The following is a 64,934-nucleotide window of genomic DNA, read 5'->3' on the forward strand; positions in this document are numbered from 1 at the left end:
CACATACTCACATAAGCTCATACATATAGGTATAACTAAATAAATCTCATAGAATTAAAAGAGAAGGGTACATTATATGTGTTTCCATTTATATAAGCTAATGAAGCTACAATAGCTCCAAACAAGTCAATGGTTGCTTGAGGACATGTGTAAAAATAGTGGTGAGAGACACTGAGGGAGATATCATGAGGGGTACAGAACACACAGTTTGTTCCCTATCTTGATTATGAGGGTGGTTTCATTGTCTTACATATGACAAAATATATCAGTTTACAGGCTTGGGGAAGTAAATGTCAGTAAGGTGCCTGCCACACAAGCATAAAGATTAGAGTTTGGATCCCCAGAACCCATATAAGTTAAGTAGAGAGGACGGAGGAGGGGAGAGACAGGTGGAACCCTGGAGCTCATTGGCCAGCCAGTCTACCTAAAAAGATGAGCTTTCAAGTTCAGTTAGAGACCCTGCTCAAGACATAAAGCTAGGAAAGACAGAGATTGCCAAGAAAAAAAACACCCAATGCTAACCTTTGGCCTCCACACATAGCATGCAATGAGCAGCCATGTCCACCCATGCACATGGCACTCTAGTAAGCACATATACTACATACACACCACATCACACACACAACACATAAAATGTACCAAATTAAGTGTGATATATAAAATTTATATATTAACAATTATATTGAAACTTTAAAATAACCTTTAAAAAGTGAAGCCTATTTCTTTTCCCCTTGTATCTTGGTAGGCCTTATGACTTTTCTTAGCCAATACTTGCAACAGAAAGCATATGTACCAATTCTGAACACAGGCCTCTAGAGGCACTGTCTATGTAGTGCGTTCTCAGACCATGTCAGATGTGCATGAGAATTGGCTTGGGTTAGCCTGCTGCAATATGAGAGCATGAGGGGGAAGAGTTGAAGTCATCTGAAATTAAACTGCCAGAATGACCTGGAAGATAAAGGAACTTAGCAGGACCTGAAGAATCACCAACCCTATCTCGGTTAAAATTGCCTATCCATACAACTGTAAGAAATAGCATTTTGTTTGTTTGTTGATTTTGGTTTTTCGAGACAAGGTTTCTCTGTATTGTTTTGGAGGTTGTCCTGTAACTTGCTCTGTAAACCAGGCTGGCCTCGAACTCACAGAGATCCACCTGCCTCTGCCTCCCGAGTGCTGGGATTAAAGGCGTGCGCCACCAACGCCCAGCAAGAAATAGCTGTTTTAAGCCACTAAATTTTTCAGGTGTTTGTTAGGAGTTGACTGAATCAGCTGGACATGGTGGCAAACAACTTTAATCCTAGTACTCAGGTAGATCTCTGAGCTCAAGGCCAGCCTGGTCTACAGAGTGGGTTCCAGGACAGTCAGGATTACATAGAGACCCCCCCAAAAAAAACCTTTAAAAAAAAGAGTTGACTGAATCAGAAATTGGAATCAGGGACATTGGAGAAATGGCAAGCAGGGAAGTTTGGAAGCATCAGGAAATTATGTCAAGAGGCAAGGGAGATGGCAAACTGTTGAAACAGTGGGCAAACCTGTTGTCCATTATGACTTGGAAGATGGGAGAAAGGCATTTTAAAGACTCAATCTGAGTAAGTTCTCAAGACAGAATGGCAAGTGTCAGACAGGTGCCCCAGGCTATATATGACAATTTCACAATAATAAGAGGCAAACACTAGATGGCAGAAAGCTTGCCTGTTTGCAAACGGAATTCAGAAAGAGTAGTTAGGGAGGCAGGATTTACTAGGTTAAAAAGTGAAAGTTGGGCTGGAGAGATGGCTGAGATTGAGTACTTGCTGTATAAGGACCTGAATTTGGACTCACAGCACACATGTAAAAAGCTGCCATAGTGCCTGTAACTGCAGCACTGGAGGGGAGGGAGGCAGGAGGGTCACTGGGGTTTGGTTAGTGTAGTATAGTGGGATCTAGTGTAGGGGGGAGAGTGAAAGCATTGAGACTCCATCTCTAGAGAACAACACAGTGATAGTGAACATCCAATGACTTCCTTACAAATGTTTGTAGAGCACACACGCACACACACACACACACACACACACACACACACACACACACACACACACACACAGTTTAAAGAGACCTGAGCATTAGTCCCATTGCCTTTGTGATCTGTGAGTGCTCAATTGCCTCAGTGTTCTCCTATATACAAGTAAGAAGGGTGCCCCATCTAGCTGGAAGACTAAGATTCATTTAATAAATGTTCAACAGCCATTCTCAGATCCCTGGTGGAGTGTATTACTTTCCCTGTTGTAATCAAGAGCCCTGACCCTGACAAAAGCAACTTAAGGAAGGGTTTGTGCTGGCTTACAGTTCCAGGGAATATATTCCATCACAGCGGGGAAGACATGGTGGCCGGAATGCAGACGAACTGAAGTGGCTTCCTCACAGGGAAATCGGTCTCTCTGCACCCATGGCCCAGTTCCCCTTGTAGTCTCAGGCTATTATTTTGATAGGAGTTCTCAACCATTGGGACTTCCAGATGAGCCAATTGAGAAATAACCCAGAGTGCTGAGTCAAAATATGCCCACATTTTAAGAACATCAGTTTGAACGGCAAACTTTATGAACTATACAGTATCTGAGACAAGAAAAATGACATAGACACTCATGCCTATGAAGAGACCTGTTTATTACTGAGGATATCTCATTTGGTGAAAACCACAGAAATCCACATACAAATACATAAAGTGCAAATTCTCACAGGCTAGCAATATGCCCCACTATTTTTACATGGGAAGATGGGATGTTTACAGAAACTGTTAAAACAAGGACATGATTCTGAGCTACTATCAGAAATTTAACCCATTCTTACTGTGTTTTATCTGTCATATACACCAAGAGCTTATTGTAGCCGATAACAAGGTCTCACCATATATAGATGAAGATATCCTTCCCCTTTCGCCTGAGTGACTCTGATAACACACATGATAAATCCTAATATTGTATCAAGTAGTATCAAATCAGATGTGACTCACTTGAAAGGTGGGGTTATGGGTTCAAAAAATGGCATCCAGATCAGTGATATTCAAATCACATAAGACACATTCTTAGCCTTCTTGGCCAAAACCTTCTTTTGTGAGCACATACTATATATTATAGATAGTTTTCATGTGGAAAGATCCTTGCACTCCCCAAAGAAACTGAGTGTGTGGCATAGGTTTATGTCAACATGACACAAGCTAGTCCTTCTAGAAGAGGGAAACTCAATTGAGAAAATGCCCCCACAGATTGGATCTTGATGACTGATGTAGGGACTCTAGGCTGGTGGTCCTGGATGTTATCAGAAAGCAAGCAAGCCATGGAGAGCAAGCCAGTAAGCAGTAATCCACCATGGTCTCTGCTTCAGTTCCAGCAGGCTCTTGCCCTGAGTTCCTGCCCTGACTTCCCTCACTGGTGGATGTAGAAGCTCTGAGATGAAATAAACCTTTTTCTTCCCAAGCTGCTTTTGGTCATGGTGTTTATCACAACGACAGAAACCCTAACTAAGACACTGAGTGTTTATGGGTGTGCATGCTCAGTAAACATCGCTTACTGTGTAGTTCAGTAATAATGAGTATTATCTTTTAAAATAAAACCTCTTAACTGCTATTGTTACCAGTTAAATACTGCATAAGAGGAGATACCAGATTAAGCAGAGTAGACATTAAAAACGATAAAGCATGACCTCTGCTCTCAGGCAGCTAACAGGTGTGTTAAGGAGTGTCAGTGAACTAAACAGAATCAACTGGCTAATACATCAGACAATGTTGTAAGGTTCAAGGGTAACACAGCCGTTGCAGGTCAATTAACCTGCCACTGATACTTTGGAAGTATAGATCAGAAAGGCAGAGAATAACCTAGAATGTATATTATAATAAGGTCACTGTGTGCCCTTCCAGGAAAAGGCAGCAATTGCAGGTGGGGAACTGGACTGGAACTGGGAATTTAGGGGCACATGATAAACTTGTGTTCCTTTCTGACATTTTCTTTTTCCCCCCCTTTTTTCTTTTTGTTATGGTACTGAGGATATTGTATCTAGGACCCTTGACCTGTCAGGCAAGCTCTCCACCACTGAGCTACATCTCCAGCCCCCTGTGTAATCTTTATATTATACTTTACTGCAGAGAATTCAGAATTCCCTCGTGACTTAGAAACAGAACAGGGACTCTCACGTCAGTGGTAGGTTTCTAAGGGTTTTGCTCTCAAGGCCCTATTACTCAACATTTTCATATTTCTCTGATTTAGGGTTCTACTAACAGGAAATTTAGGAAGCAAACTCTGGTCACTTGACTTGAAGTTTTATAGCCTTCAATTAACAGAGGGAAGATGGTTTGTTGGGTGTACTAATTGGGTGAATAGTAAAAAATAATAACACTGATTTTGTTTTATGACTACGACTAAAACCAATGCTCTGCAAAGAGTCAGACAATATGCCACTCTCTTCTGCTTTAGTTTTTTTTTTTTAATCTGGAGCTCTCTATGAAGCCTACACTAACTCTGAACTCACAGCAATTCTCCTGCCTTAGTCTCTCCAGGGCTGGGATTACATATCCAGCTCTCTCTTCACACATATTTCAGCTCATTATAAAATGCTCTGGACAAACATGAAAAAATATTTCCTCGAAGTTTTGTGCTCTGACTGACCAAAGTCAGTGAACCCCATCCCCAATAAAATGCTAGACCAATTTGCCACTTTGGATAGCATAATTGTTACTTCATCAGTTTCTAAAACAAACTCAGAAAATAAAAGCACAGTAAAAGGTCACAGCAATATCAGCTATAGGCAACCAAAAACAGGCATTGAAAGACATCGAAGTTACTTCATACAGTACACATCTCAAATATTCTGACAACAATAAAACAGTTTTTAAACAAACATTTCACGACCAAGTTTAAAGCCATCTGAATGAACACAGTTAACATTCTTATCAGTGAGGTAACAGGGTAGTAGTGCGTCAACTTCACAGTAAGAGAAGGTAGAAAGATGCCTAGGGAAGAGGGAGGTAGAGCAGAAAGGTGCAGAATTAACTGTGTCCGAGTGGAATTTGTATTTTTCAAGCTTTGGAAATACCAGTGGAAAAGTCTGGAAACAGAAGCAGTGGCAGCATTTGTTGCACTTCTCTAGGAGACTCCCACTTAATGTTTCTGTTGCATCAACTCCAGAAGCATCTTGATGAAGAAAGGGGGGCCTACTTGCTATATGCAGACATCATAAAGTATCCAATCTCTTGGAATCTGTCTTAAGTCACTACATCCAAATGTTGATACTTTATATTTACAATAGATCTCAAATATCTTACAAAGCAGTGTGTTCTCCCAGAAGAACGTTGAATGTGCTCAAGTCTCATATAGTTTGTAAATAAAAAGAACACCCATCACTGCACGCATGCACCTACCATTTAAAATACACACAAGATATTTGTGAGCCAAACTCTACATATGGAGTAAAACACAAAAGTCACCATTAGTGCTTTATATGGAAGTCTTGTTCCATCCTGATTCTTTAAAGTGTGTATATAGGAATCTTTAAATAAGGGTGAGAAGTTGGGAGGATTGGGGGGTGGGGGAGGGGGGAGGGAGAGGGAACTGAGAGTGACATGTGTAAAAAGTTAAATAAAATATATGGAAGTTTCAAACAGGTTTTATGATCACCCCCAAATTCTTACCTCTTAAACATTTCACGTTTTCTATTCATTAATTTCACAATTACATATGTGTATAAAATGTATTATGATCATAGTCACACCATTACCCTTCTCTTAACCCTCTCCAACTCCTCCTGACTCCCTTCTTTTCAACTAGTCCCCTTCTACTCACCATGTCTTCTTTTCTTGTTTTAAGAACAGGTCTTGTCTATTCGTTTTATGTCCTTATTCCCTGTGTTGTCTTCACTACAGATCATCAGGATGCCATTAGTGTTTCTTACTTTGATACCTTCTGTAAAACCCTCAATGAGTAACATGACTTAGTTAATGAGCTCAACAGCTTTCAGTTTCAGAGTCCAACGATATTGATTCCTTGAACTTTTTCTTAGAGGTTATATTTTACAATCCTTAGTTTTATTTCTTTTACTTTTGTTCTTTATCTTCTCTGGATCTCATGTGATTCTGAAAAAACATCCAAGTAGGACTGGAATCCATAATAAGAATGCTTTTTGCTCCCCTCCCAGAACTGGGCTACTTTTCAGTGATCACTACTAAAGGAAAATGGTAGGCTCGCTGTTTGCTCACCCTAACAAATACAAGTGAATACCCTGGCATACAGTTTTCCCCACCATTCCTAGTGCTTGGTTTGTGCTTCACAAGAAGCATTTCTCATGCTACCATTGCTGTAATTTCTACGCTACTCTTTGATTTTTCTCCATCAATAATAATCTCCTCGCCTCCTTGCATTGCCAGAGATCAACTGCAAGCTTTGCAACTATCTTTGCTTTATCTGCATGCTAGATAAGTACTTTACCACTGGACTCTATCTCAGCCTAATTCTTTTCCTCAACGCTCCAGAAAATACCCGTTTTGACTTGTTTGCTCAAAGAAAATACATTCATTCCCATACTATTGCTGGAAAAAGAGAAGAGATGAACAATGTAGTGCCAAAGTTGAGGCCCACTGGCTGACACCCCTTTCCTGTTAGCACCTAGGCACCCACTGTGTCAAGCTCATGTTAAACATGCTCAGACAGATTCAAGAATTTAGACAAAATTAAATTTTCCTCAACCTATATACACTTTGGGAACCTTTATACATAACTGGAATTTAGCTTTTCAAGGTAAGATCTCAAATGTCAGTAACTTCACTTTAAGATGACTTATATCTTGTATATGCTCAAGCATTCAAGCAGAAATGTTCTCTTTGTAAGTGGATGACAATCATGGCATGGCTTTTGTGATTATGAATAGGCTGTCACATCACTTAAGTTTCATTTTGTTCTTGGTCACTGGAACACAGACACTAAAACTGAATATACATGTTTTCTCATATATAGCTTTGATTATACCACTTTGTAGAATACATACCATTTCCTAATTACAATTTACACTCCAAAAATGTTTTTATAATTTTAAGAATAAAACAAAACATTCAGTATACTTCTTCTCTACAGCAAAGCCTTTAAAATAAACTCATACATAAAAATGGCACTGTACATTAACTAGCTATTATCTATAGTCATATAGGACCCAGCTCTAAGACAGCAAGGAAGGAACAAATTAACAATAGTGGCAACATAATTTGAAAACTATGTTTGGATTATACAACCAAAATTAGCTCAAAGCTGTGACAAACCAAACCATGATTTAACATGCTAATCAGTTTAGGCTTTACATTATTATTTTTAGGAAATAAATTAGTATCAGTGCTGTCTCCTATAGGCAATTTTGTTTAAACAATTACACCCCAAGGCCTTATTACTGTTATCCTCACTATAGCATGTATTCAGTAAACCATGTAGGGAGGTAACAATTTGGAAAGCTTAGACAATATTTCTCTATTAGGGCATTTCAGAAGGTTAGACAATCAACCACAAATGAATTTCCTGTTTTCACACTGAAAAGGATGAAAAATATATTATCAGAAATTTCAAAGTCAGCAACACACTAAAACAAACTGGCCTTAGTCTTAAACATCACTGTCAGTGTTTCCTAATACCTACAATTTCCCACCAAGCACCAACCATGCTTAACCTTGTTTATCTTCTGAGATCAAACGAGACTGGGTATTGAATCAAGGTGGTAGAAAATACTTAAATCTCGATATTTCATTTCTTAGTAAAATTACCATTACTTTCAGATAAAAGAATAAATCTACTTATAAAAATGTAATTCAAAAAGACTGTCAATTAAATACCACGATCATTCCACAGCAAAGATTTTTTTTTCACTTACAGGCTATAATAACTGGATCCTAGCACGAAGACTCAACTACAGCTACATTAAGCCAGATTTTTAAAAATTGATTGCATTTTATTTAGGGGCAGGGAACACACACAATGTATAGAAGTCAAAGGAAAATTTATGGGATTTGGTTCTCTCTCTCTCTTTCCACTATGTGAGTCCCAGGGATCAAACTCAAGTTGTCAAGTTTGGTGATAGGTGTGTGCATCCACAGAGTCATTTCATATTTATATTGTCTATAGAAAAGCATATTAGGCCAGATTTTTAGTAAGATCTTTTCTACAACCATTTTTAGTGCCAACAAACCTGTCTTCTGTAGAGGAAGTACCTATACAGCTTGGAAGATTTCCCTTAGCCATCTGAAAATGGACCGATGACATATCCAATGCAGGACATGGTTTAATTCATACCAGACCCTGAGAATGCATTGAGAAATGTGACAAGAACAAAGCCACTAGGAGTGCTGCCACTATTGTTTTATGTTCAGTAAACATCAGTCTTAAATACATATAGTAAATATACACCACAACAAGGGCACCTGAAACAGAGGTGCAAAACCACAGGCTGTAATATCTGTCCTAAATCAGAAAACCTAAATAACTATTAATTTTTTTGAGACAGAGTCTTACTGTGTATCCCAGGTTGGCCATAAGCTAACTAATGATCCTCCTGCCTCAGCCTCCTGAGGGCTGTAATTACAGGAATGTGCCACCAAGCTGGGTTTCTAACTTGAAAATCAATACCTACATCATGACAATGACACTTTTCCACAATGCATAGGAACAGTACCCCCAGTACACACATCTTTAAGAAATAATTTCCTTAACTAGCCCTAAAGTTATATAATGTTTCTTTTAAACCATGCTCTACACAATTACAAGATATGTAACTAAGCTTAACCACAGTTTAATAAGAAAACTCACTTTTGTATTGTTTCTGATATAGGAGGAATGGCGTGCCACTGTAACACTTTCACTGTAATGACTGTCATTTAAGACTATGAAAACATTTGACTCATATCCCTCCAAACATTTTCATTTCAAATGTATATAATCTATTTAACCAGCTGAACAGAGGAAAGAAAAGGGGAAAGTTAACTTGGCAGATGGAGAATTCCAACATGAGGTTCACTGTGTAGAGTTCTTCATTCCATGTCAGTGCAAAGTCATAATGTACTGATGTGCCCTAGCCTACACAGAACGCCAGATCAGTCCATTTTTACTGGGCTCAAGAAAATTCTCTATCAGAGCATCAATGAGCTTCTTTAATTCTTCTTCTAGTAAGGCAGTGTCACTGAGGGAAAAAGACAAAGAGCTTGAAATTTCATAGCCTTAACATTTAATTAAGTTATTTTCACTTTTAAGGAGGGCATATATCTGATGGGACAATTAAATAACTGGCAAAAAAATTCACCCAGTTAAAATAATACTCTCAAAAAATTCATACTAAACTGGGGGTTGGTGACACACGCCTTTAATCCCAGCACTCAGGAGGCAGAGGCAGGCAGATCTCTGTGAGTTCGAGGCCAGCCTGATCTACAGACTAAGTTCCAGGACAGCCTCCAAAATAATACAGTGAAACCCTGCCTCGATAAACCAAAAAAAAAATACTAAAGCAATAATCATAAATTAAACTGAACTGCACTACTAGGCATCTTCTGATCCATGATAAAGCATGAGGTAATTAGAGCCAATTAATTCTCCTATGCTAGGCAACTGAATAGCTCAGAAGGCCAATACCAAGTATTATTATAAAATGGCTTCCTGAGAGGCAGGGAAGTAGTGGCACATGCCTTTAATCCCAGCACTTGGGAGGCAGAGGCAGACAGATCTCTGTGAATTTGAGACCAGTCTGGTCTATAAGAGCTAGTTCTAGGACAGGCTCCAAAGCTACAAACCCTGTCTCAAAAACAAAAAACAAAACAAACAAACAATAACAACAACAACACCCCCCCCAAAAAAAATGGCTTCCTGAGTTATTGAAGGACTTTCAATACAGATGACACGGAAGAATACTACCTATTTTTCAGATAGCAGAAAAGAGTGCCAGCACTCACTGAAGAGACAGAGGCAGGTGATCTCTGTTAGTTCTAGGCCAGCATGGTCTACACAAACAGTTCCAGGCCAGGCAGGACTACACAGTGAGAGCCTGTCTCCAAAAAGAAGAAAAGAATAATTAAGTGCTTATTGAAAAAAATAGCTCTACATCTACAAATAATTCCTTCTGAATTGTCATGGAAGTACTGCTGCAGCCCAAAACATTTCTAGAGAAGTTTCTAGTAACTGCTTTCACAGTCATTTTATAAGCCAGGTAACAAATCCATTTTTATTACTTTAATAATTTTTCATTTTTAACTTAAAATCACCTTATTTGGGTAACTACAAACTTTTCTCTGAATGTAAAGAGGACTTTTTCCTCTCTAGTGGAAATACAATTTTAGTACATGGGCATGGGAAAATATAAAACACACCTTAGTTGTGTTCTGAAAACAATTAAAATACTTCTAATACTTTTAAATAACTTTTTTTTTTTTTTTTGGTTTTACGAGACAGGGTTTCTCTGTTTTGGAGGCTGTCGGTCCAGCCTGGCCTGTGATATGTTTATTAAAGAGACTAACAATCTGTAACAAATATTTCTTATTTTCAGAAAATGAATTAGGCAGATTATGCAAAACCATGGCAGACACACAAAAAAGTATCTGATAATGTACAGAGCACATGTCGATCATTTCTTCATATTAAATCTCAGAGTCTTCGACAGGATTCACAAGTTTGAAGTTAAATTCTCAATGATACAGCTTCTTAGGAAAAAGAGTCTGGCAGTTTCTCAAAAGGTAAACATAGTTCCCTTAGGGCCTAGCAATCCTACTCCTACATATATATCCAAGAAAAATGAAAGTGCATACCACACAAACTCATTCACAAGTGCTCGTAATTGTTCCATTCTTGATAGCTTAAAAAATGTAAATAGTCTGGATGTCCATGGATGAGTGGATTTCAGAACATGATACATATCCATTCAATGGAATATTTGGGGACTAAGGATTATACAGCCACTAAGGACCACATACTGTGTTTCATTTATATAAAATGTCCTGTTATGGGATGAATCTGAAATTTCCTTTATAGAATCAGGTATTATAAATGCTTTGTCTTCAGATATTGGTGCTATTTGGGGTAGAATGTACCAGAAGGAAATAGGTCATTGGACTGTGCTTTTGAAGGTTTTATCTGACCCCTTACTCCTCCATAATGCTCATCCTTACCTTAGGTCCAAAGCAACTGACCCAGGCAACCATAAACTGAAACCTCAAAAAGCATGACCCCAAATAAATCCATCCTCCCTTTTTTCAAGGGTTGAAAACAACAAGAAAAAGTGTAACCCATGCCCAGTGTAAGTAAATCTACAGAAAAGGATAGTAGATTAGTGATTGCTTAGGGCTGTTAAGGTCTTCTACAGGGTACAGAGGCTTCCCTTTCTTCAGAACAAAAAGGTTCTAAAGTTGACTGTAGTGATGGTTACATAGCTCTGGACATATTAAAAACCACTCAACTTTACATTGATATGTGTGAATTCTATGGTATATAAGTTATATCCTGATAAAGCTCTTACATATGTATCTAAAAGAATCAGTCCTCACCTCTGGCCAGGTGATGCACACATCTCTGCATAATACTTTATCTTTGGTTCTGTCCCACTTGTTCGAAGAGTAGCAACACAGCCATTTTGAAAAGTAAATGTAATCATTTGGCTGTTTTTACTCACTGGCAGTACCTACGCAAAATGCAACAGTTTACACATGTATCTTTATTTTCAAGAACTATAAACTACATTGCACTTAATAAAACATTTAAAGTAGTCTAATTCATAGAAACAAAGTAGACTGGAGGTTTCCAAGAGTTGGGAGATGGGGCTATAGGGGGGTAGAAAGTTATTTAATGAGTACAGAATTTCAGTTTATCAAGGTTAAAAAGTTCTGAAAAATCTGGTATATAGTAATATAAACATACTTAACATAAGATAACTGCATGTTCTAAAACTGATAAGATTTAAAAAGAGGTCATGAAGTCCTGAGGGAGATGAGCTAGTGGATCTCAGAGGAGTTGAAGGGAGGTAGTGAGGGTATATAAGATCAAAATACATTAAACACATGTATGAAATTTTCAAAAAATAAAAGTTATTAAAAATGGGTAAGATATAAACATGTGTTAAATAAATTAGAATATTGAAACAACATCTGAATATTACAAACGGAAACTTAAGCAAACAGTTATCATAACAATAAAATGAATATGATAATTTATCATACATAAGCATCTACTAAGTACCTACCATACAGGCAGGAGCTTTGAGAGACATAGAGGAAATGACCTGCTACATACAATACAAAGATAACACAAGTAGATGTCAACAGAGATACTATTACATAACCCATGGAAAGTGACCGATTATAGGACCTGGAAGTCACAAGGAGGATGAACCATTTGTCTTAAGTCCTAAGCCTCATGCATTCTAGGTAATCACTTTATCACCATCAGCCCTTGCCTTAAGCCTTAAACAATGGTGAAGTATGAACCTACAGCAGAAAGGAGAAAGGTAAACTAAGGCAAACAACTTGACCCAAAATATGGGAAAACTTTAAAATGTGTTTAAGAAATCAGTTCCTCTATTTGTCTAAAGGTATGGGAGTCAGTTTAGAAACATGTTAAAATTAGAAAGATGCAGCGTGTTGAAACCAGAAGCTTTTAGACTTTGGTTTTCCACACCATTTATCACCCATGTACATTCCTTCTCTCACTTTCTCCTCTTCCTTGGTCTCTTCAAGCCTACTCCCCTTTACACCATGGTAGTAGAGATGATTATTTGGAGAGTCATGAATGTCAAGAGACCAGTTAGTGTATCTCAAAATACCCTGGCACAAACTCTCATGAAACTGGAGGTCACTCTTTTACTATAGCATGGATTATGACAAATACTTAAAAAGTTTTCTTTTAAGAAGAGGTGTTTTTCAAGAGCTTCAACTTCCATCTGAACACAAAGGTTGCTGGGAAGGTGGTGCACCTGGAGGGTGCTTAGGTCTTGCAAGGCTCCACCTGTAGGGCCTCGCCTCTTCCATCTGGCTGTTTCTAAAGTGACCACTGTAAACTAGTAAACATGAGCGCACTGGCTTGAATCTTATGTGAAACTTGTTCCAGCTTGAGGGTTTTCTTTTTTTGTTTTTGGTTACTTGAGTCATTAAATTGTTTTCATTGTTCGAAAAAAAAGAAAAGGTACTTAAGGTACTTACTGATTTCTTATTGGGCTGGCTGCTGTCATATCCAGTGGTTATGTCCCGTACGTGCAAGATAGCAAATGCTCCACAAAACTTTGGGTATTCCTTTGGAGACTCAAAATTGCGAAGCCTTTCAAATATAGTTTTGATGGTAGGTGGGTCATAACACAAGAAATAGGAAGTTTTTGATATGTGATAACCGTATCTGTGCAAAGATTTAAATCTGAAGTCAGATTCTAGGTAACTTTTGGGACGTGTACATATTAAAGATAAGCCAACATAGTACTTTATAGAAAATGATACTGATAATTTTAATAGTAAAGAGATCTAACTGTTCCACAAAACCAAATGAAGGACCAAACCAAACAAAATAGCAAGCAAGAAAGATCTGGCATGTGATATTCATACAAGAACTTACTTCTCATAAACTTTCGACAGCTGTTCTGTCAGGGTTACCTTCCTGGTTTCCAGGAAAGAGGCCATCTCAGCAACAACAACAGCTGCACTCACTCCGTCTTTATCCAACACCGAGGTTCCACAGAGAAAACCTGAGGGTTACATGGTGTCTTTAGAAAAGGAGAAAACCTCAGCCTACAACTGCCACAGTTTTACACTTCTTCCCTGATTAGTGAATAGAAGAGCACATTATCAAGCTAGGTGTGGTAATGTATGACTATATTTCAGCACCTAAGGGACTTAATTGGGAGTTCAAGGCCAGTTTAGGCTGTAATATCTAAGATTTTGTCTCAAAATAAAAACAACACACAAAAAAACCCTAACATTAACAAAAAAAATACAGTGACAACAACAAATCCAACTCCATAGGAGTCTAGTAACAGAATGTATTCAGGAACCTTTAAGGTCTTTGATGGAAAAATGAACCTACGTATTGCAAACAATGCCTTTAAGTTTTTAAGCAATGCCATGCAATGTAAGCACACCACATGCTTAAACTGTGTGCACCTTTCCACAACATCATGGCCTGCATAAAGTCTTTGCTAATTTCTTCTTTGTAGCCAGATTTGAGGGGTTTTCATCTGATGAGATACTGTCCACTTGAAAGAAAGACACATATACTGCTAGGCATGCATCTCTGCATTTTCTGTTTTTTTTAAACAGTATGAATACTATTTAGAAATACAGAAACTCTATAAGCTTTTTTTTTTCTTTTGCTTTTTTGAGACAGGGTTTCTGTGACTCTGGCTGTCTTGGAACTCGCTATGTAGACCAGGCTGTGCCTGCCTCTGCCTCCTAAGGGCTGGGATTACATGTGTACACCACCGCCACCCAGCTTGTATTACCACCGCCTAACTGCATCTCTGCATTTTCACAACTCAGAATTACAGCCAGAGATAAACGTCTCCTCTCTACAGAATTACTATATTTTAAAATGCTTTCAACCAAAAGAAAAAGTTATTAGTATTTACTACATACCGATAGACTCTTCAAATGCAAAAAGAACTTCTTTCCCATGCCCTAGGAGATCTTTTATCCTACTTCCAATCCATTTAAAGCCTGGTAATGTTTCCTGAAATGAAGAAGAAGTCACTACAGTTAAGTGACTCTGATGAACACATATTAAAGAGCTTATTTCTAAGTGCACATAACCCCTCAATAGTGAGTTTCTGTTATGGTCCTTGTTTATATAGTGGTAGATATATTGTCACAAAATACCATAACCACTACACACAGGCGCAAATAATGACACACCAGCAGAGAAACAGGTGATTTACATCAAACATGTTTATATGTTGAAGAATATAAATGCAAAGTCATGTGTGTGTATATATTATGAACATCTAGTGCTTGTTAAGTACTGTAATGAGTGTTTTACATCATCCCTTCTAATGCTCACAAACATTGCTCAGAGATTACCGTTCCCAAGACTGCACATAAGGGATGGGGGCAGTGTTTAATTATATTGCTTTCCTGAAACTATCCTTTAAGCACTCATGGAGGATGTGATTTAGCCTGCTTGGGTACTCAAAGCCTTTAGATTTTTAGTGACACAATATAAGCACACCAATGCTTGAAATGTGGGTATTGTTCCACAAAGCTGTGGCATACATAAAGCCTTTACCAACCCTTCTTGTAATCAGATTTGAGGGCTTTTCATCTGACGAGTTACTGTCCACTCTAAAAACATGCCCTGATTTAGTGTCAACAGAGAAAGTGTGTATGCACACTAATTCTAGAGCTTAGCCATCACTAATCTGTTTCCTTAATTCAGTTTTCTACTTCCTCTTCAAAATAGAAACAGAAAAGCCAACACCACCCTCAGTAAAAACAAACAAATTTATAATATTGTTTTTTAGAACCAAGTTTCTCTTTTATGCTCAGGATATATTCTTTGCCATAGACAAGGAAAATGTTAACATCATAATTCAGAATCTTAGGCTTGAATAAAATTTCATTATCTTCTAACTTTTGTGTGTAATAAGCACAATACTCATTCTTCTCTTCTTTGTATGATTGGTGTGTGTGTACATACATTCATGTTAATGTGATCGAGAACATATGTATGCCAGTTCACATGTGGACTTTAAAGGACAACCTTGGGGCCGGGCGGTGGTGGCGCACGCCTTTAATCCCAGCACTCGGGAGGCAGAGGCAGGCGGATCTCTGTGAGTTCGAGGTTGGGCTGGACTGACAGCCTCCAAAACAATACAGAGAAACCCTGCCTCGTAAAAACCAAAAAAAAAAAAAAAAAAAAAAGGACAACCTTGGGAATTGATCCTCATCTTTCAACCTTATTTAAAACAGGTCTGTTCATTGCTACTGCATTCAATGGGACAGCTGGCATCTGAGCTTCAGAAGCATCCCTGCATCTCATCTTGTTATAGGAGGACTAGAATTACATGCATACAGTAATGCATCCAACTTTACATGGGTTTTGAGGATTCAAATTTGGGTCCTCAAGAGTACCAGGCAAAACTTTACCCACTAAGCATCTTCCCAGCCCACAATATTCTTTTACTTATCCAATTAGTGTTAAGATCCATAGCTTGGTGATGACTCATGAAAAATGCCCATTTTTATTGATACTTGACTGATGGGGAAGGTTCTTCTGTGTATATGTTGTCCTATTGGTTGATAAATAAAGCACTGTTGGCCAATAGGGAAGCAAGATAGGTGGGACTAGGAGTCGAGGAGGATTCTGGGAAATGTAGTCTAAGGTAGGAGTCAATGTGTCCTGGGAAGAGAGGAGGCTGTGTCCTCGGTAAGGTAAGACCTTATAAAATATATAATAGTAATTATGGGTTAATAATTAAGTCAGAGCTAGCCATTAAGAAACCATAGCAAATGGCCAACAACTTCATAATTAATATAGTGTCTCATGTATTATTTGGGGACTGAGACAGTGGCCGGACCCAGGCAGCTGGCAGGAAGAATACACATTATACTTGGCAAAGAGGACAGAAGACCACTTAACTGACCAAGTTAAGTTTAGTCCAAGTAGCTATAAAAATGGTCACTAACTACCCTAGGTTTACAAAATGAATGATCCAGCCTGGGAGTCACTACTTATTTTCTAGGTATAGAGTCACTAGATCTTAGTCTGAAATTTAGAGTTCTGGTTAAGGTAGCAACTTGTAATTCTATATTTGATAGGTATAAGCAAAGATTCAATGACCAAAATTCTCTGAAGTCTGTGTTACTGATAGGCCATATTTTCCCAGGCTAACATGTTCTATGTTCCCATATGACATTCCCAGACAGTAGTACATGGAGTAAGGAGCATTGATGTGATTGTCTGGAAGAACATTTCACCTCAGAAATTCACATACTAGATGACTTTGACTCGGGGTGTCTAAAACTAAGCAAGTGTATATAGAAAATGGGAAGAGTAATGCATGAGATCAATGAAAATCAGTTTGGTACAGAGCTGTCTTTATAAAAATGTTTAGAAAAGCAGCATACAGACTTCAAATGAAGTCTGCTTCATTCTTACCTCAAAATGAAATCCTTCTTTAAGTGCAATTGCCTTTAAAATTTTAGAAGAGACAGTGGTGGCTAGCATGTAAACATTCTTCACATCAGCATTTGATTTGTGTTCTTTCCAGCAATCAAACAGCCACCAACCAAACAAAGCCGCCAGCTCATTCCCTGTGAAAACTTTCCAATGACCGCTATAGAAAGAATGAAAATTCCAAGTCAAGACCTTTGGAGCTTCTCATGAAAACTTTCTGGCTCAGACCTTCAAATCACTGTTCATACCCTGCCCCTCCTTTGTCTAAAACCTCAAAAGTTATTATATGACAAAACATTCATTCCTTCTTTTCAGTGTGTTGTATACACATGTGAATCTACTTGAGTGTGCACATGTATGTGCATATTTAGGGAAGCCAGAAGTGAATACTGAGTAGCTTCCTCTATACTCTTCACCTTATTTTTAAATATAGTTTAAATTTCATTTATGTGTGTGTATGTTCTTGCTTGCCTGTGTGGGCACATGTGTGTAATGCCTGTGAAGACCAGAAGAGGGTGGTGGATCCCCTGGAACTGGAGTACAGACAGCTGTGAGCCACCTGATGTGAGTGTTGGGCACCAAACCCAGGACTTCAGAAAGAGAAACGTGCTAAGCCATCTCTCCAGCTTTCCATCTTACTTTTTGAGACAGGGTCTCTCACTGGACCTGGAGATCATCAATTCAGCTAGGCAGACCAGCCAACGAACTCCATGACCTTCCTGTCTCTGTTCCCACCAGTGCTGTTGAGTTCATATGCACAGCTGACCTGCTGTGTCCTGAAAACAGCTGTGTTGTGGTCATCTACTGCCTCTGGCTCTTAGATTATTTACACACTCTCTTCTGTGATAATCCTTGATTCTTGGGAGAAGGAGGTGATGTAGATGTGCCATTTAGGGCTGAAGCTCAAACTACTTACTTCGCCTGAAGTTCTGCCACTGCCAGCCGGTCTGCATCAGGATCTGTGGCTAGCACTATCCGGGCATTCTCTTTTTCTGCCAGTCTCAGGGAGAGTTCCTAAAAAGGTGACCCAAAAAGGATAGATTGTATTAAAGAACCCAAATCCAATGTTCTTGTTCCCAAATGTAGGCACTATATCAGCAATATGAATTTCAGAAAGCATGCAGTCTGGAGAGACAGAACTAGGGCCACTTTCTGCAGAAATTTCAAACAAATTCTTACAGCTCCAATGTAATTTGAAAAGTCTCATTATGGTGCTTGCTGCAGAGCACAAGGGAAGCATGTAAGTTATCTTGCCATGTCACTCAGTCCCGTCTAGCTTCGTGGGTAATGAGCTAAGAATAATTTAAATATTAAACACAATACCAGCACAGATTCCCCTTCCTCAGGGTTTGGACATTTAACAGTAGAGAACTCTGGATCTGGATCTTTCTGTTCTGGGACGGGAATTGGAGGCTTAAAACCAAATACTTGAAAAGCCAACTGCACATAGTCATGTCCAACTCCATGAAAGGAGGTATGTACAAATTTCAAGGTGGTCTTTGAATTTAAGTCCCTGTAAAGAAAAATCACACATATCCTTACTTACCATTCACTAACAACTTCCTACAGAAAACAAAATTTATAAAATAAATATTTCATAACAACTTTCAAAATACATATAAAGAGGACACCCAACATTCATATATACTTAGCACTTTGTTTCACATCTATCAATTCTGTCAGCCTGGCTTTATTTCTCCAAATCATATTATTCTTTAATATTTAAAAGCATACTCATAACCCCACTGTCACATCTAACAAACTAAACAATCATTTTTTAATGTTGTCTAATATCTGTGTTTACATTTTCTTCAAGTATCTAAAAAATATCATCTGGTTGCTATGTCTCTCAAGTATTTTAATTTGTAAATGTTTTGTCCATGTTTCCAATCTTTGTTCTCTTCCAGAGAATATCCCTGGTCTTGGTATGCAAATTTGCATCCTTTTCATAGTTTCTTGTTTTTCTTCTCCTCCTTCCCTCCCTCTCTCTCAGTTTGAGACAAAATCTTGCAAAAGTCTCCATCTGGCTTCAAACTCACTGTGTAGCTGAGGGTGACCATTAACTTCTGATCCTTCTGCCTGTGCCCCAAGCACTGGGATTCCATGTGGTATGTCACTGTGCCCAGTTTGTGTGTTACTAGGGATTCAACCCAAGGAAGGATTTTCTCACAGAAGGCAAGCACCCTACTAACTGAGCTGTTTCTCAGCCCTTATTTATATTAGCATGTTTCTCTGATCTGCTTCTACAAAGAATGGGTCATTCAATCTAGGGGCAACATGAAATTCAATTCCAATTCTTTTGGCAAGAATAGGTGCTGTATATTTTCTACCAAGCCACAAGAAGTAGTTCATAATATCAATTTCACAGTTCATATTTATCAGTGTCCTGCCATCCTCATCTATCCATATGCAATTTCCTATCAATTTATTGCCTATTATGAGCTTTGAGGGTGGCTGCTAAGGTTTATAATCAAGATCACAAAATTGTGATGTTTTTATTCTATTTATTCTTCTTTCTGTATTAATAGTTGAATCTGGCGAAGCTAGGTCAGTGGAAGAGCATGTATAAAGCCCCAAGTTCAAGCTCCACTACAGGAAAAATAAAAGTGGATTTTCTTTCTTTGAAAAATGTTTCTCTTTCAGCCAACTCTTCAACTCTGAAATAGAATTTACACATGGGAAAGAAAAATTATCAGAAAGATTAAACCATTAATCAATTTTAAAAATGAATTCATAATTCATTACAAGTCTCGAATGAATGATTTTCAGTCTGGAAACACACAAAAGTGACCAATAATGTGCTTTCCTAGTATTGCCAACAGCTGCTGGTTTTCTTTTTTTAATGTCAATTAATTATGGTGATTCTTCATTTTGAAGACTTTCTAGCCTTTGATCAGTGGCAGACCCTTCATGTTTGTTCTTCTATGCTTTCGATATGACCTAAATATCCCCTGGTATGCTAGAGGTGAGAGAGGGACAGAGAGGCAGAAAGGTGAGAGGGAGGAAGGAAGAGGGAGAGAGAGGTAGATAAATAGAGATAGAAAGACAGAAACAAAGGAAGGAAGGAAGGAAGAAAGGAAGGAAGGAAGAGGGAAAGAAAGAAAGAAAGAAAGAAAGAAAGAAAGAAAGAAAGAAAGAAAGAAAGAAGGAAGGAAGGAAAGAAAGTCAATGATTCTGATACTGAGCTTGTTTAGGTCATTTTCTATACCAGGCCTGGGTACACGTTATTCTAAGGTTATCCTACAGTCCCACTTGGATACCTGTGAAAACAGATCTTTTTCAGATCTTCCATGTATCTCTTGCAAATGTCCTGGAGAGGATCTTTCTTCAGTGGGCTGGTGTCCACTAAATTATCGTTCCAGGAACCATTCCAGGGTTCCACACATTCTTCTATACATTTCAGAATTTCTTTATCATGTGGCGATGTGATTTGAGCACCAGTTTCCCAATAAACCTATATGATACATAAATATAACCATAACTAGTTAAAATGCTTGTTAGGCTCTTTTTCAGCTATAGTGGAGTTCTCTGGCTTTTTGAGGAGTATAGAATTAATTAAAAATGTCAATATTAGACTAATTTACCAACACTAAAGTACATTGATGGTAATGATTTCACAGAGACTCATCAATAAGACAACCGAGTATTATATCCTACCTTAGAATCTACTGCAGTAAAAAGTTAATATAAGGGATCAGTATAACTACCTTATGTGCATACATTAGTGTCAAATTATATTCTTAGATTCATAACTATATTCTAAAGATAATATTAAAAACATGAAATAGAGTGAAAGAGATGATTCAGCAGTTAAGAGCACTGGCTGCTCTTGCAGAGGATCCAGGTTGGTTCCCAGCACCCACATGGTGGCTCACAGCCATCTGTAACTCCAATCTCAGTTTCATAGGATCGGACACCCTCTTGCAGTACTACACTGAGGGTATTGTATGCATGTCGCACACAGACATACATTCAGGCAAACATTCATACACTTAAATAAATCTTTAAATACAAAGAAACCATAAAGTATCCACAAAAAGGACACTATTAAACTCAGCATTGTGTTATATGACACAGAATAAATAATTCCCATTGTAAATTAAAGTAGAATTTCTATGTATAAATTGTATTCTATATCAAACTATGTGTCTGAAAAGATAAAGATGGTATGTTAAGTATCTACATACATTTCAACCAGTTTTCAATTTGTCTAGTAGTTAAATCAATGTGGCACTAAGAACAATCACACCCCCCCAAAAAAGGCAATTCTAAAACTTCACAGAATTTCAAAGATGGAAGGGATGTCCCTTAGAAAATATTTATGCTAATTCTATCATAGATATGACACAGAATCCTAAATGAAAGAAAACAAAATATATTTGAGTGCATATACTATGTATTAAACCCTGTCACAAGCAATGTAACAAATTATTTGACTTAAAAATTCTTCTATCAACAACAGAAACAACAGGAAATATACAAATTCATAGAAATTAACTCACTACTGATTTCAAAAATCAAGAGGAAAATTAAAACTTTTTAGCACTGAATAAAATGAAAACACAACATACTCAAACGTATGGGACACAATGAAAGCAGTTCTAAGAGGCAAGTTCATAGCACTAAGTGCCTACATAAACAAAACAAAAACAAAAAACTGGAGAGATCTCATATTAGCAACGTAGTGACACACTTAAACACTCCAGAGCAAGAAGAAATAACACCCAAAGAGTAGATGGGAAGAAATAATCAAATTTGAGCTTGAAATCAATAAATAAGAACAACAAAAACAATATAAAGTATCAATGAAATGAGTTGGTTCTTTGGGAAAAATCAGTAAGATTGAGAAACTCTTAGTCAAATTAACCAAAAGATGGAGAGAGAAATCCAAATTAGAGATAAAAAGGGGGTCATCATGATAGAAACTGAGGAAATTCAGAGATTAAGGACATACTTTAAAAATCTATATTCCACCAATCTGGAATACCTAAAATAGAAGAATTTCTGCTGGGCGGTGGTGGTGCACGCCTTTAATCCCAGCAGAGTCAGACAGATCTCTGTGAGTTCGAGGCCGGGCTGGACTGATAGCCTCCAAAACAATACAGAGAAACCCTGTCTCGTAAAAAACCAAAAAGAAAAAAAAAAAAAAAGAAGAAGAAGAATTTCTTGACGTATATGGCCCACCAAAGTTAAATCAAGATCAAATAAGCCTATAACCCCTAGTAAAATAGAAGCAGTAATAAAACGTCTCCCAAAATTTCCCATATTTTAAAGATATTTGTGTTTTCTTCATGCAAAGTTTGTTAAAATGTGTGCATCTACCACCTATCACCCATGGCATTGGAGCCCCTGGGACCAGAGTTACAGATGGTTCTGAGCCATCACATGGTTCCTGAAAACTGAACCAGAGTCCACTGGAAAAGTAGCAGTACTCTTAACTGCTGAACTATTTCTCTAGACCCTTCCTAAGCATATTGTTTGAGACAGGGTCTCTCATTGAACCTATAGGACAGAGGCAGGGAGCCTGGGGGCTTGCTGTCCAGCCAGTCTGGCTGAAACAAGGAGCTCTATCCCTTGTCTTTTGACTGTACATCCAAGTCAAGGACTTAATCCTATATGTTCTAATAGATATGGTACCTAAAACCTACAAAATCTATAATTTCAGCCCATATTTCCACATTCAACTGCCCACAGTACATTTAACTCCCAATACCTGGAACTTACATGTCCTAAACTGAATTACGTTTCTTCCCTGACTCTAGGAATGGGCCAGTCCCAAATTTTAAATTGATATGAAATCTTTCTCCTACTTAAAATGGAACTCAGTGTGTCTGGACTCCTTCTAAACAAGAAGAAAAATGTAAGAACATGGATTCATCTTCTAGAAGCCCGAAACATGGGCTCAGTAATGTGCTATGTACCTCGGGCTGACTGTCACCTTTGCCACTCTACTTTTGTCATTTTGTCAGAGAAGCTACTGTAGCAAATGGATCCTGTGGCCATTGAGAAGCCTCGGCAGATCAGGGGGAGGTGAGAGTGAGGTCAAAGTACTATTTCCCTGACTCTTCCCATTCATTCTTCAAATTCTTGACACACAACATGACTTGATTTCTAAAATTATAAAGGGGATATATTTGGATAAGATGGAGAAATCAAGGAAAACAGGAGTAAAAATCCTAATGACGAGACCACTATAATGTGTATACTCTGAGAACCAGTCAACGCCATTGGAGGTATACATCCTTAATCTATTTCCAATGCCCGGTTTTGTTCCTCAGTGTTGAAAATTTACCTAGCACATATTATTCAAATAAGATGAAAACTATAAAATAGGCAAAGATTAGGCATGCAAGTTACCTTGTATCCATTGTCTTCTTTGCGGTTGTGAGAGGCAGTAATCATCACACCTGCAACTGCTTTGAGCTCCTGGACTGCATATGGCTGAAAAAATATATCACAGCAGCATTCTTCCACTTTGCTTGCTAGATAGTCATACATTTTACATGAACATTACTTGGTAGAATAATGCAGGAGGACACTTAGATATCAATAATTTAAGATCTCATTGGCTCCAGGTTTGAAGGGTAAGGTCCTTTTCTAACATATGCAGTTCAACAATCATCCAATTATCACCTTGAATGGCCTTTCCTTCCAATCTCATTTTGCTTATTGGTATAACAATTTCCTATTCTTTTGTTATACAATAATATTTAGTAAATACTACATAGCAGATACTTTACTGGCAAATGCAATCATAAACAGTTGGAGATGGAAATAAATTTAGAAACTATCTTATCCATCACATTTTACATGAGTTTTATCTGACATTACATAGTCATTAGGTAGAAGATTCAAAGCAAAAAATGAGTCTTTACAAACACTCTCGGCCTTCATGTCACATAAGTGTCAACTCACCCTTCTCTCTCCCAGGTTGGGTTTCTCTTTCTCTCTGTAGTAACTATTATTTCTCTTCCTTGGATGCTTCCCTACAGCTTCCACCATCACAATAACTACTCTCCAGACCACAGAAAGTAGGGGTGATAGAGGAGGGGAAAGGTGTGGGTAGATGTTCCAGGTCAGATCATACTAGTCTAGTCCCTTGACATGGATTCCAGAAACAGTTTCAAACCCACACCCAATCAGAGGTCCCTCCCCTCCAAGATACTCTGGCCACCCTTAGTTAAGGAAGACAACTTTTGATTTGAAGTCGTTGGTGGCAAATGGGTGTGAATCTGGGATTGCTAAAAATACCTTCCTAATCAACTGCTGCAAATCTACCTGAGGTAAGACAGGAAAGACAACACACAGGCACTGATGTTAGCTGGGACTGGCAACTCTATGGCACAATCTTAGATTTCTGAATACTCTTGTTACTGAAGCTGAACATATAGATACAAGGAAGACAAATACTCTACCATTGAGCTATAGCCCTAGCTCCTTCCTGTAACACAATAAATAAAAGACCCAGAGACAGATATTGGCATTTGGGCTTCAAGCTGAAGATCAGAAAAGCTAAGCAGTTGGGTTAGGTTACCTCAGACTGAAAGGTGATCCTATTTCCACCAAACCTCAGACTTCAGCGTGGTTGTAGAGTCTTGAGACTTCAATGTCTTCCTATCCTCAGTGTGACAGGGAGAATGAATGCCTGATACTGAGACTTTGCTGGGATTAAAGGCATGTGATTCCAGGTGCTGAGATCATTTTTATGTGAGCTGTTTCTCTTTCATGTAGATTTAAGTGGCCTTGGACTCACAGAGATCTGTCTACCTTTTAATCCTGAGTCCTAGGATTAAAGGTGTGTATCACTACTTCTTAGTTTTTGGCTGCTGGGATTAAAGGTATGTGCCTGGCTTCTATGGCTTATGGCTGACTTGGCTTTCTGAATCCCCAGGCAAGCTTTAATAAATCATAAATAATATATCACCATACCTTTCTAATTTCTATTACTCGCTGGTGTTAACTTTATTGATACACTTTTTTTAAAAAGCAATTCCTTCAATTCTTTTGTTTGTGTTTCAAGACAGGGTTTCTCTGTGTGGCTTTGGAGACTATCCTGGCACTCACTCTATAGACCAGGCTGGCCTCGACCTCACAGAGATCCTACTACCTCTGACTCTCAAGTGCTGGGATTAAAGGCTTTTTTTAAAAAATTCCTCCAATTCTTTGAGTCTCCCAATAAATTTCCAAAAATTCAATAGAATAATCTATAGATATTATTCATTCCTTGAATATTTGATAAATCTTGCATATGAAATCATTTGGACCTGTTATTTTAAATTTAAGAATACTTTATAAAATAACAATTCAACTTAATGAATAATTATAGTTATTCAGGTTTACTATTATGAGTTTGATGCATCAACTATTATTCTAAGAAAATGGCTAATTCATCTAAGTTTGCACATTTACTTAAATTATGGCTAGAAGTACTATGATTATCTTAGTTTCTACTCTGTTTATTACCCAGTCCTTTTGTTTATATCTTGTATCTTCAGCAACCCCCTTTTTGGGGGGCGGTTCAAGACAGGGTTTTTCTATGGCTTTGGAGGGAGCCTGTCCTGGAACTAGCTCTTGTAGATCAGCCTATTCTTGAACTCATAGAGATCCTCCTGCCTCTGCCTCCCAAGTGCTGGGATTAAAGGCATGCTTCAACACCACCCAGCTATCTTCAGCACTCTTTCCACAGTTTTATTAATAAATTTTTAATTACATTTATTTATTTATTTACTTAGGGGCAGGGAAATTCATGCCATGGCCCATGTGTGAGGGCAGAGGACAACTTGTAGAAGTTGGCTGTCTATTTCTACCATGTAGGCCCCAGGGACTGAAGTTATGTTGTCAAGCTTGGCACTGGAAGTCATTGCTCCAGCCCAGTTTTGTCTTCTGTTACTATTTTAAGTCTATGTACTTATTTCTTTTTCTCATACCTTTAAATTTTCATTCTTTTTAGCACAAGCATTATTATAACATAAGCTTCACATCTTAACTTTTTTTTTGCTACTGCATTTGTTAAACTTATAAATTTCCCTCCCTCAAAGTAGGGTTTAGTTCTACCTCATAAATTCTGGTTAAATACATCTCATCACAACTATAGGCTAGTAGTCATTTTGTATAGACCAAGCTCAAAGCAAAATTGTTTTCCTTTCTTTAATTAGACTTTCATTGGATTGGGCATTCAATACTTAGAACCATATGTATGGCAAAATTCGAGTCCTAATTGTCTTAAGAGGTCACCTGAAGGGCAGCCAGCTGAGTAATCACCATCACAACATACTTACTACAAAAGGTGTAGGAACGTATCTTGAAAAAAGGTAAACAGGAACATCTTTAGCAAGCAATACTGCAGCAGTGAGTTTAGCAAGCCTAAAAAAAGATATTTCACTTAGTCCTTCCCATAATTTTAATAAAGCAACCTTCCAGATAACAAATGTTTCACAATGGAATTATTTTTAATTTTGAAACAAGATTTTTGATAGTAGCCAAATCTGGGTGGAACTGTTACCTAAGTTTACCTCAAACTCAAAATCCTGCCTCAGCCTCCCTACTGTGCCACCATGCCTAGCCAGCCTATTCTTGCCATTACTGATTACTTAAGCTTGATGTTCCAACTTGAAACTGCTAAGTAAGGTCTGTCTGTCTGTTTGAGGAGCTAGGGATATTGCATGGTGGCAGCATACTGGATTGGCATGCACAGGCCCCAGCTTCATCCCCAGACACACATAAACAAAAACAAAAACCCTGTAATACTGGAGGGCAATGAAGCAAATAAACTTCATTTGTACAGTTGTCCTCCTTAAAAAGTACCATGACTATCAATTTATGACAAGATACTAAGGCAGGATTATAAGAACAGAAGCTTCATAATTACTCCTATTTAATGCCTATACATAAAAAGTATAGACTGATTTTCTGTGAATTTGCAATATTTTAAGATTATTTTTATACTTCTATAAAATCAAAAGTTTATCTCTGAAGTGCATTTTTACTTCTATTTCAGCTAAAACTGTCCTCAAGCTTCAGAAAACATACAATAAGCATCAGCATGGGGTCACGTTTCCATATGAATGTCTCCTGTTTCAGAACTCTAGCCATTAGAAAAAAAGCCTAAATATTTTATCCCCATCCAATGTAACCTTTGCAATAATTATGTACCTCTGGCTGCTGCAGCTGCTAGTTACTTGACCCCGAGTGTCATACCCAACAACAAAGCCTCGCTGCTTGAAGTCTGAAAAACACCTCTCCAGGTATTTGTACATCCCCTGTAGCAAATAAACAGAAGATTAGCTCCTGATGCAAGTTTCCACTATAAGTGCCCCCCAACCCCACCCCATTCCCCTTTTAATGCTGAGAATGAACTGAGGGCCTCAAACAGGCTAGGCAATTACATTTCCACTGAGCTGTATCCCAGTCCCAATGCCTGCATTTTACAACTTAAAAGTCTCTAGTTTTTATGTTTAGTGGGCTGCTAATTGACTCAGAACTGGCTTTGGTGTTTATAGACATGCTTACTAACGTGGGAGCAATACTGTTCAATCCACAAATGTGAGATGGCAATCATTTCTCAGATTCTCAAACACATTTAGTATTACAGAAATACCAACTTAGTAACCATAACTCCAATACAATACATAAAACATGAGGGGAAAAAAAGTTAGGAGATGAGGGTCAATAAGGGAAGGGGGTGGGGTGTCAGAAAGAACATTCAGAAGAAATCAGGGAGACTGTTTCTTATTTCAAGGCTCCAGAGGGCAGAATTTTCACCATCTCACTTTATAGTCCAGGCTCACCTGGAACTTGCTATGTATACCAGGCTGGCCTCACTCAGAGAGTTCCATCAGCTTCAGTCTTCCCCTCCCCTGAGTGCAGGGACTAAAGATATGCACCACTATTGCTTAGCTTGCCAATTGGTGTCATCCCTTTAGATCACTAGAGGTCACTCTGGTGCCTGATCTGTCTTCTAACCTATGATTCCCTCTTCCCCCTATTTTACTCCCCCCCACTCAACCTTCCTGTTCCCCAATGACCTACTCTCTCTTCCTCTTCTCCCCCTCTCTTCTTCCCAGCTCCCACTCCCCCCACCCCTCGCTGTGTTCCCCATCTGTTCAGAGGATCTTGCTTCATTCCTCTTCTCTTGAGAGACCACCTCGAATGCCCATTCCTGATAATGAACTTGATGTCTATAACCATCCTGGAGCCTTCATCCAGTGACTGATGGAAGCAGAGGCAAACACCCACAGTTAAACACTGAACTGAACCCAAGAACCCAGTGACAGAGAGAGAGGAGCGATGAGCAAATTGGCAAAGAATGGGCTGGCAAAACCAGCAGAGACAGCTGATCTGAACAGGGGAGAGCTCTTGCACCCCAGACCGACAGCTGGGAGGCCACCATGGGACTGATCCAGACCCCCGAATGTGAGAGTCAGTGAGGAGGCCTGGGCAACCTATGGAGCCCTGAGCAGTGGATCAGTGTTTATCCCTGGAATACAAACAGACATCGTGTGCCCATAACACAAAGAGGGATGCTCTCTCAGCCTGGACTCTTAGGGGAGTGCCTGGACCCTACCCTGAGTGAAATGACAGACTCTAGATATCCCCTATGTGGAAGGAATTGGCAATAGGGTGGGAGGCTGGGGGGGGATGGTGGGGGAGGGTCCGGGCGGAGGGGAGGAAGAGGGAACTGGGATTGACATGTAAAACAAGCTATTTAAAATTAAAATAATAAAAAAATCTAAAAAAATTATGAGACAAAATAAAAACAAACAAAATAAAAAAAAAGATATGCACCACACCCAGTCAAAAGAACTCTTCATGAGGAGGACTGTAGTATGGACCAATGGTTCTTAACCTTCCTAGTGCTGCTAATCTTTACTACAGTTCCTCTTGTTGTGGTGATTCCAGTCATAAAACTATTTCATGTTACTTCACAACTGTAATTTCGCTACCAATATGAATCAGAAATATCTGATATGCAGGATATCTGATATACGACCCCTGTGAAAGGGTTGTTTGACCCCCCCAAAGAGGTCATGATCCACAGGTTGAAAACTACTGTTACAGATATATAAATGATTTCTAACATAAATCTTGGGCAAAGCAAAAGATCCAAATTGGTCTGCCCTTTTTGTTTTTAATAGTACCTTCCTGAACAAAATAGTTTTTTTTAAATTTATAAAGTAAAATAACAGAGTGAGAAAAGAACACATGTAACAGTTTGTAATACTTGCCTGTGTTGACTGTATCACTGTAAGGTCATTAATGTAGCAAAACCCTGCCCCCATGGCAGATCGAAGTCCCGCAGTCCCAAAAGTCATCCGGCAACAAAGACGATCACGCAATTCCTTGTTCATCCCATTCCGTAAGAGATTTTCAATCTGCTCTTTTGTTTTGGGATTCTGTTTAAAAAAACAAAAAACGGATCTAATCAGGAATATAAAATTCTGATACTAAGTCTGTCTGAGGGACCAAAGGTAGACTCATAAGCCTGGTTCATTATATTCCAAAGTTACTTAACTGAGTGTATACACCAGGTTGTGGTAGCGCACGCTTATAGTCCCAGCACTCAGGAGGCAGAGGCAGGTGGATCTCTATGGGTTCGAGAACAGCCTGGTCTACAAGAGTTAGATCCAGGACAGCCTCCAAAGCCAGAGAAACCCTGTCTCTAAAAACAAAACAAAAAAAAGTGTATACTACAAAAATACAGTATTATCTATACATGTATATTGTGTATACATATGTGTATGTATAAATATACATATACACATATATTTTAAAATAGAATATATTATTTATTAAACATCACTCTACTTACTGAATTCCCAAAAGAGCCAGGTCCCATTGAGGGTGATTTACATATACCTATTTTTCTCTAATCTTAAATTTTGTTTTGTTTTTCAAGATAGGTCTCTCTGTGTATCCTGGCTGTCCTGGAACTTGCTCTTTAGACAAGCTGGCCTCAAACTCACAGAGATCTGCCTCCTCTGCCTTCTGCATGCTAGGATTAAAGGTGTGCACCACTACTCCCCAGTTTATAATCTTAAATCTAAGAGCTATAAATAAAATGTCAAGGACTATCTCTGTCAGGATCTCTGTGCTCCTTGACTGTGGATGCAATGCAATCGGACACCTCATTCTACTGCCTTCATGCCTTCTCTGCCATGATAAATGGTCCCCTCAAACTGTAGGCTAAAATAAAAATCTTCCTTAAATTGCTACTTGTCAGGTATTTGGTCACAGTAATGAGAAAAGTAACAAACATACTGCCCATTTTATAATTCCTATATAATTTGAATCTAAGAATATTCTAGTAGTAAACATAACATCTTGAGAACAACCTAAGTCATGTACTATATCATTTAAAAGATTAGAAAACATGGATATTAAAGAACATAGTATCAAAATTAACCACGCCAAATCCTGATATTGTTATTCACTAAAGGAAGCCCATGCACAAAACTCTTCCATAATCCAGTATGTCTAAATTTACAAAACTTTAAATACTATTTTTAAATATCATTGTCAGAGATTTGTGCTTGAACAACAAATACCAGGTTAATAAAACAATAAAGAAAATTTTAAGTTTATCTCTGAACAGAAGTTAAAATAGGAAACTGCAGTCTGAAAATATGAAGGGTGAACACTGCTGACATTTACTTCTGAGGGTCAGCCAGCTTGGAGATCCATTTCCAGAGCCCTGCAGCAGAGCAGGGATCCAGTCAGATGATTTCTTATTAGCTTCAAAGTATAATCATGTTAAAGGAGTATTTCCCTATGTAAAGAATCCATGTGTAATTCTAAGTTTAATTTACCCATCTTAAAAAAATTCACCCAAATTAGCATTATTAAGTTGGTTTAGATAAAAATCTTAGATGGCTATATTAATCATATAAAACAAAATTTACTTGAAAAATAATTTACTAGGAAAAATAAGTTCAGGAAATGAAAATGTTAACTAGACCAAGACTGGAAAGTAAGTTTTGAAATACAACTTTTGTTATCACTTAAGTATAATACTGGATAGGGAAAAATCAACTTGAAAAGTTAAAAATGTCAATTACTGTAGTTTAAAACTTAAGGCTTTCTCGGGATGTAGCTCACTGGTAGGGTGCTTGCTTAGTGCACAGGTCCCAGGTATGATCCCTACCAGTGTAAAAAACAGGGCTAGAGAGATGGCTCAGAGGTTAAGAGTACAGGCTGTTCTTGCAGAGGACCCAGGTTCGATTCCCAGCATCCACATGGCAGCTCACAATCATCTGTAACTCCCATTCTGGGGGATCTGATGTCCTCTTCTGGCCTTCTTGAACGCTGGGAATGCTTGTGGTACACAAACATTATGTAGGCAAAACACCCATACACAAATAGTAAAATAACTAAAATTAACTAAATAATAAGTTGTCAAGCACATACTACGCACCATACACAGAAGACACTATTGGCAGTTCGAGAACTTTACAAAGTTTAATATGTAGTGTGGTAGTAAGGTATGTTTCAGTTTCCACAGAGACAATCATAGGTTCTGAGTGATGTAGCAGTATTTGGCCTAAGTTATTAAGCTAGGGTGAACTGAGGAAAGGGAGCTGAAGGAAGTAATATCTGATCTGATAGATAAGTGAAAAGGTAATATAAACTGAATTGTTGGAGGAGAGGGAGGAGGGGAGTGGGGAGAAGTAGGGAGGGGGATGGCGAACAAGCTGGGAGTAGAAACATAATGATTTCAGTATTCCATTTCCTGAGTTTGAACTGATAGCCACAGTCAGCACACCATCCACTGTCTCCCTACTAGATTGACTCTTCACAGGAACTCAGAAAATGCCAATTAAATCAAGATATCATTTCTATCTGAAGTAAAAACTTCCTCATCTTTAGATAAAAATGATTTCTTGGTTTAATTTTAAGAGTTTTTAAGAGCAGTGCCAGGGAAGAAGAGTGAATTTACTATGGCTGGATAATAACTCACTCCAACTCCCAGGGCAATAATCATTTACTGTCCTTCACAGTTTCTGTGGGCAGGAAGTGTAAGGTTTCTGTTGAAAGACTCAAACATCTGACTGCTGGAGTCACCTCCAGGCTTTCTTGTCATGTCTGGCAGTGATGCTAGCTGTTGGCTAGGATCCAGCAGGCTGCCATATGGAACATCTGCAGAAGGCACTCCTTGTAGTCTGGGCTTCTGCACAATGCTGGGTTCTCAGGGTGAGTGTCTAAATCCAAACCAGTCAGGTAGAAGTTGTACTACCTTTCCTGCCTAGCCCTGGAAGTCAAGCAGCTTTACTTCCACAGCTCCCGTTATTTCTTGAGGCTGTGACAAAGACTCATGACAAAGACTCACCTGGATTCTAGAAGAGGGAACACAGATCCTAACTTTCAACTGAGGAGTGTCAAAGTCATGAAGAAAGGCAAAGAATGTGAGATAAAGTAAGTAAATGACCCCAGCTACTTTTGATGTATACAACTTGTACAAAGGGACTATACAACCTCAAACTTGAAAGTCTGAAATATTGCTTGTCCCAAGAATTTGGGGTAAAGGATACTTAGCTAGTAGCTCAAATATTAAAATAGTCTTAATCCATATCTTAGTTTTTGCTGTTGTGAAGACACACCATGATCATGGCAATTCTTATAAAGGAAAATATTTAATTGGGTGGCTTACAATGCAGAGGTTTTGTCCACTATTATCATAGCAGGACATGTGGCATGCAGGCAGACATGGTGCTGGACAACTTGATCCACAGGCAACAGCAAGTGAGCTAAACTAGGTGTAGCTTGAGCACAAAAATCCACCCCCTAGTGACACACTTCCTCCAACAAGACCATACCTACTTCAACAAGGCCACACCTTCTAATAGTGCCACTCCTATGAACTTATGGGGGGCAACTACATTCAAACTACCACAATTCGCCGGGCGGTGGTGGCGCACGCCTTTAATCCCAGCACTCGGGAGGCAGAGGCAGTCGGATCTCTGTGAGTTCGAGGCCGGGCTGGACCAATAGCCTCCGAAACAACACAGAGAAACCCTGTCTCGAAAAACCAAAGAAAAAAAAACTACCACAATTCAGTTGTTCTATTTCTTGAAATTTATTCCCCAAGAGAAGTATAATTAATCAGGGATGCACATTAAGACTTAGTTATATATCCTCAGTGACATAGCTGGTCTTGCTCAGGGCCAGTTTGGAATGCATGCAATTCTCTTTTCAAAAATAAAACAAAACAAAAACAAACATACCAAAGATTTAGTTATAAGGACACTATTAAAACAATGTTGATAACATTAACTAAAATGTAAGTAAAGTAAACTACATATTCTACAGAAAATTGGTCAAATAAAAAGTATAACATAGGGGCTAGAGATACAGCTTAGTAAAGTGCTTTCCTCCCAAGCATGAGGACCTCAGTTTGATCAGGGCATCAATGTAAAAAGCTGATTGTGGGTAGCATGCGCTTTTAGTCCCAGTATGGGGAGGTGGACACAGGAGAATCACTGGGGCTCAACGGCCACCAGTCTATCCTAACAGGTGAGCTCCAGGCCAATGAGAGACCCTCCTTCAGAGGTAGTAGGTAACATTACTGAAGATGACACCCAAGGTCATCCTCTGGCCACCAAATGCACATGCACCCACAATACCCCCAAACACACATGAACCTGCAAATATAAACAAACACACATATGCATATATATATATATATCACATCCAAAATCTTATTACATTTTAATGATATATGAAACATTCAGGACATCTTAAGAGAGGAAAACTCATAGCTATATATGTAATGATTCCAGGTTTGTAAAACATACATATATACAAAAATACAACTAAAATGTGACTGTCCTTTATTCTTTTCTTTCCTTGTTTCAGGTAATATAACTAGGTGTAATTAGGGAGAAAGCCTACATTAATACCAAAGTTAATCTATGGGCTGCTATCATTTATCAGTTTAGGAAATTTCACAGTTACAATCTTTTCAAATACTGCTACTGGCCCACCCTCTTCCCCCTCTTTGGGTGACTTCAATCAATGGATCTGAGAACTTTTCAGTTTCAGGCCTCATACTCCATACTTCTCTTTAGTCTTCCTCTTAGCATTCTCTCACTACATGTTTCATCCTGAATACTTTCCACTGCCTTATTTGTAGATTACTAATTATCTAACTCTGAGTGTTACTAAATTTGTGCACTGAATTCTTATTTTTGGTTATTGTATTATTTCAGAGTCAGAACTTACATTTTAAAAAATACAAGCTTTTGCATTATTTTCACTTTTCTACCTAATTTATAATTTTCACTCTTAGAATTGGCAACCAGTTATTTTAAAGTCTGTATATAAAAATTTAGCATAAAGTACCTTTATGAGTCAGTTTGTAGTACATTTATTTCTGTGGGTAATTGTTTATTTTGACCTGTTTCTTTATGGGTCTGGTTAACTGACTCTACACTGGATATTATATTTGCAATGATATTAATAGGAACAAACTGAGGCCTGTAACGAAGGTATTTCCTACTGGAGCCAAGTACTGTAGCTGCAATCCAAGCACATGAGAGAGAGTGGCATTCAGAATGATCAGCAATGCAAGGTCATTTTTGGTTACAGAGTAAGTTTAAGGCTACCCTCGGCTACATGAGGCCCTTTCTTAAAACAACAAACACAAAAATGAAGGTACTTAACCCTTACATAGATTTTTTTCTTTTTTTTTTTTGTGAGCACCTGAAATCAACAGCAATCTAAGCTCATTTTAGACTAAGGTTTAGGCCACTCAAATGACTCCCATCTGGGATTTGGTCTGTGTTAGGAGTGCTTATACTGAATCCATGAATTATGTGGCAGCCCTTTGAACTGTCATTCTAAGTAGTAGTAGTGAACCCTAGATTTAATTTTTACCTGTTTATATCAAAGGGATGATGAAAAGACTTCTAAACCTTTTATCTGCCTATCCTGATTAAGAAATTGTGCCTTAGGCAAGTGTTCCTGAATGGTAAACTCGGTTTTCTGAATTTTTGTATACATTCAGACTGACGTTTAGAAGTTTCTTCTATTAGATTTTGACCTAGAAATTCTTGGCTAAACTTGTTGATTATTTAACATCCTGACAATAGTTTATATCTATTCTGTATTTTAGGTAGTTGTTGAGAGAATGTTCAAATTTTCTCATTTGTCACTATTAGAAGTCTATCATACAATAATGTACTATATAGTTTCATTATGTTTAACGTATACATATTCAATGAGATATACTTAGTCTACCTCCCAAATCAGTACTAAACATATATTTCACACACATGCTCCAGTATATATGACATATATATGAATGAGTACATGTGTGCTCTCACATATCACTACACAAAGTTAGATACTTGACATCATGTATCTTGAGGTACATGGCTCATTTAAAGGTTTGTTTCAAGTAAGAAAAGATTCCAGTTTATCAGGGATGTCCTGACACTGAATTTAGCCATAAGAAATACTACAGAACAAAGTTTTACTCTAAGCAGGAACTTAAACAAGACAATATTTAAGCTGTTGACAACTAAGAGTAGCTAGATTTACACTTTAATTACTAAGCAGATTCATAGCCTGATGTACAACACATTATTTTGGAATAAAGAAAACAATAATAATAATAATAACTTTTTCTTTTTAAAAAACAAGGTACAGCCAGGTGTTGGTGGCACACGCCTTTAATCACAGCACTCGGGAGGCAGAGGCAGGCGGATCTCTGTGAGTTCGAGGCCAGACTAATCTACAGAGTGAGTTCCAGGACAACCTCCAAAGCAATACAGAGAAACCCTGTCTCGAAAAACAAAAAACAAAAACAAACAAAAAAAGGTACAATTTTCATATTGTTTTGTTATTAAGCTATAATTATGAACTAATAATTAGAAATGTCTTCTGTATCACATGTATATGTCATCTTTATACATATTATGAGAGTAATGCCTATAAAGCCTTTACACCAGTGCATTTTATGAAACGGGAAGAGTAAAATTAAGGTAAGGGAATGGAAGAGTAGTTGATGGAATATGTGAAGGAATAAATATCTTTTGAAAAAGTTACACGGAAACCTACTACTGTAGAAGCTTCTAACAATATATAAAAACAGGTTAAAAGAGTTAAAATGGAGTTACCCTTTAACAAGGCAACACCACCCTTATTGATATCAGAAGCTAACAAATAAGTCCTGTGCCAGGAATGGGTTACTTCTTTTAGAGTTGCTGGCCAGTGAAGTCCACTAGATATCTCCAAATATTATAGGCTATTGTCACTGCTCTTACTTACCCCATAGTCCTTGATTGTATTTATATTTTTGGTTGTGAGCCTAGCCTTTAACAGCTGAGCCATCTCTCCAGCCCCTTGATTGTATTTATAGACTTTATTGATGAAGACATATCTGAGTCATAGAACATGGAGAAGTAAAGCTGGTATAGACCTAGAAGCTTCATCCCTACACTGGCTAATTTTCAGTGATGGAAGGTGCTATGGAGGAGAAAAGAAATCTTCAATCATACCCAGATATTAACACTCTGAAACTTATAATAAAAGCTGGCATGGCTCACTGATGCAATAGTGGCAAGATCACAGAAGTAACCAACTGCTTTCTGACTGGATTAAGTCCCACTCCACAAGCTTAAACCAATACCTGGAACCATTATTATGACAAGAACCTATGGCTAGGCGCTAGGAGAGAACTACTATATACTATCATTCTGATAAATGCAACTTCTAATGACTTACCATTATACCCATAGATCAATGCAACTCCCAACACTCATCTAAGAAATTTCTATTTGCAGTAGATAGTGATTAACAGATACCTACAATTAGTCAAAGTGCAAAGAAGAAAAGAATGCAGAATACTCAGTCCTAAATGGAACGTTACCCTTTCTTCCCAAGGCTCAGGGATTGTTGCAGAAGAAGGAGCAGAACAAGTATAAGAGCTCAAGGCAGTGGATGACTACAGGGAAACGTTGCTTCAGGACACAGCAGTGAAGATGCCCATAAGAACTCATAGCAGTAGCAACAACATACACAAACCTATGAAACCTCAAGCCAGACCACATCCCAGCATGGGGATGGGAGCTGGGCATGAATCCCACTCCTCCCTTCAAAACCGTTGGCAGTTGTTAGCTGCCAGAGGAGAGAGAGATTTCTTTAAAAGCATAGCCCCTGATAAGCAAACTACTTTCCAGAAGAAGACCATATATCTGAGAATATCTAGGCAACACAAATGGGTCTTGATGGGTTCTAAAAAATAAAATTAAAAATAAAGGACACAAAGTAGGAAGGGTATTGCAGTAGGGGTGGATCTGGGAAGAGTTAGGGGAGAAGGAGTGACTATGATAAAAATACACTGTATAAGCCTTCAAAGAACTAATAAAAAATTTAAAAAGAGAAAAATAAGGGGAGGAATCCTAAATAAAAGCTATACTTAGATGTGTTCAGCATCACTAAAATTAGGGTTATTGCTGATGTGGTTTTGTTTGTTGTTTTTTGTTTGTTTGTTTGTTTGTTTTTTGGAGGGGAGTAGCACTACTAGGGATTAAACCAAATCAAGTTTTCTACTATTGCTCTACTCCCTCTGCTCCCCACCTCACCCATAAAATGTTTCATTTTAGGAAGGATCTCACTAAGTTGCCCCAGTTGCCTTGAGCTTGAGCTCCTCCTGCCTCAGCCTCCTAAGTAACTGTGGGTAAAGGCCTGAACCAGCAGTTTATTTTTTTGTTTTTGTTTTTTAAATCAGAAATATTTTTAAGATGTCCAATGAAAAATAGTGATTTATCAGGTAAAATATCACATTATTGGTAAAGTTAGAATTATATCTTCCAGGATAAAAATTATATGAATTAATTAAAAAGATTATCTGAAAGGAAATTTTTGAAATAATTAAAGGGGCCTTTTTTTTTTAATTGTTTGAGATAGAGTTTCATTGTGTTCCTCAGGCTGACATTAGCAAACATTTCTAAGTTCACTTGATCCTCTTGCCTCTGTCTCCAAATCACCAGGGCTATAGGTGTACTATGCTTGCTAAAGCTTATTTCTTCATCATTAAAAAAAAAGTCAGTGACTCATTAAAAAAGTTAAAATCTATGAAAACAGTTTGTAGAAAAGCACATAAAGATTTAAGTCTAGAAAACATACTCAGCCTCATTTTTTAAAAATGGAAATTAAAACAAAATACAGTTTTTGTTTTCATGCTAGCAAAGAAAAATATTTGGTATTGAACTGTGGAGTCAAGAATTTGAGAAAGTTAAGGCTCCATCTCCCCTGGGCTGGAATTGTGTGCATGGGTCACCACACTTGGCTGCTTCTACACTGTTTCAATGGAACTGACAATTCATACTGCTAACAAAGTCTGAGCAGACATGCATCATATTGATTTAATAGGGAAATAAATATTTCTAGTGAAAAAGAATCTAGGAAAGCAAGAACTTTTACATATGGTGGGCAGAAGAATAAATCATTCACTATGGAGGGTAATTTGGGAAAATTTTATGTCAAAGTTTAAATGCATGAAACCTAACTCAATAATTGAATTTCTGAGAACTGATACTAGAGAAACACATAGATGTGTCTGAAGATGGTGCATTACAAACATTACAGGGATGATAATAAGCAAAATAAGGAGAAAAGAAATGTAAGTGCCTATCAGTTAAGACTGGATAATTAATTTGGCCCATCAACTCACTAGAATTCTATTCAGCTCTTAAGTGAATGAAGCGTTTCTACACATACACTGATGAAAAGTATTTTAAATGGGGAAAAAGCAAAGGGTGAAACACAAGTAGGGTACATGTTAAGTTTCTATGGAAATATATGCAAATACTGCCTAATGTTTCTGGATTTTTTTTTAGCTGGTTAGGGGAAGCCAACAGAGACAATAAGTAGTCAAGTACCTTTCATACCTATGTGTATATGGTCTGTTCTAAGTAATTAATAGTTTTACAGAATGGAAATCTGGGTGTGGTAGCACATATCTATAATCTCAACACTAAGAAAGCTGAAACAAGAGGATCTCTAGTTCAAGAGCAGCCTGGGTTAACAAGTTTAAAGGTAGCCTGTGCTGTGTGGAAAAATTCTATCTCCAAAAAAACTATGTAGAATGAAAAATACTGTAAGTACAGAAATGTGGTAAACAGAAAAAAAAATCAAGTGTACTATGGCAGGGAAGCATAAGGCAAAGAAAAAAAAAGACAGACATACTGACAAACACTAAATGGGAAAAGAGAAAAATATTAAAGATATCAGATGATAATTCAAATTATTTACACTAATTTTGTGAATATAATTATAGACATCAAAGATTTGACTATTCACTGGATACTATCTAGTAACTTCCTCTCCTAACCCTTCACAACTAGGTAAGGGATAAAGGTCAAGATCAGTTTGCGGCTAGGCATAGTAACTCACACGTTCAATACTAGCACCAAGAGGCAGAGCAGGCCAGCCAGAGCTACACAGTGAGACCCTGTCTCAAAAGCAAGAAAACAACAAAACCACAATTTGCATTAGCCTTTCTGAGGTGGTTCCCTGGAGTAAAGTTCAGAGGTGCCTCCAGGACACTGGTGTCCAGCCATGTTTTCTGGGCAGGTCCATAGTGCCAACATTTGAAGAGCATTTAGTACTGGATGATGCTGAAGGCATTACACTACAATAACTGTTTTCTTTTTAAACTTTTAAAAGATGCTGGTGGGTACAGGAGCAGACTATCTGGAAGATGACCATATCCGTCTGTCATAAGGCAATGGAAGCCCTCCAACATCCAAATGAGTACTACTAACTCGGATCACACCAAAAACTTACTCTTGTAGAACACTAAGACCTGACTGCAAAAAAGCTGAGTACTTACTAAGCTCTACCATGAAAATGTGAATCACAGAAATGAAACTGTGACCAGTTTTGAAATTTCTATACTGAAGTAGGATCACTCATAGGATCTCAGATCTTTGACTATAGATAATTAAAAAAAATGTATGTACATTCATTTAAGTATTAAATACAAAGGTCAGAAATCTAGAAGTAGTCAGGTGTTTACTGAGTATTCTTAATTAAATAATTTTATGACAGCATTATGAAGTTAGCTATATGAACTGGAACAAGTAGCTCCAATTTATAAATTATGTAAAAATTAAAATATAATCTAATGACCTTAAGAACAAAATAAAATCACGTGTTACATAAAATGTTTGTGGTTTTTTTCTTCTGACACCAAATATGTGGTGTTATAACAGGCACTTAGAAGCTGCTTTTGCTATAATGTATTGGATAGCAACCAGCAGGGCCACTGTCTTGGTCAGACTGCTTCATTATGTGCATTCTCCTTATGCATAATTCTTCTCCTACTTAAACCTAAAAATATTAGTACCTTGATTTTTATCTGTTCCTTTTGTATGGTGTCAGGGTGAGAATGCCCCCACCCTGACAACCATAGGCTCATCTGTTTGAATACGTGGTCCCAGTTGGTAGAACTCACACCATTCCTAGTGTCTCTTTCTCTACTTACGTGTCAAGGTACAGTGAGCTCTCATCTACTGTTCCAGCACCATACATGTCTGCTGCCATACTTCTCACCACTAAGGTCACTGACTCTAGCCCTGTAAGCCCAACTAAATATATTATACTTTACATTGGTTATGGTGTTTACCACAGCAATAGAAAAGCAACAGAGACCACATGAATTGATTAAATTTCTGTTTTTCTAGCATCACTTGTCTCTTCAACTGGTGAACTGAGACAGTAGTAGTCTAGTCTGGTGGGACTACCAGAGCCAGGGTTTTTGCCCTAAAGTTCCAGTTTACAGTGTCCTTCCCAATATCCATCAACTCTCTACTTCTCTGGCTATTAACTGAGTATTCATAACTTAATCTAATTCTGCCACTACCTACCCAGCATGAGACCAGATCTTGAAAGTAAAGGATTTAGTCCGAAGTATTGCCCCACTTTGGAATTCCCAATGCAAATTCTGCATTACTCATTACTTCTAAATGAAGGATTATAGAACCATAAAAGGGAGTTCTCATTGACCAGCTCTTCACATTCAAAACTGTTCTAGAATGCCTCATAAAACTCGAGAGACTAGTTTAGTTCACCAGTTTATTATAAGACTGTTACTCAGAAACAGTCAATGGAAGAGATGAATAAGGCAAGATGTGGGGGAAGGAGGGCGGGGCACCCATTCTCTAGCTAGTAGTCCTCCCAGCACTTTGGATCCAGGTTCAAGAGTTGTTACAGAGCCCAATTTCTAGTCCCCTAACCTTTTTTCACCAGAGGTCAGCAGCTAAGTGAGAGGCAGAAAGTCTACCTGGTCATTCTGGTGATCAGCCTATTCTAAGGCTGTCCAGGGGGTCCATCTAACCATAAACTCAGATGGGATCAAAGGTGTTGTTACGAATAACAAAGGATACTTCAATAACTCAGAACACCGTGCTAAGAACCAGGAACAAAAACAGACATATTTCTCATAATGGAATACAAGATGACAGTAAATCTAAAGCAAATGAAATATACACTTGTATGTTTTGTATGTGTACATATATATGTATATGTCTTAGACTACAAATAATAGAAAAGAACTTACTGGTTCTCTAATGGATGGCTATAATTAAAAATAGAAGAGAAAAAACAAAAGGAAAAAAAACAGCCCTAGTTAAGGTATAAAGCAAAAACAAAGGCACAAAAATGATAGCATATTTTTAAGATGAAATGATTGATCAGACATACAAATTCAGAAAATTTGGAATTAGTATTGGGCTTCTGGATCAATATAAAAGCTAATCACATCTCTGTACTTTAGCAAAAGGAATTTTAAATGCCATTAAAAAAAACATGTACCATTAGCTTCCTATGAGGCCAAGTAAACTCCAGCCATATCTGACTAGCTTGGTCTAGTCTCAAACTAGAAGGTTGAGTATGACCTTCAATTCATGATCCTTAAACTTCATCTCCCAAATGCTGGGATTACAGAACATGCACCTCTATGACCATGTTCAGCCCTAGCTGTTCTAAAAACTTTAAGTCTGCTCAGGGAGACTTACATCCTGCCACCAACATCTGGAGGAGACTCCCAACCAGTCACAGATGCTTCACATAGTATTCCAATGGCAGGACCCACTGATATTGTCATGGCAACCAGCATAACTGAGGCTTTTCTTTAGGAAACTTCCTTTCATCCATGATGGCTTCAGGTTACTCTACATAATTGTACCCATAGTTGTCCCACTTCCTCCCAGATATCCTAAATTTGATCTGGAAGGAGCACCTCCCAACCATCCCCATGGCAGGTGATGTGTGCACATGTGTGTATAGCTGCATAAGCAATACTCTGCTCATTCTCCTCTGAGCATCCCAAAATACCTCTTTTGTCCACTCACCTGCTGATACTTCAGTTCTGGCTCCAATAAAGCCTCATCTGACTAGTGCTGCCTACTTTTGATCTGCATCACAGGCTGAGCTTGTAATAGGAAGAGTAGACAATTCTGGGCTCTCAGCCCCAGGCATACCCAACAGCAGCAGCTAGAAGGTGCCTGAAGAGGTCCAGACACTACTGAGTTGAGACTTACTACAGAAGTGTTAAGGTTGAGAACCTCTAGTCTAGAGCTATAATCCTAAGAGCAAATGATCTAAGAGTAGCAACACTCTAGCTCAGAGTTGCTGGCTCTAAGGAAATTATACTCTGATTTACATTTTAAGCAAAAGAACCCTCAGCTGATTGGCAACAAGATAGCCTATAGTTAATGAGTAACTAAAAACAAAGATAACCTAGAATGGCCAGCCCCAAGATATTCAAATCGTAACGTTAGCATACTAGCAAGGGTTTTAATTTAGCTTCAATGACATAAGGAAAAGAAGAGCCATCTCAGAAGAGAAACAGACAATACAAAAAAAGACCTCAATGTTAATTTTCCAAATTTTAATCCACCCGAGAGTTGCTTGAGGTAGTTACTCTCATTTTTAAAATTCTCTTTAACCTTTATACAAACTCAGGCTCAGAGTAGAGCCAGTATTTTGAATCTAAAATAGACTTGAACTGATGTGCCTTCTAGGAGCCAATCCCTCTTCTCTAACTGTGATTAAGCTGGAATTATACTCAATTTACTGTTGATTTTTGGCTGACTAATTTTGCTGTGGTATATAATGATGATGAAAAAGATTGGAGTTGTGGCAGGTAGTCCTGAGACTCAGAAAGGTAGCATTCAAATTTTTACATTAAGTTGCTCATAGAACTTTTTAGGAAAATTAAACCATTAGACTTATTAACAAATTTATTTTTCTCTATTTTTAAAAGAAGACACAGAAAATGCTCAACATTTTAAATATTGTTGAATGATAATATCTTGTTAAATTTAAATGAGATCTTCTTAAACAAATTACAGATGCATTTAAAACTCCTCTCATATTTAATACTTCCTCCAGTATAAACGTAGGAAGAGTAGGATTTTCTCTGAATTTCCTTCATTAAATTTTTGTTGTTTTAACTTAAAAGTAATCTAATTATTTTTTAAAATATCATTTTAAATTATTTCAATGCAAGAAAACAAATAAAATAAAATATTACATTTCTAATATAAGTAGTTAATATATGAATTTTGAAAATGTGGGTGCATATTATCTGAACTCTAAACAGCATACAAGATTTTCAGAAGTTATAATTTCTTTGCAAAACACAAGTCATTAATAAAATATGGCAAATATAGCCTTATCATGCTCTCTAAGTAGTTATCTCATAGAGTTGTTAGATCTGTAATTTGTATAAAATTTGATTCATATTTCTATAAAATAAGTGATCTAATCTTATATCTCCAAATATCAAAGAACTATTACAAAACTGTAAGCAAAAGTTTTCAAATTAGAGAGCTAATAGTGTACTATAATTCAGATAAACATGAATTCACTGTTGGCTTTTGGTGCTGGGGGCTGAATCTGGGGCCCTGTGCATGCTAAACTAATGGGCTCTACAGTAAGCTATACTCCCAGCACTCACTTCATCTATTTTTGTAATTTGCATGCCATGGGAAAAATATGCTTTGTAAAGCCATTGAGAATGCAGGTATTTTCTAAGTATTGAATCTTTAACATTGTTATATTTTCTAAGTGTTTTATGAAGAGAAAATAAGAACACTACCAAGCATTTTCTACCACTAATTCATAAATAATGAGGCAAAACACTATCCATATCCATCTGTATTTACCTATGTTTCTTCAAATTAGTTTCAGAAGTTTTCTGTATACTTTTATTATAAGTTACACTTACCAAGATATACTTTATACTTACACAATTAATAGTGAGTTTTGCTTTTTTAAAGGTTCAATTTAAACAAGTATATAGTCACATTACTAATACTAGACTATAGAGTAGTGCCTAAAAAAATAGCAATACTGCATTGATCACAAAATATACAACTACCATAGATCTCACATTAAAAGTCTTTGGCACAACAGACTGTCAAAAGTTAGCCACTATCCTATTGTGGTGGATTGAAAGAAAATGTTCCTTAAAAGGAGTGGCACTATTAGGAAGTGTGGCCTTGTTGGAGGAAGTGTGTCACTGTGGGGTGGACTTTGAGGTCCTTTTTGCTCAAGCTTCCCTCAGTGTGACTGTCAACTTCCTTCTACCTTCTGGTCAAGAGGTAGCTAGAACTATATCTGCCTGCATGCCTCCATGCTCCCTGCTATGATGATAATGAACTGAACCTCTGAAACGGTAAACTACAACCTCAATTAAATGTTTTCTTTGTAAGAGCTGCCATAGTCATGGTATCTCTTCACAGCAATAGAAACCCTAAGACAATCTCCAAAACTGTGAGCCCAAATAAACCGTTTTTTCTTTATAAGAGAAACATCCATAGTGACTTGTTATCATGATGTAAAACTGACTAACACAATTGACATTCAGAGTTTTAAATTTTTTTACTGCATAAAAATTAAATATTTCTAAGTGAAAAATAATACAAGAAAATCCTGCAGCAGGAAAAAAAAACTCACTTACAACAAGAGATTTTCTAACAAGATAAGCTCTGGTTAGCTGAAAACTAAAATGCTTTTTTATCTGAGAAAATTATTTTTTATTTATAATATTATGGTCTTTTTACTCTTTGGGACATTAAAATATGACCGTTTTCATACTTTGATAAGATACAGTACTATGATGTCTAATCCTGTCAACTTGATGGGTTTGGGATCACCTAGGAAATACAGCTTTGTGTCTGCGGGGCATTTCCTCAGAGATTTAACTAAGGTAGGAAGAACCTTCATTCTAAATGTGGGCATCATCTGTGGGCTGGAGTCCAAGACTAAATAAAAAGGAAAGGCAAGTAAAGTACTACCATTCATCTGGCTAAAAATATGATGTGCCAGCTGACTCGTGTTCCTACTGCTATGCCTTCCTTGTCATGATGGATTACACCCTCAGAGAAATGTCAAAATAAGCTCTCCTCCCTTAAGTTCCTTTTGTTACATATCTTGTCATAACAATGAAAAAGTAACTAACACAAGTGCTTATTCAATTATTTAGTTGAAAAGGTCCTATACAGGATTGATGGCAAAGCTCATGCTGAATCTCTGGCTCTTTTGCATCAAAATAAATCGCTTTCTATTAACTCTCAACACCAGAGGGCAGCAGCCTCAGTACTAACAAGCAATTTCAACAGCCATTAGGAAGGCAGAAAGCATGAATCGAAGCACATAGTCCAAACCCAAAATCATTATATGATCTATTGGTGTGTAACAGTTTTCTCTGAGACTAAACCGTTCCGCCCTGTAGGGAAGCTCTGTAAGCAGGTGGATTAAAAAATTTAAAAACATTCCCTGAAAGTGACCAGATTCCCTAGGTCCCTCCCTATCAGAGTAAGCAGAAACCACCCAACCAGCCTGGAAGAAGTTTGAACCAACTGAGGCACTTAGAAAGAACACTCTCAACAGGCAGGTTGCAGGCTGTGTGGTGTCCTTCAAGTTCCCAGATTTGTGAGCTGGGATGACGCAGCTGTCTTTTGAATCATTTCTGTTCCTGTGAGTAACTCCTCACCTATATTCTTGAAAGGAACCTCAATAAAACTCATTGCTTCACCAAGGCGGAGTTTGGTGGTATCTGTACTTTTGTCTGTAATGGGATTCCTATCTGGGGTGAGTATATCTCAGATACCTCAGACAGGGGTCTACTCTAAATCTTCTGTGTTTTGTCTCCCCAGCAGTTTTGCTACACAAAACCTCTACACTTTGTTTTGCCACCAAAATGAAATCCTATCCACAACATGGATAAATAATGAGGACATTGTGCTGATATAAGCAAGTCACAAAAGATAAACACTGTATGACTCTATTCATATAAGGTACCTAGTGTAGTCAAATTATAGAAATAGAAAAGAGAATGGTGGTTTTCAAGGGAAAGAGGAAGGAAGAAACAAGTTATTTAATGGGCATAGAGTTCCAGCCTAGCAAGATGAAAAATTCTGAAGGCCTGATCTACAAGAATATGAATATTTTTACAGAAACTAATCAACCATATACACCCTTAAATACAATCAAGATTGTTACTTGTATGAATTTTTCACCATAATTAAAAAAATTAAATGCTACATTCTATCTTCTGGTTGACCATCAAAAGAGAAAATAACATAATTACTAGGTTAAGATGCTTTAAATAGTGCTTAATTTAGACTCTTGGCATACTCCTGTGCTATCTGAAAAGAATTCAGTTTCTTACTTAAGCTTTATCAAATAATTATTCAAAATTAGGTCATGTTTAATTTGCTTTATTTTTGGTCAATAGTTTACTTAATTCTTTTTTTTTAAGGTCATGGTGCCATGCCTGCTAGGCAAGCATTATACCACTGAGCTACACCCTCAGCCCTATTTCCTTCCTTTTTGCTTTTGCTGACCTACCCACTTGCCTCTTTCCCTTCCTTCCTTTCTTCATAGGTGACTGCTTAATTGCTTTTCTGATGTTGATAGAAAAGACATGCCATCTTTACAACATCACTAATGCCTTAAAAAACAAAGCAAAACACTAAGACACCGACATTGCATTCTATTATTTCTTGATGCGCACTGTGGATCTAGCCAGGATTTCTTATTCTATATCAAACATTTCTTTTTTTTCTGTTTTTTCAACTTTCATTTCCTAGAGCTCATTTTTGTTTCTAGTTGATATTTTATACTCTTATTTCTTATGATGAAATAATTCTCTGTTTTTAATTTATAATTTTGAGGTTTTATGTTCTTCCTTGTACCTCTTTTTATATATGTACCTACTGCTTTATCTTGTTGTTCATATAAACTATTTTCTTCATTTAGATTGATACTTAGTTATTAATGGTCACAGGTTGTCCTGGGAAGTTGGCATTAGCCTTCTCTGTTTTGTATACACAGTATGTTTTCTGCCAGCATCTTCTTTTTTTTTTTTTTTTTTTGGTTTTTATGAGACAGGGTTTCTCTGTATTGTTTCGGAGGCTATCGGTCCAGCCCGGCCTCGAACTCACAGGGATCCGCCTGCCTCTGCCTCCCGAGTGCTGGGATTAAAGGTGTGCGCCACCACCGCCCGGCTCTGCCAGCATCTTCTAAACTAGAATGGTCAGTTGGAATTTCTATATCTGCAAGTTATTGTTCTGTAGATTTTATTTACAGATTAAATTATTTAATTTTTCAAAAGAATAACTAAAGAACTAATAATACAACTATCAAATTTTGGGCTATAGCCTAAATGTGGCCTGTACCCCAAGGCTTCCCATATCAAAGGCTTGGTCCTCAGTCTGAAAGTGCTGAGGTAGTAGAACCTTTAAAAGTTGGGTCCCTTTGGAAGGTAACTGGGTCACCACCAGAGGCATTTCCCTAGGGGTTCTGTGGAAGAGTATTAACAAGAACAAGCTGTAATTTAAAGAAGAGAGAAGAAGAGGTTAAATGGAGAGGAGAAAAATTAAAATGCCAGGCTTACCGCTCCCTGCTCTCTGGCTTCCTGCCTCACTGTGTAATTCTTTATACATATGTATCTGTCAGGATTCCATCAGCCATGAGACTCTAGAGGCCAATCAAATGTGGCTACTCATCTCATACTTACTGAGCTAAGTAAACCTTGCTTTAAACATTACCCAGTCTCAGCTACTTACTATAGCAATATAAGACTGACTAATAAAGGAAGCATGGGGAATTAATTCACAGCCTTTTTCTTCTGGTCAATTTGTTGACAAATATTCTTATATTTTTGGTTGTGAGCCTAGCCTTTAACGGCTGAGCCATCTCTCCAGCCCTGTTGACAAATATTCTATTGTTAAAAATCACTGGCTTAGACTGATGTCCTTTATGTCTTTTCCAGGCTCTTTATAAGCCTAACATATCTTCCACTTCATATTGTACTCTTTCTTAACACAGATCTACATTCTGAGATCAGAATGATCTACTTACTACTTATTAAACTGCCATGGCAAATTCCTGCCTCCACATTGTCTTCAATATATAAGACCTTTGCTGCTGCTGATACAATCAACAGAGCAGCTCTGTCCTGTGTCCTAGTTCCCCTCACTATGTACCCATCCATGCTTTACCAGTGCTTAATAGCTTAGATACATTGTTTACATAATTAAAATTCACATCAGAACAGAATCAACAGACAGTTGTGATATTAAAGAACCTGGACTTTAGGCAAGGATTGCCTGTCTGTAACTTGACAAGCATGAAAATACTGAAACAAACAGGAAGGAGGTATGAGCCTTATTTAGAGCAGAAGAGAGAATCTTGGTGGTAGACTTATCTGTGCACAACTGATAGGAGGAACTTCTTGATCCATGGACTTACTGGGTTATAGTAGTAGCACAGCCTCACACAGCGATGGATGCAATCACATATTACAAGCTGATGTGGAATATATTTGCTTCCCTGTGATTTGGCTTCATGATCAACAAAAAATCATTGGGCTATTTGCTTCTCTATGGTGTATATACCAAATGCCTAAATTAGAAACATATCTACTTGACTACTGCATTTATACCATAAACCATAAGTTAATAAAACATTGTTCTTAAATCAGCCATCGGTTTCTATGACCTTGAGCTGAGTGAACTCATTTTGAGACTAGGGAAATATACTAAACAAAAGCCTGGAGATCAGATCCAAGTCCCTACTGCAGCTAATCAGCAAATCTGGTTAAAAACAAAGAGTCTCACTCTGTTTAGGCTGACATGAAACTCACTATGTAGTCCAGGCTAGCCTCAAACTCTTAATTGTGCCTCCTGTGTCAGCCTCCCAAGTGATGAGATTATAGGTAAGAGTCACCACGCTGGGACTATCTTCTGGCACTGTTTTCTTTTTGACACTTACATACACTCTACTTGCTGAAGGCCACTGAAGATATACTAAATCTCTTCTACCCACTAAGCTAACTCCCAAGTCTGTTACTAAATCTCTTCTACATCTGGTTTTCACATACCTTTCCTAAGATTTCTATGTACCCTAACCTCTGGCAGACACAAATGTGTTAACTACATACATTCAAGTTTCCATCTTTCCAATTTAGTCTTCCTTCTCCATCTTAGCAAATCTCAGTGTTAACTAATTGAGAAAATTCAACACAAATAACATCTTTTTATGGAGACTTTTCAATGTACGGCAAGCTACCAAATCAAAAATTAATAATGTTGATGATTGTGGCAAATAGCAAATTACCTTGAGACCAATTTATAACTTATTACATGCCTCATCAGTCTTCAAGAATCAGTAACATTATCTTGTCAGGGTTCCTTAATTGATATTAATCAGGAGTTGAGTTCAGACTCTCTGCATTAAAATACTATATGTACTGTCAATGTACAAGGAAATACTTAAATTTCATTTTGTACTCTAAATTTCAGTGACCTAGGAATTAACCTACTTTACTTAAGCATCACTCTACAGAAGATAAACATTTGTTTCTCATATAAAAGTATTTTTCCCATTAAGAAAGTGATCAACACTATATAAATAATAAAATTTTTAAATCTGTTCTGCTGTTAAGGCACTTATTTATTGTTCTTTATATTTTATTTGGGAGTCTTTGTTTTATCTCCTCTTTTATGTTCATTGAGGTCTACATTTATTTCATGTTTCTCCTGCAGACTTTCCTGTTCTCTTTATGTGCATCCCATGTTCTCACAAAGTTTTCTTTAAGCTAGGAGGTGGTGGTGCACGCCTTTAATTCCAGCACTCAGGGGGCAGAAGCATGGAGATCTCTGAGCTCAAGACCAGCCTGGTCTACAAAGTGAGTTCCAGGACAACCAGGGCTACACAGAGAAACCCTGTCGTGAATTTTTTTTAAAAAAAGTCTTCTTTACCATCCCACTCCACAGATCAGTCTCACTTTTGAACTCCCATTAAGAACTGAATGCCGGAAACCTCTTTTATTGCTACTGGACCTGTTGTATTATTTTACATGTATTTTACCATCCTTGAATATTTCTACATGTCAGCAGTATCTGGGCATAGCACAGACAATAAGTATTAATTCATTCAACTGGGACATTCATTAGGAAAAACAAAGTCAAAGCTGATCCTGAAAGAGAAAAAGAGTCTATTTTTAGTGTGGTCCACGAATCAGCAATCACCTGGAAGCTCACTAAGGCTGACTGTCAGGCCCCACCCTAGCTGTCTGGTCAGGAACTGCCTTTTAGGATTCCCACATGACCTGTTAGCACTTTCAGGTATGAGAAACACTTGTTCAGACTTTAGAAGAATGATTAGAACATTTAAGATATATGTAACCCAGTAACCCCAAATACTTCATTGTAATTGCTTATTTGTTGGGCTTCCTTATCTACTAACTGAAGGCTTGCTGAGGGCAAGAATTCTTTCTATCTTTCTCACCACCAGTGTTTCCACACCGGCCTAGAACACTCGGTATTTGTTTTCTTCTTCTTGAACGCATGAATGACTGGAAAAAATGAAAATAAACTGTTTCAGAAAGCTAATATAGGTAGTTCTTTTGTATAACACTATCTCACATACAGCCATACAAACCCCTTAATTCAACTATTAAACAGTTTTAAAATGTGCTGCGTTCTCTATTTTAGCGGCTGCATCGAATGTATTTGACAAAGCAAACAATTGATTATCATCTTGTCCTCTGAGAGAACCTCCAGGCGCCTCTTTTGCAAGTGAAAACGCTGCATTTTAATTCGAGTTATCTCCAATCCATCCTATATGCCTGCACAAGGGGGAGGATGAGAGCAGTAAAGATGGCATGGCAAGGCAAGGCAACAGCAATTCTGAATTTCTAGATATCTGGTCAGAATCTGTCTTTAAGATCCCCAGATGATCTGTTGGAACCTTATGGTTCGAGAAGCAATGGTGTAGACTCTAAAAGTATAATTAGGCTAGTCAACATATATATGACCATGATTCTTTAACAGAATACTTCAGAAAATAACTGTCAGTAGAGGAATGAAATAAGAGGAGAACCCCTGTCATTTTCAAGAGCAAAAGGTGATATCAGAAAATAGAGCGAAATGGACTAGCGATTACTTAGTGACAGAGGGTGGAAACACCACCAGACCAACACCAAAGCAGACAGTGGTTAGCAACGTACAAGAAACGTACCAGAAGCCACTTTCAGGTTCTGCAAAGAAGGAAGTCACGGGAGAAAGGGGAGTATTTTTGAGAATAAGATGGTACACAGTGGAGGGAAGAGGGTGACAAGGAAATAGGCTGCAGTGTATCCTATTGCTAAGGGAAAGCTACTGCAGATGCCGCTGCCCAGCCCAGCCCTCCCGAGGGAGGCAGCCCCTGCATAGGTGAGCGGCATCGCCCAACTCCGCTGGCCCTGCGGTGGCCGGAGCCATCTCCCCCGGAGCCTGCAAAGCCCTGGGTGGGTACCGAAAAGGGCGGACTGTGAGAGGGTGGGTAGGAAGAGGGGACGGATGCTCGGGTGCCCAGGTACCCACCTTGTCCCAACGCAGCCACTGCCCGATGGCCGTGTCGAGCTGGGGGTCCCCGGTGAGGTAGGGGGCGTGGAGCAGGTTAGAGTTCAGGTCACCATCTGCGTTCTCAGCCATGGCAGAAACGCGGCTATGCGGGCCCGAGGGGCGGGTAAAGACGCCGAGTCCGGGTGCCCTGGGTGCGCTCACCAGGGTGTAGACGCCCCTTCCTCGGCGAAGGGCATCGGCGACCAACCGCCCGTTCAGTCAGCGCCAGCTCCCGGCGCAGCTTCAGCGAACCGGGAGAGAGGGCGGAGACTGCCACCCGCCTCCCAGCACACCAGCTCCGGATCTCAGCTCGAACTGACTGAGGCGGGCGTGAGGCGAGAGAACAACAACAGTCCCAGATGTCTGGGTCGCCGCCTTCGCCCGCGCCGCCTTAGGCCCCGCCCCCGCGCAGCCTGCCCCGCCCCCGCCCGCTCCTGCCGACCCAAGCGCCCGAGGCATGAGGCGCGCTCGCGCCCGGAGCCTCCGCAGCGGCGTTTGCTTTCCGCTGAGGCAACTGTGCACAGCTGGCTCTATTTTTTTTTAACGCTGTTCCCCAGCTGTCTTTCCCTTGTTACCCGCCCCACACTCGCACGTGTGTCCCCACCCGGTGTCCCAGCGCCTCAAGCAGCGCGCCTCAGCGCTCTCTAGAAGAGTCCCCCGGCGCGCGCAGGCCCCACCCTCCTCGCCCCGGGGCTCCGTTTTACTTGGGAGACTTAGGTGGCGCGCGTGAAGCCTCATGGGAGTTGTAGTTTTTCCCCTTTCCCCGAGCTCGGAACACCCGTTGCCTTCCCTTCTCCTCAGAGGGGAAAAGCACCGCCTCAAGGCTGTTTCCTGATGCCATGCCCTAGCTTCTTAGCTGAGCTGCTCGGTGGTAGTTCCCTGCATTAACAAGGAATGTCGTGAGGAACAACTTTTATCAATTTGGTGCTTGACAGTTACTAGGTGTTTTCTGTCATCCCATCCATCCTTGGGAGCTAGGTGGTGTGCATATTCCACTCACTTTACACAGAAGGAACTGAGAGGCAAGCCGAATGTTCTAAGCAATAGCGTTCGGAAGAAATGAATCGGGGTTCCAACTGGTCGTCGCACCTCAGCTGGCAGGTGCTTTTACTTGGCTGCAACAGCAGAGTAGAGGTAGGGAGAACAAAATGTCTGGAAAATAGGTAAGGAGTGTTGTCAGAAGGTCTAGTCAGCATTTAACCCTATTTTAAGAATGAACAAACACTATAAAATACATAAGCTAATAGAAGTAGGGATACAGAGGAAAAAGGAAATGGACTCCCCCAAATGGAAATAATTTCTTCTCATCTTGGCCTCCTTTCTTCTATAAAATGTGTATCTTTCGGGTCACATAACTTAAGGCCTGAGAAATACTGAGGGCTTACCTATGGACCACTCGATTTTCTTTGTTTTTAAGACAGGTCTTCTTCTGTAGCTCTGGCTAGCCTGGGTCTCAGAGAGATCCACCTGCCTCTGCCTCCGGAGTGCTGGGATTTAAGGCAAACACCACCACCAACCCACTCCTCATCAGTTTTTGCTCTTGTAAGGAGTATATAATATTTATAGTATGACAGTACAGTAATTCTTTTTGTTTGTTTGTTTGTTTTTCGAAAAAGGGTTTCTCTGTGTAACCCTGGCTGCCCTGGAACCAGCTCTGTAGACCAGGTCGGCCTCAAACTCACAGAAATCTGCCTGCCTCTGCCTCCTGAGTGCTGGGATGACAGTATAGTAATTTAAGAGTGCTTTTAGAGTGTTCCTAGGCTCACAGAAAAAAAGACATAATAAATCCAAAGTATTCTTTTCATTCTTTTAAAATGCCATTTGCTAAAATAAAATCCAAAGTACTATCATAAGAAAGATTGTACAATTTCTGAAAAATAATGTGCCATAGCTGTGAGTTGCAGTTTTTGCCTTAAAAATTGTGTGTTTCTTTTAAACCTCATACAGGGTTCTTTTTAACCTCAGATGACCTGGGAAACAACCATGTGTCCAAGAAAGAAATTAATTGTTCACTATAATCAGAATTATTACCCATAGCAAATATTAAACAACTATTAAACATTTACTATGTGTTAAGAATTATGCTAGATGGGCTAAAAAAGATGACTCAGATGTTGAGGCAAGACTCACAGTCAACAAGACAAGAATTATTGTAGGAACCGATACTACAAGAATGTAAATAATTATTTGATTCACAAAATAAAATCTGGAGTTGGAGCCATGTTTCAGCTGTTAAAGCTAGGCTCACAACCAAAATGCCAAGAAATAAAATATAGAGATAGGTATGTGCAAGAATGTTCAGTCCATGATAAAGAGCAAATGGTTACTTTGAAGAGTGGGTGTAGCTGGGTGTTTTCTGTCCCGCCCATCAGTTCCTACAGTCACTTATAAAATTATCTCTCTGAAGCTTAATATTAATTGTAGTTGTTTGGCCAATGGCTCAGGCTTCTTACTGGCTAGCTCTACATATAAATTAACCTATTTCTAATATTCCATATTTTACCACATGTCTTGTGGCTTGTGAACTCATATCTTGCTTCCCAGGTTGCTACTTGACCTCTCCCTGACTCCATTCTGTCTCTACATGTCTCTGTTTGGATTTCCAGCCTGGCTCTATTCTGCCTGTCCATTGGCCAAATCAGCTTTATTTATCAACTGATAAAAGCAACACATTTTTTGAAGCATACAGAAGGACATTCCACATCAAATTGGAATACATTTGTCTGAAGTGATCAATGAAAGCATCAACCAGGAGGGACCTGCACTGGGATTTCAAGAACAGAAAATAAACAAGTCAAGAAAAAAGTAGAGGGCATTTCAACCCCATTGATAGTGATTCTTAAGTTGTATGTACTAGAAGATTGTTTAAAAACATACCTTATACTAATGGACATAATTCCCAGAGACTCTGAATTTGGGTAAACCTTCGGTAGCTCCATGAAAATATCTATTGATTGTGACCTAAATGGTCATAATTACAGGACACATTAGGACAAATGTGTTGGCATCTTCTGGGAGCATATTAAGAAATGCAATTTTTCAGTACTCAATAAAGTTCTACTAGAGCACATTTACATTTTAACAAGTCTAGTAGTTTATATTTAAGTATTGTAAATAGTAGTTCTTATAAGATAATTCTTTTTAAATATCAAGTAATGGTACCAGATCAACAACTTTCAAGAGATGATGAAATTATGTAGGACATGTAGTAAAGACAGCAGGAATACAGACTTTGATTTAATTCCTTTTCTAACAGCCTTTCCTTCCTTTCATCAGCAAAATCCTCACAAACATTAACTGGTTACCTGAATCTTACACAGAAGATCAGGCTTATTGTTTAGACATTGGAAGGTAACCAGGGATACCTCAGCCTATCAACTCTAAGAACACTGCTTAAGTGTGTCCAAAAGGGGGAGTCAGGAAAAGCTCAGAAGCTTTTGGACAAACTGGGGTTTATCCAAAGAATCCTGTATCTTTACTGTGTTTTTTTTATAAGTTTGTCAATCCTTTGTTTATGAAAGTGGGTTCTTGGTTCTCAGAATGGGAATTCAGTCTGATAAATTAATTTTGTCATTAGGTGGCCACCACAAAGTGGCTATAACATCACTATGTGGTAAAATTGTTTGGGACCACTGTAATATAGGAGTCATCCTTTGATATAAACATGACATTTTACATAACTATAATATAATCAATATGTGTATACTTTGATTTATTGTATGTATATATATTATATTGTATCATGCATAATTATGGTTGTCATTGAGTTAGTCAGCTTTCCATTACTGTGACAAAATGTGTAAAATCAATCAACAGAAAGAAAGGTTAATTTAGGTCTACAATTTAATAGACCACAGTCTATGGCCATTGGCTCTGTTGTTTTAGGTGTGTGAAAAGGCAGTGTTACAGCAGGGAGCACAATACAGAGTAAAGCTGCTTACCTTATGGTGGCCAGGAAATGAGAGCTAGGAAAAGGCTGGGGGTCTCAGTATGCCCCTCAAGAACATGGCCCAAAAACATAATTTCCTAACAATAGGCCCCATCTCCTAAAGGCTTTACCACCTACAACAGACTGGGGTCTAGTCTTTGCAGAATATTAAAGAAATTGAAATTGTAATATATTTATATGTTAGCATATATGTGTGATAGCCATAATATTTAAGTATATAAAACTTACCCTTAAGAGCCAGGTACTGTGGCTACATAATCACAGCACGAGGTGGAGGCAGGAGGATTTGGAATTTATGGTGATCCTGGGCTACATAGTGAGCTTAATGACAGCCTAGACTACATGAGACCCTCTTTTCTTCCCTGTCTCAAAAACAAAACAAAAGTCTAAATGGTTCAAAAAATACCATTTGTATACATACATTTATTATCTATATTAGATGTAGGTAAATAATAAATAATAAAGAAAATGGGAAAATGTCATTAATAAATAAATCTGGGTAAAACAAATATGGCTATTCTTTGTGCTACTTTTATGACTTTTAAATTATTTCTAAATAAAAAACTTCAAGTGTAAAAGAAATATGCTTCTTTGTCATTTTGAAAAATCTAATTAAAATACTAGAAGCTCTCATTCTGTTAAGGTTCTGATATTGGTGAAGGAGTGTACCAGCTACAAGATAGATGAACTTACCAGCAAGAATGAGGGCAAACAAGAAAAAAAAAGCCAGTTTCCCTCTTCCATGTCCTTTTATCTGGGCTGGCCATGTTTAGGCTGGGTTTTACTGCTTCAGATAATCTAATCAAGTAAATTTCTCAGAGGAGTGTTCAATGGCTTATGTTTTATTGGACCCCAGATGCAGTCAAATTGACAAACAAGATAAGTTGTCACAACCATCCCCTCTAAACCTCATCAGGTCCTGGAGGTAGTACCAGTAAATACAACTCAGGAACTAGAAAGTAAATCCTTTTAAATTTTAAATTACATGCTTATTATTATGTGTATGTGCAAGGCATGTGCATGTGTGTGTGTGTGCGTGTGTGGCAGGGTGCAACAGCATATGTGTAAAGGTCAGCATACATCTGTGGGAGTCAATTCTTTCCTTCCACCATGTGGATCCTTAGGGTGGAACTTGGGTTATCAGGCTAGGTGGCAAGTACCTTTACTTGGTGGTTTGCCAACTAAGACATTAAGTTTTAAAGAAATTGTCATTTTGTTCTGTGACCGCCAAGGCATTAAGTCTTAAAGAAATTGTCATTTTGTTCTGTGACCACTATGAAAAGAATGTGTTCTCTTCCTGTTGCTTACAGAGATACTTGTCATAAACCCTAGTTAACTTTGCATTAAGGAAGTGTGTGTGTTGCCTGGTGGTGATTGCACATGCCTTTAATCCCAGCACTTGGGATGCAGAATCAGTGGATCTCTGTGAGTTCAAAGCCAGCCTGGTCTACACAGTGAGTTCTAGGGTAGCCAGGGCTACACAGAGAAATCCTATCTTGGAAAAAAAAGATGAAGGAAAGAAAGTGTGTGTATGTGTGTGTGTGAAGGAAAAATTGTGTAAGCAACGTTCTCCTTTTAGGCCTCTTCTGATGCAAGGAGATATAAAAACAAATAAAGGGGAATGGCTGCAGACCCAACAGAGATATAGTGAAGCAAAGTGATAAACCAGGATACAAACTGTAAGGAGGTGCTTCCTCTCATGTTTGTGGAAGTGTAGAGTTGGTTCCTGCATGTGAGTGCCTTCCTCCCCTTTCAGTATCTATATATAGATATGATTCACATATCATATAAAATATTAACTTAAAGGATATAATTAAATGATTTAAAAATTCATTCATAGATACTTGCACACATGCACACACACAATAATATTAAAACAATTTGAGAATTTTTTATAAATTTTGTTTAAATTAGAAACAATCTTATTTTACATATCAATCCCAGTTCCTTCTCCCCCTATCCTCCTATGCCTGCCACCAACCCCCCCCAACCGATTCCCCCCATCCACTCCCCCAGGGAGGGTGAGGCCTTCCATGAGCTATCATCAAAGTCTGTCAAGTCGTTTGGGGCAGGGCCTAGGCACTCCACCATGTATCCATGGGGAATGTGCTCCTGAAGTCCAGTTAGTTCATGTACTAGGGATAAATACTAGTTCCACTGCCAGAAGCCCTATAGACTGCCCATGCCTCATGTTCACGAAGCATAGGTTCAATCCTGTGCTGCTTCCTCAGATGTCAGACTGGGGTCCATATGCTCCCACTTACTCAGGTCAGCTGTTTCTGTGGGTTTCCCAAGCATGGTCTTACCCGTTCGTTCATCACTCCTCCTTCTCTGCAGCTGGATTCCAGGAGTTCAGCTCAGTGCTTAACTATGGATCTCTGCTTCAGCTTCCATCAGCTATTGGATGAAGGCTCTAGGATGACTTTAAGGTAGTCATTATTCTCATTATAGGGGAAGAGCATTTAAGGTAGCATCTCCATTATTGCTTAGATTCTTAATTGGGGTCATCATTGTGGATCTCTGGACATTTCCCTAGTGCCAGATTTTTCTTTAAACCCACAATGGCTCCCTCTATTAAAGTATGTCTTTTCTTGCTCTCCTCTATTCATACCCCCACCCCAACTCAATCTTCCTGATCCCTCATGGTCTCCTCCCCACTCCTCTTCTCCCCTCCTCTGTCTCCTGCCTCCCTCTTCCTCCCCACCCTCCAATTTGTTCAGGAGCTCTTGTCCTTCTCCAATTAGGGGGGTGGAAACCATGTATGTCTCTCTTAGGGTCTTCCTTGTTTCCTAGCTTCTCTGGAGGTGTGGATTGTAGGCTGGTAGGCTGTTAATCCTTTGCCCTATGTCTAATATCCATATATGAGTGAGTACATACAATGTTTGTCTTTTTGTGACTGGGTCACCTCACTCAAGATGGTTTCTTCTAGTTCCTGAGAATTTCAAGATTTCATTAATTATTTTTCTGCTGAGTAGTATTCCATTGTGTAAATGTACCATATTTTCTTAACCCATTCTTTGGTTGACAGACATCTAGGTTGCTTCCAGGTTCTGGCTATTACAAATAATTCTGCTGTGAACATACTTGAACAGATGCCCTTGTTGTATGAATGTGCATCCTTTGGGTATATGCCTAAGACTGGGATTGCTTGAGGTAAACTGAGTCCCACTTTCCTGAGACACCACCATACTGATTTCCAAAGTGGCTGTACAAGTTTGCACTCCCACCAGCAGTGGAGAAGTGTTCTCCTTTCTCCACATCCTCTCCAGCATGAACTGTCATTGGTGTTTTTTTATTTTAGCCATTCTGACAGGTATAAGATGGTATCTCAGAGTTGATTTGATTTGCTTTCCCCTGATGGCTAAGAATATTGAGCAATTTCTTAACTGTCTTTCAGAGAAAAATTTTACTATCCCATAAACCCTGTGCCCTTCACTATCAATCCTCTTATTGCTCAAGTCTTTTCACCCCCAGGTCTAAGCAACCACAAATCTATTTTCTATCTCTATGGAGATTACCCTGTTCTAAACATTTCCTTTAAATTGATTCATGTCATGCAAGGGATACTGTTACTAGTTTCTTTTAATTAGTGTAATTTTTATAAGGTGCCCATTTTAGCAAGGCATTGTGACTCATGCCTGCAATTCAAGCATTTTGGAGGCTAAGGTAGGAGGGTTACTGTGAGTTTAAGGCTAGCCTGGGTTACATACTAAGTTCCTGGCCAACCTGGGCTACAATGTGAAACCCTGTTTCAAGAAAAGAAGTCTGTCCATCTTGTAACATGATCGAGTCTTTCTTTTTCACTTGGTATCTTAATAAATGCAAAAAAGTATTTGATAGATCTAGCACTTTTTCATGATAAAAAATATGCAATACAGTAGGACAGAGGGCAACTTGGCCATTTTGAGATAGGGCATCCACAAGAAATCTACTGTTAAAAAACACTGTACTTAATAATGTAAGAGTGAGTACAGTCCCCACTAAGATGAAGAACAAAAAGAAAAGATCTGGTGTTGTCACTAACTAAAGCAAACAACCAAACAAACAAAAAAAGATATCAAACGAATTCATGTTGGAAAAGAAATAAATTCATCTCTATTCAGAGGTGAAATGACCTGTATATATGAAAATTTGATTACAATCAATAAATGGGTTCTACAGGATTTCAAAATATAAAGCCAACATATAAAATTGAGTCTATACACTTGAGCTATATGGAAATAAAGTTAAAACAATTTTTCAATAGCACTAAAAAGAATGAGATGGTTAGCAATACATTTAACAAAATAAGCACAAGGTGTGTGTTCTAAAAACCACGAAACACTTAAAATATTAAAGATTTATGACTGAACAAAGTCCCATGTTCAAATATTGATATGAAGATAAAATTTTAGAAGTTATGTCTTGCTTCTCTTCCACTTTGTCGTGGTGTTTTTGTATGTCTATTTGCTACTTATGACTGACATGTGGCCATATTCATGAGATTTAAAAAAATATTTCCCGCCGGGCGTTGGAGGCGCACGCCTTTAATCCCAGCACTCGGGAGGCAGAGGCAGGTGGATCTCTGTGAGTTCGAGGCCAGCCTGGTCTACAGAGCGAGTTCCAGGACAGCCTCCAAAGCCACAGAGAAACCCTGTCTCGAAAAACCAAAAAAAAAATTTCCCTGTGATGTATTTGCTTGTGTTCAAATCAATACTATCCTCATAAAATGACTTTGAAGTGTGACCTTCTCTTTTGATTTTTGAAATAATTTACAAAAAGTTGATGTTAATCCTTACACAGATTGTGTTCTGACTAGTTTTATGCCAACTTGACACAGAAACTAGAGTCATTTGAAAGGAGAGCCCCTCAACTGAGAAAACGCCTCCATAAGATCCTGCTGTCCGGCATTTTCTTAATTAGTGATTGATGGGTAAGGCCCAGCCCATTGTGAGTAGGGCCATCCCTGGGCTGGTGGTCCTGTGTTCTATCAGGAGTCAGGCAGGCTAAGCAAGACTCGGGGAGCAAGCCAGTAAGCAGCACCCCTCCATGACCTCTGCATCAGTTCCTGCCTCCAGGTTCCTGCCCTGTTTGAGTTCCTGTCCCGACTTCCTTTAATTATGAACAAAAATAAGGAAGTGTAAACCAAATAACCCCTTTCTTGCCAGGTGATGGTGGCGTACACCTTTAGTTCCAGCACTTGGGAGGCAGAGGCAGGTGAATCTCAATGAGTTCGAGACCGAACCTGGTCTACAAGAGCTAGTTCCAGGACAAGCTCCAAAGCCACACAGAGAAACACTGTCTCAAAAAACAAACAAACAAAAAACCCCACAAAAAACCAAATAACCCCTTTCTTTCCTAACTTGCTTTTTGGGCATAGTATTTCATTGCAGCAACAGAAACCCTAACTAAAACAGATGGAAAATATGACATCATGTTTCCATGACTTCTCAGGACACCTTCATAATGCCTTGACATAGTCACCAATCCAGAAACTCCACCTTTAGGTTTTTTATTTTAGTTACTATGTTTCTGTTTATAGAGTTACTTTAGACTTGCAAATTTGGAATCATATTTTCCCTGCCTTCCTAGTCTCTGCAGAGAACTTCAAACTTTAAAATATGTATCTACATTTAGTATAGTTGTTTGTCATCTAAAATACCTATGCTTTAGTTTTTTTCTTACCTATTATTTTTCCTAGATCTTTAGTTAATAGAATTTAATTTATACGAGTGTGAGTATTGTTTTTGTGTATATGTATATGTTAGACATTATATTTGAGAAATCATTTGTGGGAATAATTCTAGACTTTCAGTGAATGTTCTCAGGAGGATTTACCACATTCCTGGGAGTTCAGCCATGTTGAGGCTTGAAATACTCTGGAATTTTCATGAGTTTCTAGAAACTGGAATTCCATGTAAGTTGTTGCTCTTCTAGTTTATCCTCAATATTGAGGTCCTGACATTTTTTGAAGAGGTTTTCCTGTCAGAATATCAACTTTGTAAAAGCCCTGGGTTTTCTTGTCTGTCTTATTTGGCCACTAGAGTTTCAAAATTAAAGTTCATCGTTTTCCAAATTGCTGAATGCTTTCAGGTCAAAAGCCACATTTTGTCCACATTCAGTCTAATATCTTCCCTTCACCTTTGGCCTGGACTTTTCATATGGGTTATTGTTTCTCCCTTACATATTTAAAGAAGTTTAAAAAGTATTGTTCTGCTTTGTATTAACAGGATGGTTAGCACAAATAACCTCATGAGGGCAGTTAGTATAGTTTCTTTCCTAATGGCTATAAAATATTATATCAAGTTGATCTGCATTTTTATGATTCTCATTTTGTATGATTCTTCACTTATCTCCATTTTTCTCTTATAATGAATAAAAAATAATGGATATCTTTATACATAAAGCTGTTTTAGTTTTCTGCATTATTTCATTTACCTAAATTATTGAGGGTTTAATTACAGGGAACTATACTACAAATATTTCAGAAACTTGATTTTCAAGAATTGACCTAGTTTCTTGGGAATTAAACTTCATGGTTTTAATCTTTTTTATTAGTTTTTTGAGAATTTCATAAAATATATTTTTGTTATGTTAACTTCTCTCCCATATCTACTCCCATATGCTCCCAGATCTACTCTCCTTCCCTTACCACTCAACTTTGTCCAAATACACACAAACACACACACACACACACACACACACACACACACTCATCAAGTCCGATTTGTGCTGCCCATATATTCCTGGATGCATGGCCTTCCAATGAAGCTTTTAGTCCTGTCACAGAGGTAATAATATTTTTTAAACTAAATAGAACCACCTAATCTTGATTACCTGAATAAGTAGTTCTCAGGCAGAAAATGGACCTTTCTGAGTTTACTTCTATAATGTTAACTCTTATATAAATTATTTAAGTTTAATTTAATGTGAGCAGTATCTGTGTGTCTTAAACTTGCAACCCTTTTCTAGGCATTGTGGATGCAGGGATAAACAAGATAGATAAGCCTGGGCTCTGCAGGAAACTTTAGGTAGTAGACTTCACTAAGCAGCAATATCATGAGTCCTTTGATAACAGCAATCATAATATGAGACTGCAGAGGATAGGCATTTACCCCCAACTATAAAGGCCGTAGAAGCACCCTACAGGAGTAAACAGCTGAACTTAGTAGGTCTTGAAGTCAAGTAGATTAAGTTCTCCTACTTTTTCACTGTTTTCAAGATTACTCAGGTTTCTAGGTATTTTGAAAGATTAGAATATATGGGCTAGAAGGGGGGGCATTGCTAGGATTATGAGTGCAGTCCTGTTAAATCTTCAAGTTTATTTAGGGATAAATGACACCTTAAAAACACTCAGTTGGTGGGACTATGGAGATGACTCAGTCCCTAAAGTGCTTGTTTTATGTGCATGAGAACCTTAGTCTTCAGCGCCCATGTAAACTCTGTAAGCACAGCAGCATGCACCTGCAATTCTAGTGCTAGGGATGTGAAGACAGAGGACCTCGGGGCTCTATGGCCAGCCAGTTTACCCGAATTGGTGAGTTCCAGGGTCAGTGATATTAACCTCTGGGCTCCACACACACGTACATATATGCACCCACACACACATGAACACACCAATATATACATACACATACACCACACATATACAAACACTGAGTCTTCTAATTCATAAAAATGATACAATTGCTTTTTAAAGACTTTCCTGAATTTCACTCAGCAGAGTTACACAGCTTTCAGTGTATAGGTCTTATAAGTCTTAAATGTATTCTTCACTATTTCATGCTTTTTATGCACATATAAATTATTTTGTTTTCTAGTCTAGCTGAACAATATAGTTGGCAAAGAAGGATAAGGCATTCTACGCAAAGGAAACAAAATAGGTAGGATATTGGATGTTGAGAGATGTTGTAAGCCCCTCCGTGACTGATATGGATGAAATGTTGCTGAATGGATAATTGTAATGGAGAAGACATGGTCTTCTTTTTTAATTCCAATCTATCATACTTAACAATTTAGCACACATGAACACTATCTTATTGGGTAAAGATAGTCTTATCTAATAATGTGGCAATAATACCTAACAAGATGCTGAGTTAGTTTCAACTCTTTGCAGGGAGCAGGGACATAAAGCTATCTGTAAGCTCCACTGATCAAAAGACTATGTGGTGCCAGTATCAGGTACATTAATATATCAGTGCAGCAAACTGGAATTCCCAAGCAGATTTGTGGTCTTTGATTCTTAACAAAAGCACTCAAACAAGCCAAAAATGGGGAATGTCTTTACAAGGAATATCTTTGCAACTTGGGAATAGGTAAAGGTTTCTTAGCATAGAGAGTGCATTGAGAATGGAAATGTAAAACTGATAATTATAGGCTGGGTATGGTGTCACATGTCTTTAATCCAAGTATCCAGGAGGCAAAGGCAGACAGACCTCTATGAGTTCAAAACCAGCCTGGTTACATAGCAAGTTCTAAACCAACCAAGGATTCATAGAGAGCCTGTGTAAAACAAGCAAACAACAAAACTGATCAATTGTATCACTATAATTAGCAGGTCAGCCTTAAGAAAATTATTTGAACAACCTTGGTGTATAGAGCATTTGCCTAGTATATGTAAGGCCCTAGGTTCAGTTCCCAGCATGGATGGAGGGAATGGAGGAGGGGAAGGAAAAATGACTTGGTAAGCTATTAATTAAGAGAAAATGCTTTCAAAATATGTATCTGATGATGAAATGGTGTCCCAAATATCTACAGGATTCCTATGCCATAATAAAACAATGAAATAATAGTAAAGAAAATAGAAACAAACCTAGCACATCTTTTATTGTAAATGACAAAATCAAAGACCCTAGCTTAAACAGAAAACTGAATCTTACTGTAGTGCAAATGTACTTAAATGCTGTTGAACTACACATTTAAAATGTCTGATAAAGTAATATTTATGTTACATTTATTTTTTAAAGTAACTATTTTCAT

General features: G+C 38.2%; 1 protein-coding gene across 1 annotated transcript; it reads right to left on the reverse strand.

Moving 5' to 3' along the window:
* Positions 1-2,626: 2,626 nt before the first annotated feature.
* Positions 2,627-52,415, reverse strand: Pgm2l1 (phosphoglucomutase 2 like 1). Its single transcript, XM_005073997.4, has 14 exons — positions 52,007-52,415; positions 29,351-29,518; positions 27,279-27,385; positions 26,405-26,489; positions 23,484-23,567; positions 20,387-20,580; positions 18,450-18,639; positions 18,043-18,140; positions 17,109-17,286; positions 14,591-14,684; positions 13,575-13,704; positions 13,172-13,361; positions 11,525-11,658; positions 2,627-9,177 (listed from the first exon to the last, which is right to left on the reverse strand). Exons 1-14 carry the CDS (start codon positions 52,115-52,117, stop codon positions 9,075-9,077), a joined length of 1,866 nt encoding a protein of 621 aa, XP_005074054.1. The 5' UTR covers positions 52,118-52,415; the 3' UTR covers positions 2,627-9,074.
* Between the last annotated feature and the right edge of the window lie 12,519 nt (positions 52,416-64,934).

This window comes from Mesocricetus auratus, unplaced genomic scaffold (assembly GCF_017639785.1).
Source record: "Mesocricetus auratus isolate SY011 unplaced genomic scaffold, BCM_Maur_2.0 Super-Scaffold_4256, whole genome shotgun sequence".
In the NCBI taxonomy this organism is placed as follows: Eukaryota; Metazoa; Chordata; class Mammalia; order Rodentia; family Cricetidae; genus Mesocricetus; species Mesocricetus auratus.

Bases quoted from the DNA above. Each gene is read 5' to 3' on its own strand.
- Pgm2l1 (XM_005073997.4), bottom strand. From the start codon at position 52,117: ATGGCTGAGAACGCAGATGGTGACCTGAACTCTAACCTGCTCCACGCC. The intron at 20,581-23,483 runs GTAACTTGCATG...TGTATCATATAG, and splicing joins AAGAAGACAATGGATACAAG to GTTTATTGGGAAACTGGTGC. The intron at 13,362-13,574 runs GTAAGTTCTTGT...ATCTTTGCACAG, and splicing joins CTGTCGAAAGTTTATGAGAA to ATACGGTTATCACATATCAA.